The sequence below is a fragment of the Pelophylax lessonae genome, assembly GCF_965119305.1.
Source record: "Pelophylax lessonae genome assembly, chromosome: 8".
Lineage (NCBI taxonomy): Eukaryota > Metazoa > Chordata > Amphibia > Anura > Ranidae > Pelophylax > Pelophylax lessonae.
In genome coordinates this window covers 99,880,735-99,952,823 of record NC_138775.1, presented here as the reverse complement: position 1 = coordinate 99,952,823, position 72,089 = coordinate 99,880,735, and the positions used below count along the sequence as shown (strand labels likewise).

General features: G+C 45.2%; 1 protein-coding gene across 1 annotated transcript; it reads right to left on the bottom strand.

Annotated features, from left to right (window-relative positions):
* Window positions 1-30,283: 30,283 nt before the first annotated feature.
* On the bottom strand, window positions 30,284-67,064 carry MIEF1 (mitochondrial elongation factor 1; the record flags this gene model as incomplete). Its single annotated transcript, XM_082265039.1, has 4 exons — window positions 30,284-31,220; window positions 53,664-53,917; window positions 58,447-58,627; window positions 66,921-67,064. The coding sequence occupies 4 exons, from the start codon at window positions 67,062-67,064 to the stop codon at window positions 30,408-30,410; spliced, it is 1,392 nt and encodes a 463-aa protein (XP_082121165.1). The 3' UTR covers window positions 30,284-30,407.
* Between the last annotated feature and the right edge of the window lie 5,025 nt (window positions 67,065-72,089).

Below are 72,089 nucleotides of genomic sequence, written 5' to 3'. Positions count from 1 at the left end.
TAGAACAAACACCAAGCAAGCTGTATGTAAGTTCAAACAGGAAGACCATTTATTGGAAGAACACAGCACACTTTTATACAGAATTTGGAACATCCTGCCCCCAACAACCGCTTTCCTATTGGTCAATTGTAAAGTACATGCAGTTCCCATTCAGGTCCTCTCCAGACATGCAAATGAGGGCTTGAAAATGAGTCAGTAGTGATTGGTCAGATAGCTTGACCAGAAAATGCAAATGAGGACTTGAAAATTAGTCAACAGGGATTGGTCAGATAGCTTTGACCAATGCAAGGAGACCGAAGCCCCAGGGGGCAATCAATGTACACAATAGTCAGACACAGAACAATGGTTCCCTAACGAGCCCTCAATACACATTACTCTGAGTGTCAATACCTCTCTTAGCAGACAACAGGTGCGGTCATTAGCACACCTGACAATAGGTGAATGGGGAGCCACCTTAGACAGTCCGGCTCCTCAGAACTTCCTGGGATGACCATATTAGGAGTGGACTTCCTGCTCAGAAACCTCATGGCAAAGGGAACAATTGACCTTGCGGACAAATATGAAGCAATTCAACCCATCACCCATCTGTCCTTAAATTCCAGTGATGGTGAACACCATCACATATCTTCCCCCGGGTAAACAGTCCAACAGCCACAGTGGGACCCCGAACGGGTCAACTCGAGGATGTTGGAAAAGTAGTCTTAAGGTTCTAGGTCTGTCTGTCGGGATAACCCCTCCGCATTCCCATGTATATTCCTGGTGTAGGGCCTTTGTGTAATTGAGAAATCTACACGTATGTGTCTTCCATCAAGTTCCATTCCATTTGCATGTTCTTTTGCCTCCTTTGCGTCTTCAACATTTTCAAAGCAGACAAACGCGAAACCCCTGGAACGTCGAGACTGCCGATCATACACAATGGATACATCAGCCATTGGACCATATGTTGAAAATACTTCTCTTAGATCTCGCTCCGTTGTGTAAAGACTTAGGCCAAACACGCCCAAACAGCAGTTAGGATCAGGATTTACCGGACGTACTCTACTTCCTATATGCCGCCTTCGATTTGACATGGGAGAGCGACTGTGGCTGTTACATCTGGTGGTCCCGGCCATGGTGGCCTCTGGAGCATAAGAGGAAGTTAAATGGCCCAGATCGTTCCCCAAAAGTACTTCTGCGGGTAACTCGCGTAGTAATCCCACTCGCACATATCGCTCCCCTGAGCCCCAATCCAAGAGGACTTGGGCGGTGGATAAACGTAGCACCTGGCCCCCTGCTACCCTGACTGCAACAGTCTGGCCGGTCCGGGCTGACTGGGGAATCATGTGAAGCTGGATGAGGGTAATCGTAGCCCCGGAATCGCGGAGTCCCTGGGCCAGCTGCCCATTAACCCATACTGCCTGGCGATGGTGCTGCCGATTATCTCCGGCAGCAGCTTGGACAGGATCCGCTTCGAAAAGTTCGCCACACTCTTCCTGAACATCTCGATGGTTGGGCTCATTCTGGTAGCAATGAGCCGCTGGTCTGGATGGATGATTAGTCTCTCGATACCTCGTGGATTGGCTAGGGCAATATCGTTGCAGATGACCAGTTCGGTTACAGGTATAGCACTTAGGTCCGGTAGGAGGGTTGGGTCGGGCTGGGGGTCTAGAGGCGGACCACGGAGGTACTGAAGTCAGCTTAGAGGCTGGTAAACTGGGCCAAGATAGTGGATAGCGCTCGTTTTCGCCTGACCTTCGAGAGTCCAGATATTCATCGGCCAGAGTAGCCGCTTGCTGTACCGTCTGTGGTTGTTTATCTCGCACCCAATCCCGTACTACCGGAGGGGTGTGGTTAAAGAACTGTTCTAATAGTACTAGCTGGGTGATGTCCTCTATGGTATGAGCGTGGCTTCCCTGGAACCAGCTCTTAAGGTTCCGCTGCAGACGATGTGCCCACTCCACGTATGTTGTGTTGGTTTGTTTCCCGGGATTCTCGAAACTTAATCCGGCTGGCTTCGGGTGTAATGGCAAATCGGGCTAGCAAAGCTTCTTTTACCCGGTCATAGTCTTTAGCGTCTTCGTCCTCCAGGGCCCGATATGCATCCGCCGCTCTGCCAGTTAAATTACTCGCCAGTAAGGCGACCCAATCTTGGGACAGTACTTCATGTATCTGGCATAGTCTCTCAAAGTCCTGCAGGAATGCGTCAATATCCTCCTCTCCTTCCTTAAATAGTTTGAACGCCCGAAAGGGCAACTTACGGAAAGTCGCTGCATCTTTAGGCGTTTTCTCCGATTGCCGTATTTCTGCCATTCTCTGCTCATGTTGCCGCTCTCGTTCCCTCTCTTGCCGTTCTCATTCTCTCTCTTGTCGCTCATCCTGCAGCTGGATGTCTCGAATGGCATTCTGTATGGCGGTCTCTGATGGGTTAGCACCATATAATGCCAACCGCTCCCGAACTCGTTGCTGAAACAAGTCTTCAACTGACCGGGGTCCTGCATCACCCTCCCTCTGATCCATCTCGGCTAGCTCACTGATCAGGGTGGCCTTGCTCTTTGTCCCACCGGTCCCTCCGCGGCTCTCAAGTAAGTCTTTCAGCGTGGCTCTCCTGCATGCTGCATAGCTGGTCATTTACTCTGGTGGTTTGGAGTGTCCCGGTAACTGGAGAGCAAATCCCACCGCTGCCAAACAATGTGACGAGACCCTTGCTCGCTCTGTCTGCTCTCCCGACACTCCTCTGTTTCTAGTAAGTCAGCTTGCAGATCGCAACGTCTGATGGTTCGGTCAACCAAGGATCTGGGATCCGAACTACAGCTATGTGCCGTCCGGAATCCATTAGAACAAACACCAAGCAAGCTGTATGTAAGTTCAAACAGGAAGACCATTTATTGGAAGAACACAGCACACTTTTATACAGAATTTGGAACATCCTGCCCCCAACAACCGCTTTCCTATTGGTCAATTGTAAAGTACATGCAGTTCCCATTCAGGTCCTCTCCAGACATGCAAATGAGGGCTTGAAAATGAGTCAGTAGTGATTGGTCAGATAGCTTGACCAGGAAATGCAAATGAGGACTTGAAAATGAGTCAACGGGGATTGGTCAGATAGCTTTGACCAATGCAAGGAGACAGAAGCCCCAGGGGGCAATCAATGTACACAATAGTCAGACACAGAACAATGGTTCCCTAACGAGCCCTCAATACACATTACTCTGAGTGTCAATACCTCTCTTAGCAGACAACAGGTGCGGTCATTAGCACACCTGACAATAGGTGAATGGGGAGCCACCTTAGACAGTCCGGCTCCTCAGAACTTCCTGGGATGACCATATTAGGAGTGGACTTCCTGCTCAGAAACCTCATGGCAAAGGGAACAATTGACCTTGCGGACAAATATGAAGCAATTCAACCCATCACCCATCTGTCCTTAAATTCCAGTGATGGTGAACACCATCACAGAGAGCATGAAGAAAATGCCAACCCACTGTGGACACTGTCCTCTTCTCTGCTTTACTTAAATCCAACCCCTTAAGGCCAAAATCTACAAAATGATCTGAAACTTTATCACCCCAAGTCTTATTCAAGGGAGAAGCATACTTTGCAAAATCTTTAGCAAGAGGCTCTGGCCCAGATAGGCAAGCTATACACTTCCTTTTGGACACCAGAATCCTCTGCAGCCTTGTTTTTCCTAAACAGCTTGTGCAGCATTTTTACCTAGCACAAGCTACACCACATAAAAACAGGTCTGCTTCAGTTGACTTATAGCGCAATCCTGGACAAGCCCCCAAATGTTTCAGATTAGCCCCCAATTGTTATGCTTTGCATCTATCTAGCGTACTTTGCAGTTTAACCAAGGAAGCGCAGACCGCTGCAGTATATAAATGTGTTTTTACTATACAAAAATGCTGGACATACAAAACTATTACAATATTAGGAATACAATACAAGACTGACAGATACAACAATGCCTAGCAAATAAAGAGAAATGATGGTCTATACCAGCCTCTTTTTCAACCAGGGTGCTATGGCACCCTGGTGTGCCTCGTGGGTTCTTCAGGGGTGCATTGGCAAAATGCCTAAAAATTAACATTAGAACAAATTGAAACAGGTTTTTACATTGCAGCATTACAATCCTGGGTACCATGCGGGTCAAGCCACTGGCATCCTGACAACCAATGACAACTCCTAGTACACGGAGGGTGTCACCATCACTATTGATTTTGGCATATAGCACTTTGCACTTGTGAAAAGGATATATACACTGTTGCACCTTGAAGAAACTGAATCATTATTCATTGTTGATGCGCTTTATTAGCATTTGGACATTATTTGCACTATTAGCGGTTTCACTTTATATATATTTGGACAATTTTTTGCACTATAAGTTGCTGCACTTTATATATTTGGAATATTTTGCACTTTATTTAGAACTTAAATCACCATTATTACCTGTCCAACATTCACAGGGTATATGTATGAATGCACTTTAGTTTTTGTTGCACTTTGAGTATTATACAGATATCACGCACAGATTGAGGAATCGCGCTGCTAATAGTTAGTTGGCTATTCTATTTTTTCCAACCAATAACATCACTGGTTGAGAAGGCTAATGACAGGTGCTTGCAGAGAATGCTTGTTTACTCCTCCTCTTCCCCTCTCCATCAGCACTGGGGTCACATTAGCAAGAATAAGATAAACTAAGGGAGAAAAAAAAACACTAGAATACTAGGAAGTACCAGTTTGCAATAGTGGAGGAATAAATCAGTTCTAACGTTGGATGGCCCAAGGATGTTGTGTATGGATGTATGTAAAACAATTCGTTTTTTTTTTTAGATTTTAGAATGGGGTGCCTCGAGATTGTGCAGAATTTTAAAGGGTGTCGCAACTGAAAAAAGGTTGAGAAACACTGGTCTATACACAGTAAAAGTATGCTGAAAAACCTACCATTAGTAGACTGGTAACGGTGTTTCTACGAATCTTCCAGGACGGCCAAGGTATGAGAGATGATAGGCTCCTCCCTACCGGAAACACAATCCATATACAATTTGTTAAAAGGCCCCACCCTTCCTCTTGTCCCTCAGTTGTAAAAGAGTATCTTCCACAACCAATTCCAAGGGAAGTGTTCTTACAATTCTATAGGTACTTACCACCTATGTTATACATTCTTACCACACCCATAAACCAGGGCAGGAAGTAGGCCGGCCGTCCTAAAAGGTTCGTAGAAACACCGTTACCGGTCTACTAACGGTAGGTTTTCTCACCTCACCTTCCAGGACGGCCACGTAAGAGGATAATAGATTACCTTAGGGCGGGACCACTGCCTGTAAGACCTTTCGGCCAAAAGGCTAAGTCTTGTTGAGACAGCACTTCTACACGGTAATGTTTTAGGAACGTGTCATGACTGGACCAGGTGGCTGCACTGCAGATCTGTTCCCAGGATGCTCCAGCTTTTTCGGCCCAGGATGTTGCCAGGGCTCTTGTTGAGTGTGCTTTTAGTTTTGCTGGTGCAGGAACACCTGAGATTATTGGTGAATAACACCAGTTATTTTTATGTTCTTCTACTCTTCATACTGTACTTTGTTTTTCATTCTTTTGTTAACCTGTTTCTCTTGCAGGTACCCGTCGGCTGCCACATTGATTTTATATATTCTGACACAAACTGCGTTTGCGCTCAGCATACATGGATACCTCTGATGGCAGCAGCTGTGGTAGGCTGATTTCACCACTGCAGTTAAAATACCTTTAGGTATACGTGGAATATTGTCATGTACACCCACCATTAAATCAGTGGGTTTGGCTGTTGGGCGGTTAATGGTGTGTAATACTACACAATATTCCTGTGGTGATTTCGGTTAGGGTCTCTTTTTTTTCGTTCAGCCCACAGGCTGCATGAAAAAAAAAAAAACCTACACTATATGCCAAACAAGGACCAGCAATGTACTGGTACGTTGCTGGACTTTGAGTGGTTATACCAGGATGGTGCCTGCAGATTTAGGCATCATCTTGGTATCCTTTTTTGCAGCCAGTGGTCAGCTTACATGTAAAAGCAATCCTAGCGGATAATTGGCCGCTAGACTGCTTTTACATGCAGCGGGAGGGGACTCCCCCCCCCCCCCCTCCCGCCGCCTTCCGTGGTTTTTCTCAGGCTCTCCTGTCCCACCGGTTAACCCGAGAGTGCAGCCGGTGGTTCAATTATCTAACCATAGAGCTGATTGGAGATGAGAATGGCTCCAATCATCTCTATGGCCTAAGATACCGGAAGTTATGAGAATTTTATGACTTCTGTTTCGCCAAAAATAAACAGCGCCATTGGGAAAGTATTTGATCACACCAATTTTGGTGTGGTCAGATGCGTTAAGGTCAGAGGAGAGATCTAGAGTCTAAAAGACCCCAATTTTTTTTAAAAAAAGAGTACCTGTCACTACAGATTGCTATCATAGGGGATATTTAAATTCACTGTGATATCATCAAAAATAAATTTTAAAAAATCAAGCCCCTCCTGTCCCCACGTGCACGCAAGTGTTGGTCTAGTGTCATATGTAAACCGCAATTGCAGCATGCATGTGAGGTATCGCCGCGAACGTCAGGTCGAGGGCAGTAATTCTTGCAGTAGACCTCCTCTGTAAGTCTAAAGTGGTAACCTGTAAAGACTTTTAAAGGCTTTTAAAAATGTACGTAGTTTGTTGCCGCTGCACAGGCGTGTGCAATTTTTAAAGCATGTCATGTTTGGTATCTATGTACTCGGCATAAGATCATCTTTCAAATTTTACCAAACGATTTGGAATTCTATAGTGAATTTGTGCATTAAATTTAAAAAAAATGATTTTTTTTTCGCAGAAATTGCGTTTGGAAAATCTGTGCGCAAATACCGTGTGACAAAAAAATTTGCAACATCCACCATTTTGTTCTATGGGGCCTCTGCTTTAAAGAAATATATAATGTTTGGGGGTTCAAAGTAATTTTCAAGTAAAAAAAAAATGTTTTCCATGTAAACAAAAAGTCACATAAAAGGCTTGGTTTTCAAGTGGTTAGAAGAGTGGGTGATGTGTGGCTAAGATGGAGCATAAAATGCCGGGACAGTTCAAACACCCCACAAATTACCCCTTTTTGAAAAGTAGACACCCAAAGCAATTTGCTGAGAGGCATATTGAGTCCATGGAGTATTTTATATTTTGCCTTAAGTTTCGTAAAGATGACAATTTGTTTTTGTTTTACAGAAAGTTGTCACTAAATGATATATTGCTCACGCATGCCATGGGTATATGTGAAATGACACCCCAAAATACATTCTGCTGTTTCTCCTGAGTACAGGGATACCACATGTGCGAGACTTTTTGGAAGCCTAACTGTGTACGGGACCCCGAAAACCAATCCCCATCTTCAGGTTTTCTAATGGCGTAAATTGCTTATTTTACCTCTGCACTACCTGTCAGTTTCAGAGGCCCTGAAATTTCAAGATAGCACACCCCCCCCCCCCCAAATGACTCCATTTTGCAAAGTAGACACTCCAAGCTATTAGTTGAGAGGCATGGTGAGTCCATGGAATAGTTTATAATTTCCCACAAGTTTTGGGAAAATTTGTTTTTTTTTGTTTTTATTACACAAAGTTGTCAGTAAATGATATAATGCTTACACATGCCATATATGTGAAATGACACCCCAAAATACATTCTGCTGCTTCTCCTGAGTACAGGGATACCCCATGTGTGAGACTTTTTGGCAGTCTAGCCGCATACAGGACCCCGAAAACCAATCCGTACCTTCCGGCTTTCTAAGGGCGTAAATTGTTGATCTCACTCCTTACTACCTATTACACTTTTGAAGGCCATGAAATGCCAAGATGGCACAAACCCCCACCCCCAAATTACCCCATTTTGCAAAGTAGACACTCCAATCTATTTGCTGAGAGGCATGGTGAGTATCTTGCAGCTCTCTTTTTTTTTGGAAAATGAAGAAAAAAGTGAAAAATTCATTTTTTTTCCCTCTTTTTCAATTTCAAAAACTTTGTGACAAAGAGTGAGATCTGCAAAATACTCAACATGCCTCTCTGCAAATAGCTTAGGGTGTCTACTTTCCGAAAAGGGGTCATTTGGGGGGGGGGGGGGTTGTGCTATCTTGGCATTTCATGGCCTCCGAAACTGTGATAGGTAGTCAGGAGTGAAATCAACAATTTACGCCCTTGGAAAGCCTGAAAGTGGGGATTGGTTTTCGGGGTCCTGTACACAGCTAGGCTCCCAAAAATTGTCACATGCGGTATCCCTTTACTCAGGGGAAGCAGCAGAATGTATTTTGGGGTGTCATTCCACATATATGTGTGAGCAATTTATCTTTTAATGACAACTTTGTGTTAAAAAAAAAATGTAATTTTCCCGAAACTTTTGGCAAAATATAAAATCTTAAATTATATTGGACTCACCATGCCTCTCAGCAAATAGCTTGGGGTGTCTACTTTCCAAAATGGGGTCAATTTGGGGGGGGGGGGGTTTGTGCTATCTTGAAATTTCAGGGCCTCCGAAACTGTGATGGGTAGTGAGGAGTAAAATCTAAAATTTACACCTTTAGAAAACCTGAAGATGGTGATTGATTTTGGTGATTCCAAAATAGGGTCATGGGGGGGGTTTGTGGTATCTTGACATTTCAGGGTCTCCTAAACCGTTATAGGTAGTGAGAAAATGCAATAAAAATGTACGCCCTTTGAAATTCTGATGGTGGGGATTGGTTTTCGGGGTCCCGTACACAGCTAGGCTCCCAAAAAAGTCTCACATATGTGGTATCCCTGTACTCAGGAGAAGCAGCAGAATATATTTTGGGGTTTAATTACACATATACCCATGGCATGTGTGAGCAATATATCATTTCAATGTCAACTTTGTGTAAAAAAAAAAAACAAAACAGAATTTTTGTAAAATCTTCCCTGTAAAATTCCTTTCTCTGAGTCCTCCGACAGTCGCCGCCCCTCTTTTGGGGTTTTTTCTTGTACACTTACTGCTATGCTACCAAACTGAGTTGGGAGTGTCACTGCAGGGGGGTATTGACCAGTGGGACAGCCCCCATGGGTATGTATATGCAAATGTATTTGTTCTTTTGACTACCGTATTTTCCGGCGTATAAGACGACTGGTCGTATAAGACGACCCCCCTATTACATGATCAACCGGTAATACTTATACTTAGGTTGCCTTGGAGATATTATACTAGGCGTATAAGACGACCTCCCATTTTTGGGGGATTTTTTTGAGGTTCAAAAGTAGTCTTATACGCCAGAAAATACAGTAAGTCTTATGCCTAGCTACTCCTGCGGAGTGGAAGTCAATACCCAATAGTGATGACTTAGAGGTGGCGGCGACTGTCGGAGGACTCAGAGAAAGGAATTTTACAGGTAAGATTTTACAAAAATTTTGTTTTCTCTTACGTCCTCCGACAGTCGCCGCCACCTCTAAGTCATCACTATTGGGATGTCCCAAAGCAGTGTAGACATGAGGGGTGGGAGACGCAACCGTAGAAGAGGCAACGCAGTACCCACATCAGAGAAAGGAATCTTACACGCACAGAAAGGGCTCTTTCACACGGGCGGTCCGATCAGATCCGCCTGTCAGTTTTTTAGGCGGATCTGATCGGATCCTCCATGCAGCTCTATGGGGCAGCGGGTGTCAGCGGAGGTGACCTCCGCTGACACCCGCTGCCATCCGCATCCGATCCTGTGCTGAAATCTGGACGGATGGAAACCCTATTTTTCCATCCGTTCAGTAATCGGAGCGGAGCGGATCTGATGAGAGCGGACAAGCGGTCAGCTCTCCTCCGATCCCCCATAGAGGGCAGCGGGTGCTGAGACACCTCCCTCTCCTCTCTGCAAGCGGAGACGGAGCTGTCACCTGCCCGGCTCAGCGGGGATCGCGGATCGATCCCCGCTGAGCAACACGGATCCGCCTGCGGAGGCGGACCGTGTGAAAGAAGCCTAAGAGAACCTTCTGGGCAACAGAAAAGGCTCAACAGGAGCAACAGCCCAGGAAAGCAAATAACCCAGGGGATAAACAACCCCAACAGTCAGGGACCCACAACAAAACAAGGGTCCCTCATGACACTGCCGGACTGAACTTTGCGGCCAAAGGAGGCATCAGCTGATGCCAGAACATCTACCTTATAGAATTTGGAAAAGGTGTGCACTGACAACTAAGTCGCAAACCTTGCACACCTGGGCCACCGAGGCACGATGCCAGTAGGCCCAGGACGCACTCAAAGATCTGGTAGAGTGCACCTTAACAGGGAAGGGTGGAACCCGTTCCTTCAAAGCATAGGCCTGTTCAATGGTCTGTCTGATCCATTTGGCAATGGTCGCTGCAGACGCAGCCATGCCCTTCCGAGGTCCCTCAGGAAAGACAAAGGGAATCCGTCTTCCGAAAGGATTCAGTGGACGACAGGTAAACCCTGATCGCCCTGACAACATCCAAGGAATGCAATGCAACCTCCTTGGGATGCTTAGGCTTCGTACAAAGCGAAGGCAGGACAATGTCCTCATTAAGGTGGAACTCAGAGACCACCTTAGGAAGAAAAGACGGGTGTGGTCGCAAGACCACCTTAACCTTGTGAATTACCAAGTAAGGAGAGCGGCAAGACAACGCCGCCAGCTCCGATACTCTGCGAGCCGAAGTGATCGCCACTAAAAAGGCAACCTTCTTAGACAGCAGAGGCAACGATATCTCCCGGATGATCTCAAAGGGAGCACACTGTAACATGGACAGAACCAAGTTCAAGTCCCATGGAGGTAAAGGCTCCCTTCTGGGAGGAGCCAAATGTCGCACACCTTGAATGAAGGTGCGAATTAAGGAATTAGACGCCACAGGGCATTGGAAAAGAATAGCCAGTGCAGACACCTGGCCCTTTATCGTGGCCAGCGCCAGGCGCTGGTCCAACCCCGACTCGAGGAAAGCCAACACTCTCGACACCGATTACGAGCGAGTGGAGAACCCCCTGGACTCACACCAGGCGAAATAAGCTTTCCGGGTACGGTAATAAATTTTACCAGAGGAGGTTTTCCTAGCCTTGAAGAGGGTAGGAATGACTTCAGGGGAGAGACCCTTGTCTCTCAGGACCTGGGTCTCAACAGCCAGGCCGTTAAAGCCAGCGACTGTAAAGCAGGATGGAAGATCGGTCCCTGAGACAGTAGATCTTCCCGCATTGGCAGCCGCCACGAAGGCGCCACTGGCAGGTGAACAATGTCGGCGTACCAGGACCGGCGTGGCCAGTCCGGCGCCACCAGAATCACCAGGTGCGGTTCCGAGGCTAACCTGCGAAGGAACCTGGACAACAACTGAATCGGAGGAAAGGCATACATCAGACGATATTGATGCCAAGGGGCCACCAACGCATCCGAGGCGTCTGCCAGAGGATCCCGTGTTCTTGCCACGAACCTTTCCACCTTGTGGTTTAGCCGAGACCCGAACAGATCCACGTCCGGACATCCCCACTTCGCACAAAGCAGTTGAAAGACCTCCGGGTGTAGGGACTATTCCCCCTGGTCCAGGGTCTGGCGGCTCAGATAGTCGACCTGCCAATTCTCCACACCCAGAATGTGAACTGCTGAGATTGCCGGGACATGAGTCTTGGCCCAAGACAGAATGTCGGCCACCTCCTGGGCCGCCCAGGCACTCCTGGTGCCCCCTTGGTGGTTGATGTAAGCCACCACGGTAGCATTGTCCGTCTGTACCCGTACAGGACAGCCCCGAAGTCGATCCGACCACTGGAAGAGAGACAGTTTGATCGCTCTCAATTCCAATATGTTGATCGGAAGGGAGGATTCCTCCTCCGACCAAGTGCCCTGGGCAGACAGGGTGCCCAGGACTCCACCCCAGCCCGACAGGCTGGCATCCGTGGTAATCACTGTCCACAGCAATGGACGGAAGGATTTTCCTTCTGACACAGCCGGGGACTGAAGCAACCACAGAAGATCCATTCTGGTCTGGCGACTCAATGAGACACTCAGATCCAAGGACTGAGGTAGTCTGTCCCACCTGGCCAGGATCTCCGCTTGAAGAGACCGTGTGTGAAACTGGGCAAAGGGTATCCCCTCGAAGGTTGATACCATCAACCCTAGGGACTGCATGCAGGTCCTGAGTGACGAGGATGGCTTGTCCCTGAGGGACCGGATCTCGTCCTGTAAGGTCCGGAGCTTGTCCTCCGGCAAGAACACCTTTGCTTGAGCAGAGTCCAGAACCATTCCCAGATAGGGAAGACGAACCGAAGGAGACAAGGTCGACTTCTGTACGTTGATGGTCCATCCGAACTCCTGGAGCGTCTGTACCGTGATGGACAGATCGCGCAGTAGGTCCTGGCTGAAACTCGATCTTAAGAGGAGATCGTCCAGATATCCGAAGACCGCAATGCCCTGTGCCCTTAGCAGGCCCAGAACAAGCCCCAGCACTTTGGTAAAGACCCTTGGAGCCGAAGCGAGACTGAAAGGTAATGCCACAAACGGATAGTGGTCCTCCGCTATAGCGAACCGAAGGTACCTCTGGTGACCCTCGAAAATGGGGATGTGTAGGTACGCATCCTTCAGGTCTATAGAGGCCAGAAATTCCCCTGGACCCAGGGAGGCCACCACCGAAACGGAGAGATTCCATACGGAACTTTCGAACGCGCACGAAGCGGTTCAGTGCTTTCAGGTCCAGAATAGGACGCACCTTGCCCTCCTTTCTGGGCACAGTGAACAGACTGGAATAAAACCCCCGAAACCTGTCCCGATGAGGCACCGGGACAATCCCCCCCTGGGCAAGAAGGTCCTGCAGGCGCCCTGTGGACAAATGAAGATGAGGGAAAAAATCTGTCCGCCGGCGAGGAAAGGAATTCGATCTTGTACCCTGATCGAATGATTTCCTGAACCCACCTGTTCGGAATTCGGAGCAGCCAAGGTTGGAGGAAACTGCGCAAACGTCCCCCCACCCCTGAAATGGGTGAGGGCGCCCCTTCAGGCAGAGGCGGATTGACCCGCCGCACCGGCACTGCCGGACTTCTGTTTACCCGTCCAGGGCTTCTTCTGGCTACCTTGGCCCTTGAAGGGCTTGCCCTTGGTTGGATTCCGAAAGGCACGAAAGGACCCTTGATTGGGTCGAGAGGCGGAACCCTGCTTTCCACGAAAGGACTTGTTCTTCGGGTTCTGGGGCAGCATGGTGCTCTTGCCCCCCGTGATGCCTTTTACCAAGGTATCCAACGCCTCGCCAAAAAGGCGAGAAACAGCATAGGGAAAATCAGCAACTGTTTTCCGTGATGTCTGGTCAGCCGACCAGCTCTTCAGCCAGATCAGTCGACGGTTAAGCACCGCAACACTAGATAGGCGTGCTACCAAAGGGGCCTCATTTAAGGCCGCATCGCACAAATACATGACTCCTTGGTGAATCTGATCCACCATATCCAGCCTGGCAGGTGGGACAGAATCAGACACGAGGTTGCGTCAAAGCACCTTAGTCCAATCTGCCACCGCTTGAGCCACCAGAACGGACACGAAAACAGGTTTTAGCAAGGAACCCGCCACCGCGTAGGAATGGCGGGCTAGAGACAAAAAACCAGGGTCTCCTTAGTAGGAATCAAGGTAGCCTTGTTCAATACGGCCACAGTGTGATCCACCTGTGGAGGCACACACTATCGCGATTCCGTAGCCGGTGCAAAGGAATAAAGCAACTTAAACCGACTAGGTGAAACTCAGCGGGGCAGGGAAAAACCTGCGCCGACTTGCGGGTCCTGTGTGTCCCAAATGAGGACACAATGCCCGGAGGACTGGGCTCATCCTCCAAATGTAGTGTTTCCTTTACAGAGGAAATCAACTCATCCATAGTTGCGCGTTCTGCAGGCGTCCCCGGGGGAGAACTATCAACCCCCTCCACCTCCCCCTCAGACCCCAGCGGGTCCAAGGATGAGCGAGACCCTGAAAAGGGCACGCCCGCTGCAGCAGCCATATCACCATCTGAATCAGAGGAGAGAGATAATCTGGGCCTCTTCCTAGCAGCACGTTCAGCCATCAACACCTCCATTTTGGACACTAAAGACGCCACTACAGCGGCCAAATCAGGCATAACAGGGGCCACAGCAGGACTGGGGTCCCCCACCAGATCTGTAGTGAATTTGCTGTCCTGAGATTCCATTGCTCAAGGTAAAAATAACAGTGCAAGAAAAAAGGTACTGTCCCTTTAAAACCGATGCGGAGTGCGCAGCCCACCGCTATATGTACAGTGACTAAAGACTCCCAAAAGGAGAAGAAATTACAAAACAGAAGGTTATGGAAGAGACAGTCTGCAGAGCCCCACAGAGTGTTACCACAGAGATCGCTGCTTCAGAGGAAAAGGAAGTGAGGTCATGAGAGGCTGAACTATAAGCTGCAAATGACACAGGGAAAATGGCTGCCCATAGAACTGAATGGGAGACTTCGGGAAAATGGCCGCCGACATGTGCATGGAACGATCATTCTGCCACGCGCCGGATGGCGACAAAACAGCATGTAAATCAGCCCACAGTGAAGCCAACATGCCTGTCCAAAGTAAAGATGGCGGACCGTGTCTGCACCCCCAAACATATATGCGAAGTGACACAGGGGAAGGGGCCCCCAAACATATATACCGCACCGCATGTATAAAGGAGACCCCCACAGGGATCGCAACAGGGAGCCCCACACCGGCACAGACATGGGGGACACACAGCAACACAAGACTGCCACCCCAGACAGAGGCCCCACACAGAAGTACTTACCTGTGTCCTCCTCTGACAGGGAATGCCGTTTTGCCAAGGACATTACACTGCAATATCGCAGATGTGTCCAGTGAGGTAGCCACCTCACGGCTGCATCCCTGCTGCGAGCAGGGATGGGTCGTTTATAATGCCAGGACGAACCATGGCTGAACGCTCGATGGCGGGCTGGGGGTCCCTCTGACCTGGAGAACCAGGGCGGTCAGTCCGATTCCCAGCTCCGCATGAATCCATTTTCATCCGAAGAGTCGACTAAAAACTAAAGCTGACAAAACAAACAGCTAGTATAATAAGAAAAAACTGACATTTTCAAAAGAAAATCAAATAAAAAAGGATTAGAAATGCTGAGACTGTAGCCCCAGCATAGGGAAAGCCTAACTACTCCTGATGCTAGGCAGAAACAAACTGAGTTGGGAGTGTCACTGCAGGGGGGTATTGACCAGTGGGACAGCCCCCAAGGGTATGTATATGCAAATGTCTTTGTTCTTTTGACTAAGTCTTATGCCTAGCTACTCCTGCGGAGCGGAAGTCAATACCCAATAGTGATGACTTAGAGGTGGCGGCGACTGTTGGAGGACGTAAGAGAAAAACTTTTTTTTAGTCATTTTTCAAACACCTGTGACAAAAAAATGAAATATTCAAAAAGCTCAACATGCCTCTCAGGACATTCCTTAGGGTGTTCACTTTCCAAAAAGTGGTAATTTGGGGGGGGGGGGGGGTTGTACTGCCCTGCCATTTTAGCACTTCATGAAATGACAGACAGAAATTAAAGCTGCGTAAGTTCCAGTATTTACACCATAGTTTGTAGACACTATAACTTTTGCGCAAACCAATAAAAATATGCTCATTGAGATTTTTTTTTGTCAAAGGCATGTAGCTAAATACATTTTGGCCAAAAAATATGACAGAGCAGTGGTCCTCAACCCTGGGCTACAGGGCCCACTACCAGGCCAGATTTTCAAGATAACTGAAATACATCCCAAGTGATATCATTTGCTGCTGAGTGATTGCAGTACTCTAGTCTGCATCTCCCCAAGGTAATACCTAAAATCTGGCCTGTTAGTGGGCCCTGTAGGCCAGGGTTGAGGACCACTGACATCGAGTATATTGGATATTTTTTTAATAGACAAAGTTGAAAATGTCATTTGTTCTCAAAATTTTTGCTCTTTTTTTATTAATATCGCAAAAAATAAAAAGCGCAGAGGTGATCAATACCACCAAAAGAAAGCTCTGGTTATAGGAGAAAAAGGACGTACATTTGGTTTGGGTACAGCATTGCATGACCGCGCAATTGTCAGTTAAAGTCACGCAGTGCCAAGTTGAAAAAATATCATTTTTGTAAGAACTTACCGTAAAATACTTTTCTCTGACAGTCGCCGCCCACTCATACAGTCTTTACTACTGGGTATTGATCTTATCCACAGGAGTAAGCTAGGCAGAAGATTGTTAGAAAAATTCACAAAAACTTTGCATAGACACAGCTATAGGGGGCTGTCCCTCTGGTCCACTACCCCCCTGCTAGCAGCATTCCCAATTAAGTTTGGTAGCAAGCAGTAGATAGTCCATGAACTCCAAAAGAGGGGCAGGGGCGGCGACTGTAAGAGGACTCAGAGAAAATAATTTTACGGTAAGTTCTTGCAAAAATTCTATTTTCTCTTACGTCCTCTGACAGTCGCCGCCCACTCATACAGTCTTCACTACTGGGATGTCCCAAAGCAGTGTAGATGTGAGGGGTGGGAAACGTAACCGCCTCAAAAGGCAACGCAGCACCCAAATCAGAGAAAAGAACCTTATCTGAACCAGAAAGGTCTCACACTGGGTAACAGGAAAGCTTAACAGGAGCGAACAAACCCAGGAAAGCAAAAAAACGCCATGTCTCCCCTAAGGCACTGCCGCACTCAGAACTTTGCGGCCAAAGGAGGCATCTGCTGATGCCAAAAACATCAAGTTTGTAAAACTTTGTAAAGGTGTGCACTGACGACCAGGTCGCCGCTTTGCACACCTGGGACACCGACGCCTGATGGCGGAAGGCCCAAGACGCACTCACCGCTCTGGTAGAGTGCGCCGTGACAGGGAAGGGTGGAACCCGTTCCCTAAGCGAATAAGCCTGTACAATCGTCTGTCTGATCCATTTAGAAAGGGTTGCCGCAGGCGCAGCCATACCCTTCCGAGGTCCCTCAGGAAGGACAAAAAGAGAATCCGACTTTCTGAAGGATTCAGTCGACGACAGGTAAACCCTGATCACCCGGACTACATCCAAGGAATGCAAGGCAAACTCCTTAGGATGCTTAGGATTCGCACACAGCAAAGGCAAGACAATGTCCTCATTGAGATTTAAATCAGACACCTTCTTTAGAAGGAAGGATTGATGAGGTCGCAGGACCACCTTATCCCTATGAACAACCAGGTAGGGAGAGCGGCAAGATAGGGCCACCAACTCTCACATCTGCTCGCAGGGTGTCATCGCCACCAGAAAAGCGACTTTCCGTGACAGCGTAGGCAGAGGAATCTCCCGGATGTTCTCAAATGGAGGACATTGTAAAAACGGACAGAACCAAGTTCAGATACCAAGGAGGCAAGGGTGCCCTCCTAGGGGAGCCAGATGACGCACCCCTTGAATAAAGGTGCAGATCAAGGAGTTTGACGCCAAGGGGCGCTGGAAAAGAATGGCCATCGCAGATAACTGACCCTTGATAGTCGTCAGTGCAAGACGCTGGTCCACACCAGATTGCAGGAAGGCCAACACCCTCGCCACCGAAAAGGAGCGAGGATGGAAACCCTGCGATTCGCACCAGGCGAAATAGGCCTTTCAGGTACGATAATAAATCTTACCAGACGAGGCCTTCCTTGCCTTGAGTAAAGGTAGGAAAGACCGCCGACGAGAGACCCCGATCTCTCAAAACCTGGCTTTCATCAGCCACGCCGTTAAAGCCAGCGACTGTAAAGCAGGATGATGGAAGATCGGCCCCTGAGACAGCAGATCGTCTCATAGTGGGAGCCGCCAGGGAGGCTCGACGACCAGTTGCATGATGTCCGCGTACCAAGACTGGCGCGGCCAGTCTGGGGCCACTAGCATCACCAACCTCGGTTCCGAGACCAACCTGCGAAGGAACCTGGACAACAACTGAATCGGGGGGGAAGGCATAAATCAGGCCATACCGATTCCAAAGCACCACCAGCGCGTCCGAGGCTTCTGCCAGAGGATAGCATGTTCTTGCCATGAACCTTCCCACCTTGTTGTTTAGACGAGACACGAACAGATCCACGTCCGGGGATCCCCATCGCGCAGGGCGGCCCCGAAGCCGATCCGACCAACGAAGCAAACATAGTCTGATCGCTCTCAGTTCCAAGACATTGATCGGTAGAGAGGATTCCTCCTCCGACTAAGTGCCCTGGACGGACAGATTGCCCAGAACGCCAACCCAGCCTGACAGACTGGCGTCCGTGGTGATCACCGTCCACAACAATGGCCGGAAGGATTTCCCTTCCGTCAGAGCCGGAGACTGGAGCCACCACAGAAGATTCGCTCTGACTTGGTGGCTCAAAGATATGCTCCTGTCCAAGGACTCAGGATGCCTGTCCCACCTGGCCAGAATCTCCGCTTGCAGAGATTGTGTGTGGAACTGTGCAAATGGTATTGCCTCGAAGGCTGACACCATCAATACCAGGGACCGCATGCAGGTCCTGAGCGATGAGGATTCGTTGTCCCTGAGGGACCTGACCTCGTCCTGCAGAGTCCGGAGTTTGTCCTCCGGCAGGAAGACTTTTGACTGGGCGGCGTCCAGAACCATCCCCAGGTAAAGGAGGCGAACAGGAGACAATGTCGACTTCTGAAAATTGATGGTGCACCCGAACTCCTGGAGCATCTGAACCGTGGTTGACAGATCGTGCAACAGAGTGGCACTGGCGCTCGACCTTAACAGGAGATCGTCCAGATATCCAAGGATTGCAATCCCCTGCGCCCGCAACAGGGCCAGGACAGGAGCCAGTACTTTGGTAAACACCCTTGGAGCCGAAGCGAGACCGAAAAGCAACGCTACGAACTGATAGTGCTCCTCCGTGATTGCGAATCCGAGGTACCTCTGATGACCTTCTTAAATGGGGATGTGTGAATACGCATCCTTGAGGTCGATGGAAGCCAGGAAATCTCCCGGGCTCAGGGAGGCCACCACCGATCGGAGGGATTCCATGCAGAAATTTTGAACCCGCACGAAGCGGTTCAGAAAGTCCAGAATAGGATGCACCTTGCCCTCCTTTCTGGGCACCGTGAACAGACTCGAGTAAAAACTCTGAAACCTGTCCCGATGTGGCACCGGGACGATCACCCCCTGGGCGAGGAGATCCTGAACCGCCCATTGGAGATCTTGGAAACGATCTGGGGTCAAATGAAGATTTGAGGGAAAGAATTTGCCTGCTGGGCGCGATCGAAATTCGATCTTGTACCCTGACCGAATGAGTTCCTGAACCCATCTGTCCTGAATCTTGGCCAGCCAAGGTTCGGGAAAACAGCGCAGACGTCTCCCCACCCCTGAAACGGGTGAGGGCGCCCCTTCTGGTTGGGGCGGACTGGGCCGCCGTGCCAGTGTGGGCGGCTTTAGGCTTGCCCGCCCAAGGCTTCTTCTGGCCACCAGAGGCCTTGAAGGGTTGCCCTCGTCTTGTGCCTTGAAGGCACGAAAGGACCCCTGGTTAGGTTTAAAGGAAGGGCCCCGCTTACCGCGGAAAGACTTGCCCCTGGACACCTGGGGCAGCAGTGTGCTTTTACCCCCAGTGGCCCCCTTAACCAATTCGTCTAGGGAGTCCCCAAAAAGGTAATTCCCTGCATAAGGGACGTCAGACACCGTCTTCTTGGAAGTCTGGTCGGCCGACCCGCTTTTCAACCACACGATGCGATGGATCGTCACTGCTACCGCAGATAAGCGGGAGACTAAAGGGGCCTCATCCAAGGCCACGTCACACAGTTATAGAACAGTCTAAATAATTTGGTCCACCATCTCCAGAGTAGCAGGAGGGGCGGAATCAGCCACAAGGGTGCGTCTCAGCACCTTAGTCCACTCCACCACAGCCTGAGAGACCATTACTGAAGCGAACACAGGTTTCATCAAGGAACCTGCCGCCATATAGGAGTGGTGGGTAAGAGATTCCACCGGCCTATCCGCTGGGTCCCTGAACACCGGAGAATCCTATGCGGGCATCAGAGTGGCTTTGTTTAACCTGGATACTGTGTGGTCCACCTTAGGGGCCACAGTCCAGCGCGAAAGGGATAACGGTACTGAAACCGCTTAGGCACCAAATAACTTGCGCTTTAAATTGCGCCATTGTTCATTTAACTCAGCAGGACAGGGGAACACCTGAACTGACTTCTGGGTTCTGCGGGTCCCAAGGTAAGACCACTTACCCGGCGGGTGGGGTTTATCTTCTACTAAATGTAGCGTGTTTTTAACAGAGCTAATGAGCGCAGACATTGCCGAGCGTTCTCTGGCCGACCGGAGGGGGAATCCTCCCCCTCCTCCTCCTCCCCACTGACTGAGACCCCTCAGGGGGTACAATGTCCGTGGCAACCATATCTAGCTCCAAATCAGAAGATTGAAAAAGCCTGGGCCTTTTCTTAGAAGCCCGCTCAGACATCAACAGATCCACTTTGGACGCTAAAGTCGCAAGTGCAGCAGTAAGCGAGACTATTGCAGGAGGATTCAGGAGTACCTGAACCCTCCACCAGAGCTGGGGGAATTTGCTATCCTGGGACTCCATAAAACACACTTAGAAATGTTATGGCGCTGGCCCTTTAAATCGGCGATAGCGGCGGTTCCCACCGCAATGTACTGCAAGGAGTGACTAGCCTGTGCTACTAAGCACTGAAGGATATACTGCCAGCAGAGATATAAACCCGCAAAAATAGCAGAAAAGCCCCCCAGAAGTGTATCTCTACAATACCACGCTGCCAGCTCGATCTGAGTGCCTGAAGAAAGGAAGTGATGTCACGCCACTAGAGGCCGAACATAGGTCTGAGCCACAAGAAAATGGTTGCCAATGTAAGTCTATGGGGGAGGCTCTGCGAAAATGGCCGCCGAGCACATGGGAAAATACATCGCCCACACTAAAGATGGCGCCCGAAAGGGCGCCAATGCATTAGTGAGAAAATGGCTGCTGCCCTTACATGAGGCCAAACAGCCTGCCCACACCCGAAATGGCGGCCCCGCGATTTTACACCGCTGCGGCCCCCACAAACATGTCTGAACCCCCAAACGTTGCATAAGCACACACAAGGGACACAGGGACCCCGGCAAACCCCCCACACCGCAGCAGGACCGCTATAGCGCCCCCACAGGGACTGTGAGGGACACATGGGAACCATACAGACAGACATGAGGGGGATATCACAGACTCCAAAATAGACTGCCATCCCCATAACAGAGGCCCCACATACACCCCCCGACAGAAAATGACAGAGGGGTAGCATGGTACTCACCGATCCAGCAAAAATGTGGGTGCCACTCTGTGACGGAAAGCCTACCACTACTGGGTGGAGGTGCCGTCAGCCGAACAGGACGCTAGCAACACGCGGCGTACCGCAGTTGAGACATCCTAGCGAAGTAGCCACTCCGCAAGCTTTTGTCCCTGAGGACAGGGACAGGTCGTTTGCGAGGCCAGGGCGTACGCATAGCCTGCTAATGGCAGGCTGGGATTCCGTAAGGCTCTAGTACAACCAGTGCGATTCCCAGCTCCGCAAACACTGTAGTCTTCCAAAGGCTGACTAACTAAGCGCAGGAATAAAAAGCTATCAGTGTAAAGAAAAATCACTTAGCAGAAATAAAAATTAAGAAACAGAAGAAAAGGCTGAGACTGCAGCCTCAGCCAAGGGCAGCGTGCCTACTCCTAACTAGGCAAAAGACAAACTGAATTGGGAATGCTGCTAGCAGGGTATTGGACCAGAGGGACAGCCCCCTATAGGTGTCTACGCAAAGTTTTTGTGAATGTTTCTAACAATATCTTCTGCCTAGCTTACTCCTGTGGATAAGACCAATACCCAGTAGTGAAGACTGTATGAGCGGGCGGCGACTGTCAGAGGACGTAAGAGAAAAGGGCTCTGGTCTTTGAGCAGGAAAATCCTCCGGGGCTTAAGTGGTTAAGGTAGGGACTGATGTGAATGTATATGTAAAGCGCTGCATAAATTGACAGCGCTATACAAGTACCTGACATAAAAACCTAGTAAAGTTTTATTGCTGTCTGAATGCTTATTTGGGAGATTTTGCACCACAGGGACAGAAAGTGATGAGAATCTTGTCAATGCTGACACAGACTGCAAAAAATACTTTAATTTGCATAGTGGAAAAGCGTTACAACCTGTCAGGTTGCAGTGAAAAAAAAGTTTTCACTGCAGTTACATTTTACATATTAACCCAGGAATGTGCATTTTTTACAGCTTTCTTGTTACTGGTCACACACACAATATTGTACCTGCACTACATGACAGGCTAATGTGTTGGAAATCCAGTTTATACACAGGCACCCAGAGGTGATGGGTGGTGTACCTCTGGTTGTAATTAAGAGTGTCACAGGAGCCCTAAAATCCAGCTATTTTATGTAAATATTTACTGTAGGAACTCCTGCTTTTACCCACTTCCTCCCCAACCTTACCATTCGCCCATAACTTTGATGCATGACTTCATGGGCCTGTTTAAACCTTGTAAGCCTACACTATGCCAAAAATGCATGCATTGCATGCAGTTGAAGGGCATGGCCCCATTCGCCTAAATGGGTCGCATTTGGCTGCAAATATAACTGTTGACTGCAAGTTTAAACTAGGCCTGTCTACTGTAGGACAAGGACATTTGTGGAACAACACAGATTGTCCTGGAGCAGTTATTAGGAACCACAGGTAGGTTTTTGGGAATGCATGAGGGTTTATTTATAAGGAGCGCTTAGCACCATACAGCATGAAGAGCCCTTCTTTTACTTTTCTGTCCTAGCGCTAAGCTGCGTGCAAGGCAGCCCGTATTAGTGAATGGACATGAATGGACTGTACAGCTCACCTACACAGCCAAGTTTGACAGGTACGCAGGACCCTGACGCAGTGCCTGTGCTTCCAGTGCCCTGCCACACCAAGCGCTAGAAGTATTTGTTTATTGCAATTACCTGTTGGAAGTGCTCGAGCAATTTGTTATTCATTTTTCTTACCCAAAACAAAATACAGTCCTGTCCCAGCATCCATTCAAAGGCTGAGTCTGGGGAAAAAAACTCAACAGTGCTAGCATTAAGTAAAAGGTGAGAAGATTTATTGTGTTTATCTGATAAATCTGCTCAGTAATGGCTGTCCTTGCTCCATTTAGAAAAACACACAAATAGGATTTTAATAATTTTCTTTTATTGGTTATAATGCTTTCTGACACACACTCCCTCAAAAAATAAAATAAAACATGCACATTATATCCTTTCAAACCATTTCATTGATAAATATTCAAGATACCTAGTAAAATACATAGGGGAGTAACATTTACCTCCATACACATTGTGAAGTGAAACCCGTCACTGAAAAGGCTGCATAATCATAGTTAATACAGGAGACTGAAGGAACTTTGACAAAACAAATTTCCAACTTACAACTAATACACATTATCACAATGATGCATTATTACATTGAAGTGCAAATTTGATAGCTATGCTCCATAAAAAGTGTGTCAAAATTATATTAAATATCCTTGTAGGAGGCCTGCTTTGAGAGTTCATCTAAATGGAAGCACAAGAAAAAAAAATCATTTAAAGATCCACATTCTATATTTAACTAGTAGTGCATTCTGGGTGGAATTTTCTAAAACTAGAGCAGACAGAATCTGGAGCAGCTGTGCATGGTAAACAATCCGTGTCCATCTTCAGCTGGCTCAAGTAAGCTTTGAAAATGAAAGCTAGAAACTGATTGGTTCCGATGCAGAGCTGCTCCAGTTTCTGTTTGCTCCAGTTTTATTAAATTCCTCTCTATGTATTTTAAAACAAATTTGATGTCTGGAAAAAAAAAATTATAAATTTTGCTATTGGTTGAAGGACCACAGCCAACCCTTACAGCTGCCACAAATCCACCCGATTGAATAGAGACAACCATGTAGAAGTAAATTGCAGGCAAAATAGCAGAACTTGTTAGATTGCAGTGCTCTGGACCTGGCAGCTAATCTACTTAATCTAGAGAACTTAAAAGAAGAACTATACATTTATGTTTTACATGGGCATGTAAGGGTTCACCTTAATGTAACTAATATTGTCAAAGTCCAGTGTGTTAAAAGTCATGTTAACTTTTCTAATTATGCATTTGGGGGCAGTCATTTTTGCTTATCTTGTTCCGTGTAATAGTACTCTACAGTGATTGTACCTTGCAAATCTTTAAAGTAGGGATCGACCGATATCGGTTTTTTGTTGCCGATACCGATATTTTGGCCAATGCATATCGGTATCGGCCGATATGCGCCGATATTTTAGTACATTTTATTTTCTTGACAGGTACTGTTGTGGAGGGATCTGGGGGTCTAAAAGACCCCAAACCCCTCCTCTGCACTTAAAAGCATTCAAAACGCCAAGTTTGGCTGTTTTGAATGCTGTCTGTCTTTTGAATCTGGTGCCAGTACCCCATCACTTCCGGGTTTTAGCATGTAGACCCGATCAGAGCCGAATGCGGCTTTGATCGGGTCTTCAGTGGCCGTGCAGGCTGGTTGCGAGACACGGAAGGCGGCGGGAGGGGGGTTAACGTCCCCTCCCGCTCCTTGTAATGACAGCCGAGTGGCTTCTCAGCCACATCAGTCGTCATTACAAGACAGCCGACCATCGGCTATGGACGCAGGTACTGGGGTGATGCCTCTAGCTGCAGGCATCACTCCGGTACAAGCACTTTCCCGAAATATCGGCAATATCGGTAACCTCCGGGGCCGATTCCGATATATCGGGGAAAGTGCATATCGCCCCTTGATATCAGCTTTGCTGATAATCGCTCAATCCCTACTTTAAAGTGTAAGTGAAGTCAAAACCATTTGCTTTCAGTTTTGGATTCAGAAAAACATTTACTTCCTGGTCCAGATACACAGCAGGAAGTAATGGGTGATCTCTCAAACGTGACTGGAGTACCCATGCACGCCCACTATCACTATCATATCACCAGGGTGTCAAAAAAAATCAATATACCCTAGTGTACTGCAGCTTAATGATAGTTTCCTTATTTCTGTATTCCTTAAAGCAAACCTATGATTGGTCTATGCAGGGCAAAACAGTGGGTTTGATTAAATGTTCCTCAAAAGCAAATACCCAGCTGCCAGAAGTGAGTAAAGAAGTTTTTTGTAAACTCTAGCTCTCACTTCCCCCAACAATCAGCTATTCACCAAGCCCCAAAGCTGTCACGTGACAGAAATGGGAGAAAATCACATATGGCTTTAGAAGTGCCAGGTATTTTCTACGCTCTTGGTAGCAGCAGAGGGGAAAATTGAAGGTATAGGCTGCTGGGCATTAAGGAAAAGCAAGGTTCGCTTCTTCATGTATTCTATACCAAAGGACGGCAGCATTATGTTTTGAATGTCTCAAGTTCTCATTTCAACAGAATCCAACGATAGGATACTTACTCGTCACTAGTGTAAGAACAGTCATGATACATCGGATGAAGCTGGCAATAATAGCCAGCATAAAAACAAAGTCTTACTAGCACCAGTTTCTCACAGTTTGACAACCTGAATAGGGCTTGATATCACATTGTCATGGCATGGTTTATCTAGCTGTTCTGTAAACGTAGAAAACATAGTTTGCATAAAGAACAAGAAATAAATGGTGGCACACCAAAATGTTATTTCATGCTCAAAAAAACGCTACTGGATCATACAAGCAGCGAAGTAATCAAAGATTTATATGGACTGTTATCACACACAGGAAACCGATATGCACTGCCAGCACAACTATAAAGGAAAGGCTCAACAGCCACGAAACAGAATAAAGGAATCTTGTGTAAAGAAAACCTGAGAGATGTTATTAAAATGCCAGCTGCCTAACTGTTATGCAATGATTTGAATACTTATGGAGTCACTGACATATAACAAGCATACAGAGGAGGAGTTTTTACTTTACTTTGCCTTTACGTGCAATACATTTGTTTTTCGTCAGTTACTCATGGACAGACATCGTAGGAGGTCAGCATGACCCCTTCAGTTTTTCTAAAAAAAATAATTTATTCTCTTTATTCCACTACAGTTTGGAAATCAAGTGGAATTTAGGGGCAACTGCGGGAATTCAAATGTAATTTCTGGTGTACACCATCTGATAAGAAAACACAAGAACTGTATTGGCTGCTATATGCAACACCTGCAATAAAGATAATACCCTACACCTTTCTTTCCATGATTTTTATACCAGAACGATGACAATTTCTAAAATATTGATTTTAGCAAAAAAAAGCAATAAAAAAAGCACATTTTTCAAGTTCATATACTGACTGAAGCTTGACAAAGTTAGGTTTCCTGAACTGCACCTTAAAATGGTAATAAATACACAATTAAAAAAAAAAAATCTGGATAACATTCCTACCTACCAGAAGGAAGAGAGGTGTAAGCAAATAATATTTTGGTAATATCATGCATGTCACAGACATGACATATAGATGTGGGTGTCAATGAGTCACATTTAACAGCAATGGAGTAAAAAAGTGTGCATTATAATCAATTTTCCTATCTTCAGGCTCTGCCATAGCATGTGATTCACATCAACAAAACACAAATGTTGTCTTTTTGACTGTAAGGGTCCTTTCACACGGCCGCTCCGTGTCCGCAAATCATCCTATTTTTTTGCGGATGATTTGCGGACATAATGTAAGTGAATGGCACTGCGGATGTCAGCGGAATACCATCCGCTGACATCCGATTTTCCTCCTTTCAGTTCTGTTCCATTTTTTCGAATGGAACAGAACCCTATTTTTTCATCCGTGTAAAAAACGGAAAGGAAGGAAAATCGGATGTCAGCGGTATCATGCGCTGACATCCGCAGTGCCATATACTTACATTATGTCCGCATATCATCCGCAAATGGATGGGATATGCGGGCACACCGAGCGGATGACACAAATGTCATCCGCTCCGTGAAAAAAAAAAAAAGTCCTGCAGCGGACTAAAGCAGCGGAGCGGCCGTGTGAAAGGACCCTTAGGCTATACAATCTGCTTGAAGTTTTCTTCTAGTCTTTTGGTAATAAAACATAGAAAAACATCCTAGCAACCTGGCTTTCACAATGTTAGCTTTCCACAAAAAGAAACACACATATAAAACAGAATTCAAAATCTAGTTGTGGAGGATCCCAAGTCAATGACTGCACACTAAAATATATTCTAGGTGATTGGCATCTTAGAAGACGAGATTCAGAGAAACATGCATCTTTCTTTTTTTCCTACGAAAAGTGAATGGATTTTCCACTCTAGAATATTTTAGAAAGCAGCTCATTTAACATTTACCATACATTCACTGCAAGTTAATGTTCCCCGTGTTAATGTTTTAAATTACAGGGAATGCTTCACCTGCAGTAATTATTTGGTGAATGTCACACTCCCTGCTTTATCAATATGCCCCTAAATAAAAACTGGATCTCAGCTTCCGACTGCCCCATATACCAAAACAAAGGACTGCTCAATCCCGCAACTACTGCCTGGTCAACCAACTGGCCCAAGTATTGGCATCTTAAAGTAGAATTAAGCCCATCAACATAATGGTTTCCCAAAACACTTACATTCAAGGCATGCCTTAAATGACAATAGTTGCTTGTGCTCTTGACTGAAATGTCAAGCCATCAAAAAGCAGCTGTCATAACTGATCACATGTACAATGGCAATAGCAGATTAAACAGATGCTAAGATGGCCGCTTCCTTGGATGTAAAGGATAGAAGGGCTTAGCTACGATTTATGGGACAACTGCACTTTCATACCATTATACTTTGACTTTACTTTCTAGACCCCCCACCCCCTATTCTTTCAAAGTCATACCTACCCTTATTTCTTGCCAGATCAGCCGGATGGATGTCTCACAGCTGTTCCTTATCCTATGTACACCCATACACTGAAAATCCTATTAAAATCTTTTATGTATGAAAAAGGGACAAGTCCAAAGAGCTTACAGCTGTGCAGCTTCCAGCGTGGGGCATGGACAGGAAGGTATAAGACTTTGGAGGGGGTTAAATAAAAGCATCATGCTCCAAGTAATAGTAAAACAAACCCGTTACAGAGTCCTTAGTGTTATAGTTTTTATGCAACTATACACTTTAAGTTTTACTAGCCTTTAAAAAGATGTGATAAGAGAACTATATTAGGGTCACTGCATGAAACAACACCTGGAGCTTTTCCGCTATGCATTTAAATGTGAATGTTTTAAATGTGAATGTTAAAATATTATAAAATTAGAAGGGGATTTTATCAGTATTGTCAGTCATTTTCTGCAACTTAATATAGAATTTTGTGGACAGAACTCCACTAATACATTACCTACAGCATTCATACAAAGGACAAAATGGAAGTAAGGGCATTACCCACAGCAAGCAGTCAAAATCCATCAGCTGTTTTGATAATGCAGATTAGAAAATGAAAGCAGTCTTGTTATGGGCAATGCCACTGTTTTTAATATAACTAAATAATATGGAAAAATAAGAGTAAACTAAATTGGGAATTATGTGAGGCCATAAACACTTAAAGTATAACTAAAGGCAAAACTTTTTTTTAGTTTTGGATAGAGTAGAGAGGGATTAGAAACACCTGTCAGTTTTCTTTGCTGCCTGTGCCCCTGGTAAGGAGATCCCTCTCTCGGTTTGTCCTATTTACCATTATCATTAAAAGTAAAAGAAAACCCCAATTTTTGGGTTGTCCCCAGAAAAGTGATAGAGGGGAAATCTTCCAATAAGTCGCTAGTTCTGGTAACCTGGGGGTCCCTAAAGAATTCCTTTAATTAGCAGGGCTTTCCTCCCACTTCCTATTTGGCTATGGGGCAGGAAGTGAAGGTAAATCTCCGCAATGTGTCACAGATGGTGGGGGAAAAAAAAAAAAACTGACAGGGGTTATAAGTAACCCTCCCTTGCTCTATCCAAAATGGAAAAAAAAGTTTTGCCCATAGTTCTAATTTGATGGTCAAGTAGCTTCTCATGAATTTCATAGATAATCAAATTAAAAAAGATTATTTTAAAAAAAAATATCCAAATACATTTTACGATACATGTAAAATATCCACACCTGGTGCCTCCATTGCCTTTATTTATTACAGGTATTTATTTAGTGCTAACAATTTACTCAGCTCTTTACCTATTGTAAATTTAAATCAGTCCCTGCACTTAAAGCGGAGTTTCACCCTCAAAATGAACTTTTCACCGTCCGCTTGCTTTAATTTACCTGAAAAACAATTGGATAATTTAAATTTTTTTTTTATTCACTTACCTTGTTTTTAAAGAAAATATACTTACCTTCCTTCCTGTGACTCCCTCTGCGGCCGCCGGCCCCCACTTCCTCCTTGCATTGACTCCTGGTAGATGAGCGTCATCAATCCCAGGAGTCAATGCGCCTGCACCGGCCCTGCTCGTCACTTCCGGTGCAGGCGCGTCATTCCCTGCTGAGCAGCTTCTGGGCATGCCCAGAAGCTGTGTAGGGAGGACGTGCCTGCACCGGAAGGGACGAGCTGGGCCGGTGCAGGACATTCTGGGACTCCGACGTCACCGAAGAGAACACGAAGAGGGATGCTCCGGCTTCAGCTGCCCACACCTGAGATGGAAGCGCTGGACAAGACATTTTCAAGTATTTCTTCTAAAAGGTAAGTGAAACAGGAGACAGTTCAGAGGCTATCGTTGCTTAAATGCACTAGCCCTGACTGTCCCAGGTGTATTTTTATCTAAAATTTTTTTAAGGGTGGAACTCTGCTTTAAGGAGATTAAAATCTAAGGTCTCTTACTGTTTGCTTCTGAAAACCTCAATAAAAATCATTGAAACGAAAATCTAAGGTCTCTACTCAGAAAGATACATAGACATTCTAGAGCCAATTAACCTACCAGAATGTATTTGAAGTGTGGGAGGTGACCAGAATACCCAAAGAAAATCATGCAACACAGGAAGAACATACAAACTCCATGCAGTAGCATCTCAGTTGGTATTCAAACTGCAAGGCAGGAGTACTAACCACTAAGCTACTGTGCTGGCCTTCAAAATGTTCTTGCAGAGCTAGGGATGATGCTAGGATCTTCCCCATTCAACACTTCGGAAGCCTGCTTCTTCCCCCAGCTGATTCAAAGCTGCAGGGACACACTAGTGACATAGCAGTTGGGGGGATAGAACCACACTGGGCAAATGCAGAGATCTTAGATGCTAGCTGTACCTCTATCTCAGTAAGAGTAGAAACTGGAGTCAATGGAGACACTGATGGGGAGTATTTTATACGCAGTTGACAATTATGTATTTGGTTACTATTTTTTTTGTTAAATTCAATGTTTTGTTACAGATGAAAGCTTTTCTAAAATGTAAAATTCTGTTTACTATCACGTAGATCTTACCCGAGAGCAGCTGTGAGCAAACTGAAAAGAGCAAAGCTAAGTTACTGGGAAGTAACACACAAAAATATTTTGGCATTGTGTTATAACAGTATTGTTGTTAGCTGGATTTCTGAATGGTCTTTTAAAGTTTATCAATGTATTAACCCTGTATTGTCTACTCCCCATTTCCCACCACACATTCTCATTCTCCTGTCCTCAGCAGCACCTCTGGCTCTGATAAGGAGCAATAGAGAAAGTAGCCCATCTCATCCACCTCATCTGGTGTGAGTTCTGAAAACAAGTTCACCTTGGGATCCAAGGCTGAAGGTAATTCTCCTTTTTCTAGGTAGCCAACGGTCTCTCGAAGTGCTTGAAGGAGTCGATCTGCTAAAGACCCCTTTGACCAGTCCTCCTCCTTTTCACAAATATGCAAGAGTATGTTGGTGAGGTGGGAAGCTGTGAGATGGGAAAGAGGCAGATTGTGTCGACAGATGGCCTTTAATATTTTTAGGCAGAGGCATCGACATCCTGAATCCTGTTGGTCCCGCCCTATCAATGCAGCAGTTTCTTCTCCACGTTTACTTAATCGCCACATGTTTCCATAGCGTTCTAGTCTATGAGATTTAGCGACTGCTAGGCGCTCTCCAAGCGCAACCAATGGCAAAAAGTCTATGAAGAGCTTGCTGTCATCCTCATACTGAACTTCCAAGATAAGGCTTTCAGATGGCACTACTGGCCGAATTACATATCCCAACATGCTGCCGATGGCTGGCCAGTTAATTGAACCAGCTACAACTTTCTCAAATGTGGCTACCACTGCCTTTGGACATAGATAACCCCCTACAACACAGCGATCCCAGTAACTGGTCCCACGAGGAAAGTACTCAATGTTTTCTCTACGCAAAAGGCAAAATCCTGGTAAGCTGAGGATAGTCTCTTCTCCAGGGACACAGGACCATAAATTATTTTCCACTAAGAGTGGTACTATAAGCTGAATGTGATCTGCTCTCACCACCTGAAATATGAAAAGAGCACAAAGATAAATATTTGAAAGCATGCAAATGGATAGATGTAAACTGATTTGGTTGTGCTTAATTTGTGTACATTTTCAACCGAAATGCTTATAATTAAACTTATTCAAAACACAGGATTGGCCCTCCTATAATGTGTCCCACTTTATCCTATTGGTTATTTGTTTGGGATAGACCGAGAGCTAGGAAAAAATGTCACTCTTCATATTCCTCTTGCTCCCTTACTAAATAATGCTGAATTTTCTCTGGGGCTACTCCCACACCTTTATAATAAAGCGAAAACAAAGGCTTCATACGGGTCAGTGACTATCTGTAAATTATATTCAGAGTCTGGATTATTAAAAATAAATTAATTAAAAAAAACAATCTACAATTACCCTCATCTGAAGTGTTTCAATACCACCAAATCACTTCCTAAGCTGAAACATGCCACCCAACCATTGACCGAGTGAAATAGTCTATTTCACTATATAATCAGTTTGTCGCTGAGCAGTGCGAGGTGTACCAAGATGGACGTCGCCACCTTCTACCCGCAGGTTACTTGCTATATTTACTATATTACAATAATAAAAGACATGTAATACTGTTATTCAGTCTATAAGGTCAGTTTACTGGGAAAATAAATCTAAAATTCAAGACTTGCGTGGGTGTAAGAAGATGTCCGCAGCCGCTTTGTTTTCTGTCACATTAGGAAGGCTGGTGGAACGAATAGCGGCCATGTTGGAACGCATGTGCAATAAGTTTTTCTTTCCGAACGTCACTTCCGGTTGCAGAATCTGATAGCTAGCTGTATTCTGATAGAATGCTAGCATCCATTGTCCGGGTTCCCTTTCCTGCGAGCGCCGTGGCGCAGGGGGGCAGGACCGGACGGGAAATTTAAAAAAAGTACACAAAACATGACATGATACATTGTAATCTGTTAGGATTACATTACTGTATCAAACCATTTCACCTCTGTTTTGTCCCTAGTGCTTTGTCCAGTGCCCTGCCTGCACTTTTACTGTTTTATTCCTTTTATTTTTATTAATTTATTCAATGAATTAATTTTTATTCACTTTTATCGTTTTATTACTAAGAACTACAGGCCTACAATATAAAACAGATTTCCATGCATAACAATGTACCACTTTGACATTCAACATACTGACATAATCAGACCGCCAGGGAGATAAATACTGGTAAATGAAAAGTAATGAACGTGGACGGAAAAATTATTTGTGCAAGTCACTCCCTGGGGGGGGGGGGGGGGACCTCTGGGAGAATCAAGGATGGAAAAGGATCTGGGGGTCCTAGTAGATCACAGGCCCAGCAATAGAATGCAATGCCAAGCTGCAGCAGGCAAGGCCAGCAGACTATTAGCATGAATTAAAAAAATGAATTTTTGTAAAATCTTACCGTAAAATTCCTTTCTCCGAGTCCTCCGACAGTCGCCGCCCACTCATACAGTCTTCACCAATGGGTATTGACTTCCTCTCCACAGCAGTAGCTAGGCATAAGACTTGTTAAGAACAAAGCATTTACATAGACACACCCATGGGGGCTGTCCCACTGGTCCAATACCCCCCTGCAATAGCCATCCCAACTCAGTTTGGTAGCAAGCAGTTAAGTGTATAAGAACCCCAAAAGAGGGGCGGGGACTGTCGGAAGACTCAGAGAAAGGAATTTTACAGTAAGATTTTACAAAAATTCAGTTTTCTCTTACGTCCTCCGACAGTCGCCGCCCACTTATTCAGTCTTCACCAATGGGGATGTCCCAAAGCAGTGTAGACATGAGGGGTGGGAAACGCAACCGTCAGAAAGGCAACGCAGTACCCACATCAGAGAAAGGAACCTTACATGAACAGCAAGGGAACCTCCTGGGCAACAAAAAAGCTCAACAGGAGCAACAACCCAGGAAAGCAAATAACCAAGGGGCTAAACAACCCCAACAGCCAGGGACCCGCAAAAAAAAAAAAAAAAAAAAACAAGGTCCCCTACGGTACTGCCGCAAAGAGAACTTTGCGGCCAAAGGAGGCATCATCTGATGCCAGAACATCAGTTTTGTAGAATTTGGAAAAAGTGTGCACTAACGACCAAGTCGCAGCCTTGCACACCTGGGCCACCAAGGCCTCATGCCGGAAGGCCCAGGACGCACTCACCGATCTGGTAGAGTGCGCCTTGACAGGCATGGGCGGTACCCGTTCCTTCAACGAATAGGCCTGTACAATCGTCTGTCTGATCCATTTTGATATGGTTGCCGCAGAAGCAGCCATACCTTTCCGAGGTCCCTCAGGAAGGACAAAGAGAATCTGATTTTCGAAAGGATTCAGTCGACGACAGGTAAACCCTGATCGCCCTGACAACATCCAAAGAATGCAAGGCAACCTCCTTAGGATGCTTAGGATTCGCAGAGCGAAGGTAAAACAATGTCCTCATTAAGGTGAAAATCCGAAACCACCTTTGGAAGAAAGGACGGGTTAGGTCGCAAGACCACCTTATCCCTATGAACCACCAGGTAAGAGGAGCGGCAGGACAACGCCGCCAATTCCGACACTCTGCGAGCCGAAGTGATCACCACCAGAAAGGCAACCTTTTTAGACAGCAGAGGTAACAAAATTTCCCTGATGTTTTCAAACGGGGAACGTTGTAACACAGACAGAACCAAGTTCAAGTCCCATGGAGGTAAGGGCTCCCTTCTTGGAGGGGCCAAGTGACGTACACCTTGAATGAAGGTGCGAATCAAAGAATCAGACGCCACAGGGCGCTGGAAAAGAACAGCCAGTGCAGATACCTGGCCCTTAATCGTGGCAAACGCAAGGCGCTGGTCCACACCAGACTGAAGGAAAGCCAATACTCTCGCCACCGAGTAAGAACGAGGAGAGAAGTCCCTGGACTCACACCAGGCAAAATAAGCTTTCCATGTACGGTAATAAATCTTACCAGACGAGGCTTTTCTAGCCTTGATTAAAGTAGGAATGACCTCTGAGGAGAGACCCCTGTCTCTCAGGACCTGGCTTTCAACAGCCATGCCGTTAAAGCCAGCGACTGTAAAGCAGGTTGGAAGATCGGTCCCCGAGACAGTAGATCTTCTCGCATTGGCAGACGCCATGGAGGCTCGACGGCCAGGTGAACGATGTCCGCGTACCAGGACCGGCGTGGCCAGTCCGGCGCCACCAGAATCACCAATGTTGGTTCCAGGGCCACCCTGCGAAGGAATCTGGACAACAACTGAATCGGAGGAAAGGCATATATCAGACGATACTGATGCCAAGGCACCACCAGCGCGTCCGCCAGAGGATCATGCGTTCTTGCCACGAACCTTTCCACCTTGTTGTTCAGTCGAGACGCGAACAGATCCACATCCGGGGATCCCCATTTCGCACACAGCATTTGAAATACCTCCGGGTGCAGGGACCATTCCCCCTGGTCCAGGGTCTGGCGGCTCAGATAATCGGCCTGCCAATTCTCTACACACGGAATGTGAACTGACGATATCGCCGGGACATGAGTCTCGGCCCAAGACAGAATACTGGTCACTTCCTGGGCCGCTGAGGCACTCCTGGTGCCCCCTTGGTGGTTGATGTTGTCCGTCTGCACCCGTACAGGACGGCCCTGAAGACGATCCGACCAGTGGAGTAGGCACAGCCTGATCGCTCTCAATTCCAAAATGTTTATCGGAAGGGAGGATTCCTCCTCCGACCAAGTGCCCTGAGCAGACAGGTTGCCTAGGACGCCACCCCAGCCCGACAGGCTGGCATCTGTGGTTATCACCGTACACAGAATTGGCCGGAAGGATTTTCCTTCCGACACAGCCGGGGACTGAAGCCACCAAAAGAGATCCATTCTGGTTTGGCGACTCAGAGACACTCTCAGGTCCAAGGACTGAGGTAGTCTGTCCCACCTGGCCAGGATCTCCGCTTGGAGAGATCGCGTGTGAAACTGTGCAAATGGTTTCGCCTCGAAGGCTGATACCATCAACCCCAGGGACCGCATACAGGTCCTGAGTGACGAGGATTCGTTGTCCCTGAGGGACCTGACCACGGACTGCAGGGTCCGGAGCTTGTCCTCTGGTAAGAACACCTTTGCTTGAGCAGAGTCCAGAACCATTCCCAAATATGGGAGACGAACCGAAGGAGACAAGGTCGACTTCTGAACGTTGATGGTCCAACCGAACTCCTGGAGCGTCTGGACCGTAGGGGACAGATCGCGCAACAGGCTCTGACTGGCACTAGATCTTAACAGGAGATCGTCCAGATATCCCAAGACCACAATGCCCTGTGCCCGCAACAGGCCCAGAACAGGCGCCAACACTTTGGTAAAGACCCTTGGTGCCGAAGCGAGACCAAAAGGTAACGCCACAAACTGATAATGATCCTCCGAGATAGCGAATCAGAGGTACCTCTGATGACCCTCGAAAATGGGGATGTGTAGATACGCATCCTTTAGATCGATAGAGGCCAGGGATTCTCCCGGCCTCAGGGAGGCCACCATCGAGCGGAGCGATTCCATGCGGAACTTTCGAACGCGCACAAAGCAGTTCAGAGCTTTTAAGTCCAGAATCGGACGCACTTTGCCCTCCTTTCTGGGCACTGTGAACAGATTAAAGTAAAACCCCCGAAACCTGTCCAGATGAGGCACCGGGACGATTACCCCCTGTGCGAGGAGATCCTGTACTGCTTGATGCAGGTCTTGTAACCGCCCTGGGGTCAAATGAAGATTTGAGGGAAAGAATCTGTCTGCCGGCCTTGAAAGAAATTCGATCTTGATCTTCGATCAAATGATTTCCTGAACCCACCTGTCTGGAATTCGGAGCAGCCAAAGTTGGAGAAAACCGCACAAACGTCCCCCCACCCCTGAAATGGGTGAGGGCGCCCCTTCAGGCAGAGGCGGACTGAGCCGCCGCACCCGCTTGGCCGGATTTTGGTTTGCCGACCCAGGGCTTTCTCTGGCCACCCTGGCCCTTGAAGGGTTTCCCCTTGTTCTGTGCCTTGAAGGCACGAAAGGACCCCTGATTTAATTTAAAGGCGGGACCCCGCTTGCCCCGGAAAAACTTGCCCTTAGGATTCTGGGGCAGCAGAGTGCTCTTGCCCCTGTAACGTGAGAATTACCTACCCCGTGAGAAAAACCTACCCTTGTCATTTACGGCCAGGAACAGCTGAGCAGCGCAGCAGTGCGCATGCTCACAGACCCGGATACCTATAGGAACAGATGAGGAGCTGTGTAGTGCGCATGCGCAATAGCATGAATTGATGAGGGTGCCCGTGAAAAAAACCTACCCACGCGGCGGGTACATTAAAACAGCTGGGCTACAATACGAGTAATCTCCGCTCCTGACCCTGTGACTTCCCTCATCTTGGCTAGTAAATATAAAAGCGGCTGGCGGGTCCGTGAATTATGTTTTCATACACCCGCCGCCGCTTTTATATTTACTTGCCGAGATGAGGGAAGTCACAGGGACAGGAGCGGAGATTACTCATATTGTAGCCCAGCTGTTTTAATGTAACCGCCGCGTTACACACACTGAGGGTGAACCGGAAGTGACGAGGGTAGGTTTTTCTCACGGGTAGGTAATTCTCACGGAACACCCCCAGTGACTCCTTAAACCAATTCATCCAGGGAGTCTCCAAAAAGACGAGACCCCGCATAGGGAATATCAGCCACCTTCTTTCTGGATTTCTGGTCCGCCGACCAGCTTTTCAAACAGATCAGGCGACGGTTAATCACTGCGACACTGGACAGGCGCGCAGCCAATGGGGCCTCACTTAAGGCCGCATCGCACAAATACATGACCCCTTGATAAATCTGGTCCACCATCTCCACGGTAGTGGGGGGGGGCAGAATCAGCCACGAGGGTGCGTCTGAGCACCTTGGATCAATCAGACTGAGAAGAACGAGGGGCACGCTACCTACAGCAACCATGTCACATTCAGAATCAGAAGAAAAATAAATCCTAGGCCTTTTTCTAGCAGCACATTCAGTCATTAGCACATCCATTTTGGACACCAAAGTCGCCACCACAGCAGACAAATTTGTCAGGCTAGAGGATTCAGAGGAACCTGAATCCCCCACCAAGGCTGGACGAAATTTGCTGTCCCGAGATTCCATTGCAAAAAAGTTTTTTTTTTTTTTTGTAAGGTACTGGCCCTTTAACGCACGCCGCGGACCCCGCAGCACACCGCTACAATGACTGTGGAACACAGACCCCCCGCAGAGACAAACTGAAAGCCAGGAAGATTGTACAAGGGAAGACAAAAGGACAGCAGAACAGAGTCCCACAAGTGTGTTACCACCGCAGTCGGTCGCTCCTGAGTGAAAGAAGGAAGTGATGTCCCCGCCAGAGACTGAACTGAGGCTGCAGGCTAAGGAAAAATTTTTGCCTATGGAAAGTAATTGGGAGGCTTCGGTAAAATGGCCGCCGACATGTGCTCGGAACGATCATTTGCCACACACAAGGTGGCGCCGCAAGGCGCCAAAATACACTACATACCATGCTGTATAAGCGCCCATAGTGAAGCCAGACATGCTGCCCACACCTAAAATGGCGGACTGGCGGTTTTCAACCCCGCAGCGGTTGCCGCACGTGTCTGTACCTCCAAGCACCCTAAAAGTGACACAGGAGAGGGACCCCCAAAAATCCACACAGCGCTGGCTGGGAGAGAAAAAAACCCCGCAGGGACCAGGATCAGGGAGCCCAAAACGCACAGACATAAGGGGACACCACAGACAACACAGGACTGCCAGCCCCAGACAGAGGCCCCACACAGAGTGTACTTACCTGTACTTGATGGCGTGGGGTGCCTCATATCAAACTGGAAACCGCCCGCCCTCAGATGGCAGGGGAGTGCCGTCAGCCAAAAAGCGCAGGACACCAGTAGTGCACGGACGAACTGTGAATGTGTCCGGTGAGGTAGCCACCTCACAGGCTGCATCCCTGAGGACAGGGATGGGTCGTTTGCGAGGCCAGGGAGAGCACATAGCCTGCTAAATGCTCGATGGCGGGCTGGGATTCCATCTAACCCTCTGTCCCGGAGAACCAGGACGACCAGTCCGATTCCCAGATCTGCAAACGCCATCTTCATCCGAAGATCCGACTAACGCTGACAAAATAAAACAGCTAGTAATGCAAAGAAAAAATGACATTTGCAGAAAATAAAATCATAAAATAGAAGAAGGCTGAGACTGTAGCCCCAGCACAGGGAAGCCTATCTTCTCCTTAACTAGGCAGAAGACAAACTGAGTTGGGATGGCTATTGCAAGGGGGTATTGGACCAGTGGGACAGCCCCCATGGGTGTGTCTATGTAAATGCTTTGTTCTTAACAAGTCTTATGCCTAGATACTCCTGTGGAGAGGAAGTCAATACCCATCGGTGAAGACTGTATGAGTGGGCGGCGACTGTCGGGAGGACGCAAGAGAAAAATGGATTTACTCCAGAGATTAAACTATAATTCTATAACTTTACAAAACTCTGGTTTGGCCACATCTTGAGTATGCTCTCCAGTTCTGGTTATCAGTCCTCAGGAAGGATGTGCTGGAACTGGAGAGAGTACAGAGAAGGGCAGCAAAACTAATAAGGGTATTATAGGACCTCAGTTCTGTTGCTAAAACATTAAACTTATTCTGCCTGTAGAAGACGCGCTAAAGGAGGAGATATAATTGCAATATAGAAATATCTAAATGGCGATTCTAGCATAGGGAGAAAACAATTCAGTCTAAGGTCGCTCAAGAAGACACAAGGCCACTTAATGAAGTTGTAGAAAAAGTGGTTTAACCCTAATCTGTGTAATTCTTAGAGTGGTAAGATGTGGAACTTTACCTTCCTCAATTGTTAGTGTCAGGGGAGAGTGTTGATAATTAACAAAATGGGATTTTTGACTTACTGTAAAATCCATTTTTCTAAAGTTCATTGATGGACACAGCTCCTTATATTATTGGCAGTTGGGTTATATTTCCCCCTACAGGAGTAAGACACTAAGCCGGAAAAAACGCCTATAGGGCAGTCCCAGGGGGTATATTCCCACTCCCAGCTATAGGCATTCAGTTTTGAAAACTGAAGAAAACCAACTCCACAGAGGGGTGAGTGCTGTGTCCGTCAATGAATGTCAAAGAAATGGATTTTACAGTAAGTCAAAAATTCAATTTTCTCTTTTGTTCATTGAAAGACACAGCTACTTATCTTCTCGACAGTTGGGACGTCCCAAAGCAGTATCAAACATGAGGGGTGGGAACAGCAAGAAAAATTCCCAAGGCTAAACCGTAGCCAACCAGGTAACATGGAGCTCAACCATAAACAACTGGAGCTCACCTGAAAAAAAACAATACACCCTACACATCCGAAGTGCGGGAGAACAAAACCAACTCTAGAAACTGTGGATTCTTCTCCCATTTCCCCACAATCTCTTGCAGCAGGGGTCTCATGTGGAACTGTGCAAACAGGACAGTCTCGAAGGTAGACACCATTAGGCCCAGCATCTGCATGAAAGCCCAGAGGAATGACCATCTGCTGGACAACAGAAGCTGATGGAGTTTTCCAGAGGAAGAAACACTCTGGCTTAGGCCGAGGCCAGAGTCAGACCCAGATAGTCCAGTTTTGTGGACAGAACCGGAGCAGACATCTAAAGGTTCAGAATCCATCCAAACTCCCTCAGAGTGCGCAGAGTAATATCCAAGTTGTCCATCAGTGCAGTCGGAGACTCCACTCGCAGAAGATCGTCCCGGTACTCAAGTACTGCGAGATCTCCTGCTAATGCAACAATGCTAGCACCGGGGCTAACACTTTTGTGAAGACTCAAGGAGTGGAGGCAAGACCAAAAGGTAAAAGGCACAAACTGTTAATGCTCCTCACCCACGGCAAAGCAGAGGAAGCGCTGGTGACCAGCACATATTGGAATGTGAAGGTAGGCGTCCTTGATGTCGATAGAAGCGAGAAAATCCCCCTGATGTAGGGACGCCGCTACTGTGCAAATGGGACACCATTCAGAACTTCTGTACCCACACAAAGCAGTTCAGCGGCTTGAGGTTCAGATTGGATGTACCTTGCCTTTCTTCCTGGGAACTGTAAAGAGGTTGGATTAAAACCCCTGAAAACATTCCGAAGTCAGAATCGAGACAATCACCCATTGATGTAACAAGTCTTGCACTGCCCAAAAGAGACCCCCATAAGCGATCTGGGTACAAGTGCAGGTTGGAAGGGAAGAACCTTTCCGGATAATAAGACTGAAACTCGACCTTGTAGCCGGGCCGAATTACTTTGTGGACCCACTTGTCCTGTACCAGGGAGGTCCACGGATCCGGAAACCAGTGAAGATGTCCCCCGACCCCAGATACGGGGGAGGGCGCCCCTTCATGCATAGGAATCCATGTCCGCCGGTCTGGAAGAGCCCGTTCGTGGCTTGCCAGACCGGGTCCTCTTGTGGAGGCCCTGAAGGGCTTAGATCCCTTGTCTTGAGACCCTGAGGGACGAAAAGGCCTCTTATGAGCCGAGAAGAATGGCACACGTCTACGACGGTGCTCCTTACCCTTGGTAGCCTGCAGAAGAAAAGTACTCTTCCCCCACTGTGAGATCCTTAATAGTGTCATCCAAGGAAGCTCCAAATAGGCGATCCCCTACAAAGAGGAGATCAGATAAGACCTTCTTAGAAGTCTGGTCCGCAGATCAGCATTTCAGCTAGACAACCCTGAAGGACCACTGCTGATACAGACAGCCTAGAAATCAAAAGGAGCTGCATCCAAAGAGGCATCACAGATAAACTGTAGCCCCTGGACCAAAGGCAGGGGGAAGCTGTTTCCCCTCCAGGTCCCGGCGTAAAAGTTTAGCAATGGTAACTACCGGGCTAAGTGCCGAACCAGCCACAGTGAACATATGGTGAGCCAGAGCCTCCGCTCTCCTATCAACCAGATCTTTAAAGGCCGGGGACTCCTCAACCGAATTAAGGTAGCCTATTTAACCTGGAAATCGACGAGTCCTTCCACTTTTAAGCAGGGAATCCTTAAAAAAATACTGCATAGCAAAATGCTTAAACGTTTGGACAACCCCACTGTTTTGTGACAATGCAGTCAAAGGAAGCGGTAAAGGGTCACAGCCCCGCAACTGGGGAGGGCCTGGGACCGGCGCTTCTGATGCAGCATCTCCGCCATGTTTAAAATATCACACACTGACACAATCAGTGCATCCACCAGCGCATTTTCATGCGCGGCTAGAGGAGAAGAGGAAACACCCTCACTTTCTGAGCAGTCAGGATGAGTGGACACAGACCCAGTAGGGTGACTCGCGTCTGCGGTGGCCGAAACAAATTCAGTATCTGATGAACAGATGAGGCAGGGGAGGGCGGGGGGCGCTATAGGCTAAGATCACCCAGAAAACACAACAATCATGGGAGGGCCGCCGACTGCGATCCCGCAAGAGGGACGCCGACCAAAGGCCCACGAATAAGCCATCTACTGGACCCTGTAAAAAAACAAGGGCGTTGTCCTCCGGGCCCCTCCATAGAGGTCCGCACAATAGGAAATAGCCCCCTTAAAAGGGGGCCATACGACCGATCACGACCTCTGGAGCAATTATGAGAACTTTAAAAATTCTGTGGAGACTGCTAAATGTATAAATTACATGAGCAAGCCAGTGATCTTGTCCATGAACCAGATTGCTTGGCTGTTAGCCTCTTCTCAGTTTCAACCACTCACTGCTTTTCTAATAGTTACTTCACAGTGGCTGAAGCAGGTTCTGTGCCAAAGCAAAAACACCGACTGGCTGTTTCTGCCCAAGCCACTATAGTCAGTTTTTTACTTTAGAGTCATTTAGTTTGTGGATCTGATCGGTAGATGTTTCTTTAAATTTAATCCCCACCTTAACTGAGAGGGTCGTTGATTTAAACACAATATCCAATGTAAGCAAATGCAGTCATCTTGCATGCAGGGAGCATTACTTTTCTACAGTAATAGCAATATTAAGGCCAATACTAGTGGGCTGAGGACAGTGTACTGCTATCATAGCATATATTTAGTAAAAATTTTAAGCAAAACCTACAAGCACTACATATATTTTACAGTAAAAAAAAACAAAAAAAAAAAAAAACAGTACTTGCAAAATTGTGCCTGCCAATTGAATAGGCCTAGTGAAAAAATATACTGCATATCTGAACAATGATGATGTGTACAAATAGTAGAACATAGAATAGTAAAAATATACAAATAGAAAGTATGAATGGGATGAAGAAGGAAGCATGTGGTTTTAGTGACAGTGTGAACAAAGTGTGCATTATTGCAAAAGTGCATATGAGCCAAGTGGCAATGGCGTTAGAATTGCACATTAGTGCTGGCAGCATGTGCAAAAGTAGTGTAAAAGTGTGTTTTGGCGGGTGCAGAAGTGTGCATTGGTGCCGTGTGTTCAAAAGTGTGCGTTAGTGTAGTGCCAGTGGGTGCAAACGCCCTCTGTGCCGAAGTGCATGTCAACTAAAAAAGTGTGTTTTGGCTGATACAGGAGTGCGCATTAGAGCAGAAGAGGGTGTAAGTGCAGTGTCAGTGGGTGCAAAGTGTTTATTGGTTCAATGGTGGTTACCAGGGTGGTGCATGTCACTGCAGTATACTTCCGGCAATGTACCTGCTCCGTACCTGCACTGGCAATGGCTGCTCTACATTCTCCAGCTCACAGTTTGCATTTTTGTATTGTATGCCTTTCCTGCAATAAGGTAAAAAAATAATCCAGCCATTGTATCACCCCCTCCCTCCACCACCCTAAATAGTTATCTCTCTCAATCCAGCGCTGTGCCCACCTGCACTGGCTCTCTCCTCACAGGACATGGAGGAAGTGCTGTCAATCAAATCGTGTGAGGAGGGAGCAGGGCGGGGCCAGGCCAAGCAGTGTGTGTCTATAAAGACACACAGCCCATCACTGGAGTGATCCAGCAGGTTCGCCCCCAAGGAAGGGGCTTCCTATGGTGACACACAATAAAGGAGGAGCAGAGAGCGCTAGTGGGAGGGACCCCAGAAGAGGAGGTTTGAGGGCTGTTGTGCAATACCATTGCACACAGTAGATATATGCAACATGTTTATTATAAAAACAAAATTACCGTATTTATCGGTGTATAACACGCACCTCAATTTTAGGAGGGAAATTTTAGAAAAAAAGCTTAACCACTTAACGATCGCACGTCGCAGTCTTACTGCGGCACGCTGGCCCTCCTGCGCGAACCGACGTAGCTCTACATCGGTCACGCGCCTTCAGCTAGGTGGAAAGCGCATGCCATTGGTGGCACGCTCCCGCCCCCATTTGCCAGTGGGGACTCCGATGCACAGGGAGGGTGGCTCCGATTGCCGCCGGCCACACACGATCACTTCCCGCGAGAGAGGACGGTCAGCTATTGTAAACACAGCTGACCGTTCTCCCTGGAATGATCACAGAGCACCTGTGATCCTTCTATATATGATCACAGGTCTCTGTGATCATTTCAAAAGCCCAACCCCCATACAGTCAGAAACACTCCCCTAGGCTTACATTTAATCCCTTGATCACCCACTGTGTTAACCCCTTCCCTGCCAGTGTCATTACACTAACAGTGCATATTTTTAGCACTAATTACTGTAGAAATGTCACTGGTCCCCCCAAAAGTATCAGTTAGGGGTCCGATCTGTCCACCGCAATGTCGCAGCCCCGCTAAAAAAAAAAAAAAAAAAAAAAAAAAAAAAAAAATCGCAGATCGCCGCCATTACTAGTAAAAAAAATAAATAAAAATGACATCAATCTTTCCCGTAGTTAGTAGACGCAAAAAATTTTGTGCAAACCAATCAAAATACGCTTATTGCGATTTTTTTCACCAAAAATATGTAGCAGAAAACAAATTGGCCTAAAATGTAAAATTTTGATTTTTAATTTTTTTTGGGGGAATGTTATATAGCAGAATGTGAAAAATAGTTTTTTTTCAGAATTGTCGCTCTTTTTTTTGTTTATAGCGCAAAAAGGACAATTTTATTTAGGTACAGCGTCGCATGACCGTCCATTTAAGTAACGCAGTGCCGAATTGGAAAAAAAAATGGCCTGGTCATTAAGGGGGCAAATCCTTCCGGTCGAGAAGTGGTTAAATTGGAAATAAAACGACTTTGAATTCCGAACATTTTTTTAATCAAATGTAGCCTCGCCAGTGCCCATGAATGCAGACTTGCCAGCGCAGTTTCCTGTATTGCCTCGCCAGCGCCATTGCACAAAGCAGGGGGCGGGCCAGACCGAGGAGAAGGGAGGACGAGCGGCCGCTGTCATCTGAAGTCCCGGCCCCTATGATAGACGTCACAGGTCCCGGCATTGGGCCACTGTGCGGTCTATCATAGGAGGCGGGACTTCCTATGACAGCGACCGCTCGTTCTTCCTTCTGCTCGGCCCGTACCCCTCTCAGCGCTGCCTGGCCTTTTTGTGTATATATATATATATATATATATATATATATATATATGAGCGTAGAACACGCACTGCTGTTTTGCCCTCCATTTTAAGGAGGGAAAAGTGCGTGTTACACGCCAATAAATACGGTATTTTCAATTGCTTTAAATGTCACGTTTCCGTGATGTAAAAAAATTAGACATAGATAAATCATCTCAGAACTTTTTCCACATTTAATGGGACCTATAAACTGTGCAACTCAAAAACAAACTGAAATCTTTTAGGAGGGGGGGGGGGGGGGGGACTCTTACAACTGGGGATGTAGCTGTGTTGGGATTTAAGCAATTACATTCAAACTCATTAAAGTCAGTACACAGCTGCCATCATTTAAAGTGCCTCTGATTACCAAAAACATATGGCACAACAGTGACATTACCAAGAACTGGACATCCCTCCTAAATTGATAAAAAAACAAGAAGAAAACTGGTCAAGAAGGCTGCCAAGAGGCCGACAGCAACATTAAAGGAGCAGCAGGAATATCAGGCAAGTACTGGCTGTGTGGTACCTGTGACAACAATCTCCTGTATTCTTTATATGTCTGGGCTATGGAGTAGAGTGACATGATGGAAGCATTTTTCTTAAGAAAAACATGCAAGCCCGGCTATATTTTGAAAAAACACATCTGAAGTCTCCAAAAAGCATGTGGGAAAATGTGTTATGGTCTAAAGAAACCAAGGTTGAACTTTTTAGCCAGAATTCCAAAAGATATGTTTGGTTCAAAAACAACACTGCACATCACCAAACGAACACCATACCCACAGTGAAGCATGGTGGTGGCAGCATCACGCTTTGGGGCTGTTTTTCTTAAGCTGGAACAGTGGCCTTAAGTCAAAGTAGAGGGAATTATGAACAAATGCCATAATAAAACAAACCTTAATGCTGCTCCAAAAAAAAATTATCATATAAAAACAAAAAATAATGAACAAAAACTGCTAAAACCTCAGTTCTGACAAGTGTGTGCTATACTATAGACAGCATGAGAATTATTAATACCTGTTATATAATCAGATGCTTCTTTAAAAACAAAGTCCACAACTATGCAAATTTTATATCATAGAGATATATATAGATATATATATATATATATATATATATATATATATATATCTATATCTATATATATTGCGATGATCCTTCCTGCCACCGACATCCAAGTTGTAAAGGGTGCTCACGCTTTCTTCTCCTTTTGAACAGTTAAATTAACACATCCATGTGCCACCACGATAATTGCCCCCCCCCTTATAGTTGGGTTCTCACATCAAATGAGGTTGGATGGAGAGCGTTTGTGAACAGCAGTTTTCAGTTTTTTCCACAGATTCTCAATTGGATTCAGGTCTGGACTTTAACTTGGCCATTCTAACACCTGGATATGTTTATTTGTGAACCATTCCATTGTAGATTTTGCTTTATGTTTTGGATCATTGTCTTGTTGGAAGACAAATCTCCGTCCCAGTCTCAGGTCTTTTGCAGACTCCATCAGGTTTTCTTCCAGAATGGTCCTGTATTTGGCTCCATCCATCTTCCCATCAATTTTAACCATCTTCCCTGTCCCTGCTGAAGAAAAGCAGGCCCAAACCATGATGCTGCCACCACCATGTTTGACAGTGGGGATGATGTGTTCAGGGTGATGAGCTGTGTTGCTTTTACGCCAAACATAACGTTTTGCATTGTTGCCAGAAAGTTTGATTTTGGTTTCATCTAACACCTTCTTCCACGTTTGGTGTGTCTCCCAGGTGGCTTGTGGCAAACTTTAAACGACACTTTTTATGGATATCTTTAATAAATGGCCTTCTTCTTGCCACTCTTCCATAAAGGCCAGATTTGTGCAGTATACGACTGATTGTTGTCCTATGGACAGAGTCTCCCACCTCAGCTGTAGATCTCTGCAGTTCATCCAGAGTGATCATGGGCCTCTTGGCTGCATCTCTGATCAGTCTTCTCCTTGTATGAGCTGAAAGTTTAGAGGGACGGCCAGGTCTTCGTAGATTTGTAGTGGTCTGATACTCCTTCCATTTCAATATTATCACTTGCACATTGCTCCTTGGGATGTTTAAAGTTTTAGAAATCTTCTTGTATCCAAATCCGGCTTTAACCGCTTGCGGACCGCCGCAAGTAAATTTACTGCGGCGGTCAGCCCCGGCCAGGCAGAGTGACGTTAATTAACGTCACTAGCCTGGGAGGGTCTGGGGAGCGAGCGTGCGCCCGCGGAGGCGCGCTCCCACTCCCGCGCGGTCACGGACCCCCCCCCCGCGCGCGTGACCGGCGGACCCGATGTCCGCCGGTCACTCGGCAATCGTCGGGGGAGAGGGAGAAAGTCAGGCGGCTTGTGTAAACAAGCTGCCTGTCATTCTCCTCGGTGTAAAAACACTGATCACACGGTTCTACTATGTAGAACCGTTGATCGGTGTCCTTACACCTCAAGCCACAGCCAATCACAGTAAGAATCACGCCCCTACCCTCTCAAATAAAGTTAACCCCTTCACTACCAGTGTATTTTTACAGTAACAGTGCATATGTATAGCACTGATTACTGTAGAAATGTCACTGGTAACCCCAAAAGTGTCAAAAATGTCAGTCAAGGGTCCGATCTTTCCGCCACAATGTCGCAGTACCGCAAAAAAAAAAAAAAAAAAAATCGCAGATCGCCGCCATTACGCGTTAAAAAAAAAAACAACAAAAATGACAAAAATCTTTCCCTTTGTTAGTAAACGCGATAACTTTTGCGCAAACCAATAAAAATACGCTTTTTGCGATTTTTTTTACCAAACATATGTAGCATAAAACAAATTGGCCGAAAATGTTAAAAAATTTGGATTTTTACATTTTTTTTTTTGGGGAATTTCATATTAAAAAATGTGAAAAATAGTTATTTTTGCAAAATTTACGCTCTTTTTTTGTTTATAGCGCAAAAAGTAAAAAGCGCACAGGTGATCAAATACCACCAAAAGAAAGCTCTGTTTGTGGGAAAAAAAGAACGTCAAATTCGTTTAGGTACAGCGTCGCACGACCGCGCAATTGTCCGTTAAAGTCACGCAGTGCCGAATCCCAAAATACCCCCTGGTCGTTTAGCAGCCAAATCCTCCGGGGCTTAAGTGGTTAAACTTCTCCACAAAAGTATCTTGGACCTGCCTGGTGTGTTCCTTGTTCTTCATGATGCTCTCTGCGCTTTAAACGGACCTCTGAGACTATCACAGTGCAGGTGCATTTATACGGAGACTTGATTACACACACACACAGGTGGATTCTATTTATCATCATCAGTCATTTAGCTCAACATTGGATCATCCAGAGATCCTCACTGAACTTCTGGAGAGAGTTTGCTGCACTGAAAGTAAAGGGGCTGAATAATTTTGCATGCCCAATTTTTCAGTTTTTTTTATTTGTTAAAGCTTGAAATATCCAATCAATTTCGTGCCACTTCATGATTGTGTCCCACTTGTTGATTCTTAACAAAAAATTACAGTTTTATATATTTATGTTTGAAGCTTGAAATGTGGCAAAAGGTTGCAAAGGTCAAGGGGGCCGAATACTTTCGCACTGTATATGTACTCACATTTTGCCGATGCTTCCAGCACACCAGTCTAAACATACAAAATATCCTCCAACAGAAGTTTCATTAGTGCAAGAAAGCTGTCAGTCTACACTCCTGGGAGCTGGTTCTGCCTAGCCGTCAGGTGCCGTCACTGTCCTTGCCCCTCCCCTACGCGTATTGACACAGGGTCATGTGTCTTTATCAAGGGGATATTCTATTGGACAGATGACTGACTGACTTTTTTTAATGGCCATGCGCTATTTTCTTATAGTTCATGGAGAGCAGCCATTTTATTTGTCATCAAATTCAACAATGTACAAATCTCCATTGCTAATTATATACACTACTATGTTGGCAAATAGATACACGGCTATGCAACACTTTTTCTCATATATATTTTCTATATATAGGACAGCAACATCGGCTTTAGCATGATATGAAACCAATTGACAGCAATTTAAAGTATCATAGCCATATTGTTAACAATGAATATATAATGAATCCTACTAGTTAATAAAGGTGTGACCTAAACTCCTCCCTTTTTTGGAGTCCACTAAGGATGCAATCAGCAGAAGAGCATCCCAACACATAATCCTATCGTCCCAATTTTTCTTGACATTACTAGGGGTTATCATAAAGCACATTTTGCCACTTCCAATCCCCTATTCTTATTGATTACTAATAAAACATACCAAGTCAAACTCCTTGTTTAAGCTTCCTGGCACCAAAGATCCTAATTCATATATCCACCACGACTCACGTTTACTGAGTTCATGTACAAAATTGCCGCCTCTGCAGCGTTTTTTTTTTTTGTTTTTTTTTTTAGAGGCTTCAATACCCCAAAATTGTTGGCCCCAGCTATCTTTATTATGTTTATCTCTAAAGTGTATGGACAAAAAATGTTTGTAGAACCCTATGCTAATATTGTGTGCATGTTCCTTAATTCTTTCTTTGAGTGTTCTCTTAGTTCTGCCAATATAGAGTAGGTTGCAAGGACATTTTATGGCATACACCACTCCCTTAGTGTCATATGACACAAAATCCTTTATATCATAAATTCTATTTGTGTTGGGAATGATGACCTTTTCCTCATATTGCTGGGTACTCTAATACAGCTATAACATCTTTCGCAGCCTTGAAATCCCTTAATATCCCAAAAGGAAAATCTCCTAATTTTTGGGGGTACTATGACATTCCTAATTATCTTATTCCTATAAATTAGGTGCTCTTTTATATAAAAAAATTTAGGTCTATCCAGTAATGTATCTCCCATCACCTTATCCTGTTTCAACACACGCCAGTATTTATTTAAGACCTGTTCAATGGCCCTACACTGGATATTATAGCCAAAAACCATTGTAATACCCCTGTCATTGTCCTCTCTTGTTATTACTTTGTCCACTATAAAATCCTCCCTATTCATATCTCGTATTTTCTCCTTCTCCTTTTTCAAAAATACCTCCTGGTACCCTTTGTCCTTAAACATTTTTGTGGGTCTTTCCAATTGAGCTTCATATTTAACTATGAGCGTGCAGTTTCTCCTTAGCCTTATATATTGTCCCCTGGGTATATTTAACACACAGGGCTTGTTATGTGATGGAAACTAATTAATGGGATATACGCATTTGTCAGCTCTCCTAAAATAGGTTTTAGTTTGTATCTACTGATTCCTGATTCTGATCTCAAGATCCAAGAAATTTATACATGGTTTACTAATCTCCCATGTTAATTTGATATTGTGGTTATTGACATTCATGCTCGATAATAATGTCTCTAGCTCTTCTTCTTCCCCATTCCTTATAATCAGCAGATCATCAATAAAGCGTCTGTATAATATTATTTTCGGATCTTGGCATAAAGATATCCTTTCCTCCTCCCATTTGGCCATATACAAGTTGGCTACACTTGGTGCAAAATTTTGCGCCCATCGCAACACCTTTTATTTGTAGATAGTAGGTCTCCTCATACCAAAAATATTTATGATTTAAGCAAAAGTCCAAGCATTTCAAGATAAACATACTATGTTTTCTGCTTAACTTCCCATTTTTATTTAGCACCCATTTTACTGACATATTTGCTCCTTCATGGTTGATATTGGTATAAAGAGGCAACATCAGCTGTTGTCATCACCATATCCTCTGTGATCTCACATTCCTGTAACAACTGCAGCATGTGTTTGCTGTCCTTTGAATAAATTATCTACATATTCTTCTAAACGGGCAGTGAGTGAATTGTTTCCGCTGACAATGGGTCTTCCCAGGGGACTGACAATATCTTTATGAATCTTGGGGATATAATATATTACTGGTATTCTACAGGCTGAAGGCAAGAGATTTCTTCTCATGTTTATTCGTTTTTTTAACCTTACTTCATATTGTGTCAATCTTTCTAACTCCTTTCTATACTGTTTGGTTGGATTAGATACCAATGTTTCATATATATATATATATATATCCCTATCCACTAATAAATTATTCATTTCTTGCTTATTTTGCTTCTTCGATAACAATTCCCCCCGCCCACTTTATCCGCCGGGCGGACTACTATATTCTTCCTTTTTTTCCAGGGATTTAATACCCTTTCTAATGTTGTTGTTCATATACTTTTTTGATAGGTAGCCTCTCTAATTCCTTAGTTACTAGCTTTTTGAACATATCTATACACTTGTCAGTAATTTTTGGGTTAAAGATAGATTTGTTCCTAAGCAAAGTATGCGTGCCCTCCGATTGTGTTCTCTCCTGTGGATTCTGTATGTAACCCTTTTTTTATTTAATTTTCTAATGAATTTTTGTATACCACCATAAAAGTGTCAAACTTAATTAATCCTTTTTTAGGGGCCAATTTGATGCCTCTATCAAGAGTCAAAATCTCTTCTCTCTTCTCTCCAAATACCAGTCAATATTGGCGCATCAGGCTTCTGCTAGAAAGCTGACCATGAAGAGGAACTTCCTCTTTCAGCATGAGGACCAGAGGCGGCTCTCTAATTAGGCAGATTAGGCGACCGCCGAAGGCCTCGCGCTAAGAGGGGCCTCGCGGCCGCCTAATCCATGTAGTCAGGGCCGGCGGGGCGCTGCCTCTGTTTGTTCCCGCTAAGAGGGAGCCTGCCCGCATCCTGCCCATCAGTTCCGCCGCTTGGATGGGGCACAAAATTACTGTCTGTGTGATTGAGGTGCAGAGACGCTGTTGTCCGCTCGTTGCAGAGGGGAGGCTAAGCAAAGTGTCACTGCGGACCGCCCCGCCTATCCTCCGCCCATAGATGCAGAGAGAATCTGGAGGCGAAAACGAAAGTAGAAAGTCAGCTGACGGCCAATAGAGTGAGGCGGGAGGAGCTCCGGCTGGCTCTGCAAGGAGACCCCATGAAGAAAAGGCATCCAGGAAGTCTGAAGAGGCAGAAGCGCTGAGGCTGAACGACTGTCTGAAGCTGAGGGGGAAATCGACTGACAAAGTAAGTAATTGCCAGTGCAATTGATTGGTAATTGGTGCTGTTCTCCCCCACCATCCCCACTGGATCTTTCTGATCCCATCCCCCCACAACCTTCACAGATCTCATCCCTGATGGGGGGGGATTAGTAAAAGGTGGTGGGGGAGGATGGCACCCCCCCCATTACCACTGCCACTGATCCCCCCCTCACCACTACAGCTGCCACTGATCCCAGCCCCCATAACCACCGCTGCCACTCATCCCACCCCCACATCACCACCGCTGCCACTCATCCCACCCCCCATCATCACCGCTGCCGCTCATACCACCCCCCATCACCACCGCTGCCATTCATCCCACCCCCCCATCACCACCACTGCCATTCATCCCACCCCCCATCACCACCGCTGCCGCTCATCCCACCCCCATCACTACCGCTGCCGCTCATCCCACCCCCCATTACCACCGCTGCCACTCATTCCACCCCCCATCACCACCGCTGCCACTCATCCCAGCCCCACATCACCACTGCTGCCACTCATTCCACCCCCCATCACCACCGCTGCCACAATATGCAGTTCATTTTAATATCGCCTGCTTATTTATTTATTTTATCGTGCGTGGGGGGCCTCCTGCATGATTTTCGCCTAAGGCCTCAAAAAATCTAGAGCCGCCTCTGATGAGGACCCAAAGCATACATCCAAATCAACAAGGGAATGGCTTCACCAGAAGAACATTAAAGTTTTGGGATGGCCCAGCCAGAGTCCAGACCTAAATCTGATGGAAAATCTGTGGGGTGATCTGAAGAGGGCTGTGCACAGGAGATGCCCTTGCAATCTAACAGATTTGGAGTGTTTTTGCAAAGAAGAGTGGGCAAACATTGTCAAGTAATGATGTGCCATGCTGACAAACTATTACCCAAAAAGACAGAGTGCTGTAATAAAATCAAAAGGTGCTTCAACAAAGTTTAAGGGTGTGCACAAGTGTGGAAAAAGTTCTGAAAGGATTCAGCTTGGTCTCATTTTTTTACATCACAGAAAGCTGACATTTTAACTTTCTGTAGGGTTTACTTATCTCTCTCCAAAGCTGAGTGCCAAGTCTTTCTGCTGCCCTGCTCCTCGGTTATCAGCATTAAAAAAGTTCTAACAAGTTCTCCGACACATGAGATAAAAGAAGCTGGAAATTTGTGTCGGGGAGGGTGCTTAGAAATAGATAAGTAGAGAGCTTGTCTATTCACAGCACAGATCTGCATGTTCCTTCGTTCCTCTGCCTATGTGGAGTGGGGGTGTGTGCCTTTCCTCCAATCAGTTAACACACAGTGTATGCCCAGACTCCACACCCACTGCTAAATGAGGAAACACAATCTGCACTAAGAAAGGGAAAGAAAGCACATATACATGTAAAAGTTATGTAGGGAGATTTGTTTCATCTGTGTGTATCATCTGAGGCTATATACTTCACTGGGTATAGAAGAGGGTTTACATCCACTTTAAGAAGTCCAAATTTAATACAATAATTATTTATTCATTATAATTGAACTTTCAAGCTTTTTTATTTGCTGGCTTCAACACGCTCTCTCTCTGCCCACCTGACCCAATCAACCTTATTCATCATGCTTCCGACCTAGTAATTTCAATGTCAGACTGGAACTAAAAATATATATTTATATTTTTCTTTTGCAATCAGCCAAGGATGTTTGACACAATGTCATAATCTAGCACATATAAACTATTAGAAACGGCTAGGGTTTGAAAAACCATTTGCACGTTTTTGCCCGTTTATAGTAAAGCTTGACATGGAATGAGGTAAACCTAATAATGCAATGAAGGCACATTGTTACTTAGAGCAGCTGCAAGGGCCACAGTGGAATATTTTTCAGAAAAAAATGCTGGGAAGAACTATGAAATATCCATTGTGCAGCTTAGAAGTTTACAATTCAGTGCAGAATTGATTAACCTAACCTGCAGGTTTTAAAGTCTAAAAGGTTAACATTGGTTCCAAAACAGCATTTCAGAATGGCAATAACTATTTGGACTGCATGAAGAAAACTAAGCAAATCCACGAAAGTTACCTGCAGATCATCATACAGGCTTCCACTAAGGTGCATTTCTTTCAATGGCATGTCTGGAAACTTGCAGTGAATGAAGTTGCGCAGTTCAGCACAGATGTCGATTGCAGCTTGCTTAGCACAGCTCTGCTCTGCAGGTGGAATAGCAACATGTTTCTTGTAATAGCTGAATAGCTTCTCCTGAAGAGAAAGCTTCAACCGTGTTTTTTTCATATCTGACTGGGACTTGCGACTAGGGGGTTTGGGAAGAAAAGACTCTGAAAAATACAAGTTAAAATGAGAATGATTAGTAAAACAGATCTAAAACAAATTCTATGAACATTTTTTTTTTGCAAATATAAAAATTTTATTAAGAACAACCAGAAGCAGGTACAACAAAATATAGACATGGGAAATAAGACTTATTTAAACAAAATACAGCAACAGTCCATACAACTCAGTGCATCCATTTCCCTGAAACTCAAGAAGTCATATCAAAAAAACACAGCCCCCACAAGGGGTGGAGAGGTAGGTAAAGCTGGATACACACTATACAACATTTGTTGGTAGATTTCCTTCAGATTTACCTTTTCTATGTAGTGCAAGGGCCTGCCAAATTGCATACAAATTGGAAGTGTTTAGGTTTGACCTCATATTATATGGTTTTGGTAAGTCTAAAGGAAAAAGTCTTCAGAAAATCTTATAGTGTGTATGGCCCATTAGACTCGTGATTGCTACTAAAGGCACCCCCTCCGGAGTGTTACCTTTTCAAAGAGTTTTCTATAGAAAAGAAGACGAAAGGAAAGAAAAGAGGGACACTGTAGAGGGGACAGAGTAGTGAGTCAAGGGGGGCGAGAAGGGTCAGGGAATGGGGGGGGGGGGGGGTTAGGGGTAGGTACGACCAGAAGGAAAAAAAAAAGTGAAACTTCGCTTTAGTTGCACTTAGAATGCATGCCTACTCCCATCTCCAAGTCTTATACCCCCATGCATGCCAAAGATAACGTATAATAGTCAAAAAAAAAAAAAAACTTTACCCAAAATCTGTATTGAAGGAAGTATGCAGGCATTCGTCATTGGTTGCTTGTCTATGGCTTCAATTCTCTAGATCGGGGGTCAGCAACCAGTAGATCGTGACCTAGGCTTGCGTGACTTGCCGTTTCAGGGCATCAAACAGAGTGCAATGCAGAGGGACTATTTGTAGCTATACTATACTATACTATATGCAGCAGGGAGCAAAAGCCACATAACTTGATGCCTCCTCTGTAGTGCTGGCTCGTAAGGGCCCGCTGCCCATTTACAAGTACAGCAGGCACTGCTGCTCTTCTGAGAACTGATCTGAGTGTGTTTGACAGGTGGTGAGGAGGCAATATGTTGCCTGCTCACTGGATTTATACCCATGATTGGTGTGCAACTACTGCAACACGGTAGCATGGCAATTAGAGGTTTAAATCGGGTGTGAGGAGGCGACATCGTGCCCGTTGATCTTTGACTTCTCCCAACTTGTTCAGGTGGATCTTCAACCACCTGGTTGCCTACCCCTGCTCTAGATCATTAAAGTGGTTGTAATATACAGATATATATATATATATATATATATATATATATATATATATATATATATATATTTTTATACACAGCTTACAAAAATGTAAAAGAACACTTTGAAAACACATCAGGTCTCAATTGGGAAAAATATGCTGGATATCTACAATGATATGGACTGAGTAATGTGTTAGGATGGAAAGGATACCACATTGTTTGATGGAAATAAAAATCATCAACCTACAGAGGGCTGAATTCAAAGACACCCTGAAAATCAAAGTGAAAAATGATGCAGCAGGATAGTCCATTTTGCTGAAATTTCATTGCAGCAACTCAAAATGGTACTCAGGAATTTGTAAAGCCCCCGCCTGCTTGTATGCATTCCTGACAATATTAGGGCATGCTCCTGAGACGACGGATGGTGTCCTGGGGTATTTACTCCCAGATCTGGACTAGGGCATCACTGAGCTCCTGAACAGACTTACATTCCTGTTAACAACTGCAGCGTGTGTTTGCTGTCCTTTAAATAAGCCATCATCTCCTCTACCACGGGTAGTAAACGTATATCTACATATTCTTCTAAACGGGCAGTGAGTGAATCGTTTCCACTGACAATGGGTATTCCTGGGGGATTAACAATATCTTTATGAATCGTGGGGATATAATATATTATATTGGCTCCCTGTGCTTTTCACAGATGAGAGCAGGTTCACCCTGAGCGCATGTGACTGACATGAAAGGGTCTGGAGAAGCCGTGGAGAACATTCTGCTGCCTGTAACATCATTCAGCATGACAGGCTTGGTGGTGGGTCAGTGATGGTCTGGGGAAGCATATCTATTGAGGGACGCACAGACCTCTACAGGTTAGACAATGGCATCCTGACTGAAATTAGGTATTGGGATGAAATCCTTGGACCCATTGTCAGATCCTATGATGGTGCAGTGGGTCCTGGGTTCCTCCAGGTGCACGAAAATGCCTGGCCTCATGTGGCGAGAGCATGCAGCCAGTTCCAGAAGGGTGAAGGAATTGATACCATTGAATGGCATCTATGCTCGCCTGACCTAAATCCAATAGAATACCTCTGGGACATTATGTTATGTTTCGTACATCTGTCTCCAGCAGGTTGCACCGCAGTCTGTTAAGGAGGATGCCCCAATGTTGTCAGGCATGCATACAAGCACGTAGGGGGGTCATACAAACTACTGAGTACTATTTTGAGTTGCTGCAATCAAATTTCAGTAAAAACGATCATCATTTTTGCACTTTGATTTTCGGGGTGTCTTTGGATTCAGCCCTCTGTATGTGGACAATTTTCATTTCTATCAAACAATGTGGCATCCTTTCATTCCCAATACATTACCCAGTCCATATCAGTACAGATACCCAGCATGAGATTTTTCCCCATTGAGATTTGATGTGTTTTTAAAAAGTGTTCCTTTAATTTTTTGAGCAGTGTATATATAGATGGATAGTTTCTTAAAAAAACAAAAAAAAAAAAAAAAAAACACGATATATTCTTTCATACTTGTGAAAATGCTACAATACCCAAAACTGATACCTTTGCGCTGCGATTTGAGCCCATACAAAATAAATAGGCTTCTTTGCACTGCAAAGAATCACATGCGATTTAAACAGAAATGTGGTACGATTACTGTCAGAAAAACGTGCGCTTTCCCGCACTGCTCCACTGTGAACCCAGGCTTGTCATAGTGACTTCAGCCTGGATTCACAGAGGAGCAGAGCGGGTAATCACACTGCATTCCGGTTTAAATTGCATGCAATTTGAGCCCATTCATTTTGTATGGGCTCAAATTGCACTGCAAAGGTATCAGTACTTGATATCGGCAAGTACTTGACCGAAAGTATTGGTACTCGTACTCGCCGGTAAAAACCCCTAAAGCCCTAAAAATAATAAACATGTTTTACTTACCTGCTTTATGCCATATGGCCCCTAACCACCTCCTTGGGGCTCCCCCACTGGTGCTGTCTGCTCCTACTCTGTGTCTGTCCCCACAGCAAGCCACTTGCCATCAGGAATTATTTTTTCCCCTGCTGTAGCAAATTGGATCATGCTTTGCTGGGGTTTTTCACCTTCCTCTGGACCAACTGTGGTATAGGATTGTGTATATGGGATTGTATTGTTGTGTTTTCTTCTTTTTTTTTTATTGGTTGTGCTAGATGGACTTGTGTCTTTTTCCAACCTCACTAACCATATATATATATATATATATATATATATATATGTGTGTGTTTATACTTAACTCATGATTTACCTTCCATTGCTCACAGCCTTCGTTTAGAAATTTCCAAATTCTTTTTTTCTGCTGCTGTGGTCTGACTTTCTATTACAGGGTGGCTACGTTCGTTCTCCATGTTCCCACTGTATTTTGGAACGTAGCCACCCTCTCTTGCTTGCTTCTGAGATGGACTAGGGTCTAAGGACTGTACACTATGGGAATTGTAGTGTACATAGAGTATATATAACCGTAACTAACGTGCACTGCTCATTTCAAACAAACGGAAGGGGAAATAGAAAAATGCTCGGGAACTCAAAGGATGTTACAAGGAAGCAGAAAAACACAGTAAGAAACAATTTCATGAAAATGGATTACAGAACCCTTAAGTAGTGGATATGTAAGGATATCAGTTAGTGTCACATTAATTCCCCTATGACCAGGTATTAAACAGCAACGATACTACAAACTGCAGACAAAACATGTGAGCCCATCATTACAAGGGGCTCCCACTCCTTTTTTTGAATGCTGAATCTAGTTCTCTAGATTGCTCAGTTACTCTTAGATGTGCTATGTGACTCAAACACTGCATTACCAATACATCAGAGATCTTTATACATCTGAGACCAAATCCGAGTTATGGGCTCAAGGCAGTGAAAATAGTATTCCTTTTTGTTCCTAAACATCTAGTTTTCAGGTGTTTATCCCTAGGGCCTCATATTTCCTTAGCAATAAACCACAGCATCATTTTGTGCTCATCAGCAAGGAGCATCATCTTTTTATAGTGCTGCAACAGTAGTTTGCACCTTTTTGTATTACACTAGAAAAGGAACATAATGGCAAGCATGATAATTTATTTTTCTATACAGTAATCACTTTGGAATGGCAAGATAAATTCATAAACAATCAAAATCTAAAAATGGTTTATTATAAACTGAATTTTGTGACCTGATTATTTTTTCAAAGCCAATTACCTATACAAACGGACATATTTGGTGATCAGCCTGAGCCCATATAAAGAAGCTTTTACCTGATTCGAATTCTGAACTGTCTGTTGGTAGGGTCTGCAGACTGCGACTCACATTCGTCTTTATGTCTTGGTTTAACAGTCGTGTAGATGAGCCCAACCAGCTTGGTTCTTCCCAGCTCCTTTTACCAGACTGACTGGAACGGGAAGGACTGGCAGGAGCACTGATAGCACGATCATACATCTAAATAAAACAGGTGTAAAAGTTATTGGAATACTTAGGACACAGGGGCATGCTTTATCTGAGCAGTGTTTTTATTCTGATTATAGATATTTGTTCTCTATAATTATATATATATATATATATATATATATATATATATATATATATATATATATATATATATATATATATATATATATATATATATATACACACATATACACATATACACACACAGCTCAAATAAATTAAAAGGAACACATTGAAAACACATCAGATCTCAATAGGGAAAAATTTCACGCTGGATATCTATACTGATATGGATTGGGTAATGGGTTAGGAACGAAAGGACACCACATCGTTTGATGGAAATGAAAATTATTAACCCTAGAGAGGGTCAAAAACTTAAAATATGATGCAGCAGGCTAGTCCATTTTGCAGAAATTTGATTGCATCAACTCAAAATGGTACTCAGTAGTTTGTATGGCACCCAAGTGCTTGTATGCATGCCTGACAAGGTCAGGGCATGCTCCTAATGAGACAACAGATGGTGTCCTGGGGATTCTCCCAGATCTGGACCAGGGCATTACTGAACTCCTGAACAGACTGAGGTGCAACCTGGCGGTGTCGAAACAATGCCCCAGAGGTGTTCTATTGGATTTAGGTCAGGTCAGTGTGGGGGCTATTCAATGGTATCCATTCCTTCATACTTCAGGAACCGACTGCAAACTCTCACCACCTGAGGCCAGGCATTGTCGTGCACCAGGAGGAACCCAGGACCCAATGCACCAGCGTAGAGTTTGACAATGGGTAAAAGGATTTCATACCTATACCTAATGGCAGTCGGGGTGCCATTGTCTAGCCTGTAGAGGTTTGTGCATCCCTCCATGGATATGCCTTCCCAGACCATCACTGACCCACCACCAAACCGGTCATGCTGAATGATGTTACAGGCAGCAGAATATTCTCCACGGCTTCTACAGACCCTTTCACGTCTGTCACATGTGCTCAGGATGAACCTGCTCTCATCTGTAAAAAGCACAGTGCAGCAGTGGCAGACCTGCCAATTCTGGTGTTCAATGGCAAATGCCAATCAAGCTTCAAGGTGCCGGGCAGTGAGCACAGAGCCCACTAGAAGACTTTGGGCCCTCAGGCCACCCTCATGAAGTCTGTTTCTGAATGTTTGGACAGAGACATTCACACCAGTGGCCTGTTGGATGTCATTTTGTAGGGCTCTGGCAGTGCTCATCCTGTTCTTCCTTGCTCAAAAGAGCAGAAATCAGTTCTGCTGGGGAGTTAAGGACCTTCTATGGACCTGTCCAGCTCTCCTAGAGTATCAGCCTGTCTCCTGGAATTGCCTCTGTGCTCTTGAGACTGTGCTGGGAGACACAGCAAACCTTCTGGCAATGGCACGTTTTGAAATGCCATCCTGGAGGAGTTTGACTGCCTTTGCAACCTGTATTGTTTCCAGGTATCGCCTCATGCTACCAGTAGTGACACTGACCCTAGCCAAATGCAAAACTAATGAAAACAGTCAGAAAAAAAGAGTAGGGAAAATAATTGTCAGTGGCCTCCACCTGTAAAACCCTTCCCGTTTTGGAGGTCATCTCATCGTTGCCCATCTAGTGCACCTGTTAATTTCATTAACACCAAAGCAGTTGAAACTGATAACAACCCCCTCTTTTACTTAACTGACCAGATCAATATACCAGGAGTAATTGACTCGATGCTATACTCTGATTAAAAAGTGTGCCTCTAAATTTTTGGAGCTATAATGTGAACGGAACCTCTGACCCACACTGTACTTGTGGTCTTCCATCAGTATACGGCTTCCTCGCAGTCATGAACATAGATATCAAATCCCAGCCGCCGTCATACAAAACTAGCCTGACACTTCGTTTGTATACTGGAAACTACTAACTCTAACTAACTAAATCTGTCTACTCCTCACCTCACTCCTTCAGTCTCCTCTCGCATTGCTAACTTACTTACTGACATATCGACATGGATGTCGCACCACTTCCTCAAACTAAATCTCTTTAAAACTGAGCTGGTAATTCACCCCCCCCCCCACGCCCCCCTCCATGACTTTTCCATCAAAACTAGTAATGCAACCATCAATCCCTCCCCTCATGCCAGGGTACTAGGTGTAATCCTAGACTCTGACCTGTCCTTTCAGCCCCAAATCAAATCATTGTCAAAAACTTGTAGACTTCACCTCCACAACATCTCTAAAATTCGCCCCTTTTTAACAACTGAAACCACCAAGCTACTCATTCACTCCCTTGTTATTTCTCGCCTCGACTACTGCAACTCCCTTCTCATAGGCCTACCACTTCATAGGCTATTCCCTCTTCAGTCCATCATGAATGCTGCTGCCAGGCTTATCCACCTTACCAACCTCTCAATGTCTGCCTCCCCTTCAGTATTCAAAATACTAGCCATAACATACAAAGCCATTCACAACTCTGCCCCGAGCTACATCACCAATCTTGTCTCCAAATATCACCCAAACCGTCCTCTCCGCTCCTCTCAAGACCGCCTCCAGGATTTCTCCAGGGCCTCTCCCATCCTCTGGAATGCTCTACCTCAAACTGTACAGCAATCTTCTACTCTAGCTGCTTTCAGGCGATCCCTGAAAACTCATCTCTTCAGGGAAGCCTATCACACCGCCAACTAATCTTCCATCAGCTCATTCCCTACTGTTACAACCTCTTGTAACACCTGCCCCACCCCATTAGATTGTAAGCTCTTCTGAGCAGGGCCCTCTTAAACCTTTTGTATTTTATTGTATTGTAACTGTATTGTCTCCCTCTAACATTGTAAAGCACTGCGTAAACTGCTGGCGCTATAGAAATCCTGAATAATAATAATAATTATAACTCCTTTATTGAACAACAAACAGACTTTTATACACTTGAGAAGTAGGTCAGTCTCTACATGAATATTTACCCAAAACATCACACAATGGTTAGCTAATGAGGTACCGATGCACTTAAGCCAGCCTGGAGACCAGACTGCTGGCACCAAAGCTAAAACAAGATACAATACACATACAGCGTAAATACTGAGAACCCACCGTAAACAATAGGTGAGCGAATCAGCATAATTTACAATGCGTGGAAGACAGGAGTTTGAGCTGATGACATGCATCTGCTACAAGTATGACCAAATGAAGCAGTCCAAACCATTAATTTATCTGTCACAGTTTTTTCAGTCTCAGTGATGGTGCGTACCGTCACTATAATAAATATATATATATATATATACACATACATACATATACACACACGCACATTTTTTCAGGCAGGTGCAAAAAAATTCTGTAAATTAAGAATGCTTTCAGAAGTGTTAATTGGATTTTTAACACTCTGAAGTTCATTGACGGACACAGTTCCTGATATGCATAACTATTGGGTTATATTGCACTCTACAGGAGTAAGACAGTAGGCAGAAAATAATTCTGGCTACACCCATGTGCAGTCCCAGGGGGTATACTCCCTCTCTCTGCTATAGCCACTCAGATCTGTTACTAGCAGTGTCAGGAGAATTATAACTCCTGACACTTTTCTGTTTTGTTCATTGACAGACACAGCTCCTGATATTCATAACCATTGGGACATCCCAAAGCAGTGTTAAACATGAGGGGTGGGAACAACAAAAACATTCCCAAGGCTACACATTAGCCAACCAGGCAACAGGAGCTCAACCAAACAACTGGAGCCCACCTGAAAAAAAACAACACACCCTCAAAGAGGATTTAGGTCCTCTTAAACAGCAGCCTGCAAAACCTTGCAGCCAAAAGAAGCATCCGCAGATGCCAACACATCCACTTAAAGTTTTTTTGTAAAAGTGTGCACCAACGACCAGGTGGCCGCCTTGCAAACCTGCGTCACTGACGCTTGATGACGGAAAGCCCAGGAGGCACTAAGCGCCCTAGTAGAGTGCGCCTTATCAGGGAAAGGAGGAACCTGACCCCTGATGGAATACTGTAGGCCTAAACCACTGTCTGTCTGATCCATCTGGAAATGGTCACAGGAGGAAGCAGACAACCCTTTTCGAGGTCCATCCGTGAGCACAAAAAGCCTGACTTCCTGAAAAACTGCGTAGCTGGCAGGTACACCCTAATTGCCCCGGACCACATCTAAGGAATGCAAGGCAAATTTCCTTCGGATGCTTAGGCCTGGGACACAGGGAAGGCAACACGTCTTCATTCAAATGAAAATCAGAGACCACCTTTGGAAAGGACGGCGGACAGGGGAGAAGAACCACCTTATCCCCGTGAATCACCAGGTAAGGTGGACGACATGAACGCTGCCAGTTCTAACACCCTGCGCGCAGAGGTGATAAATACTAAAAAGGCCACCCTCTGGGACAGCGTAAGCAGGGGAATCTCCCGAATATTTTCAAAGGCAGGCTTCCGTAGAGCTAAAAGAACCAATATAAGACCCCAAGGTGGCAACAGATACCGCACTGGAGGAACCAAATGTCGGACACCCTAAAGAAAGGTACGCACTAGAGAGGGTGTGGCCAAAGGTCGCTGGAAGTAGGCCGCCAAAGCGGACACCTGGCCCTTAATGGTACTCAAGGTCAATTTCTGTTCAACCTCCCGTTGAAGGAAGGTCAAGATCCGAGCCACAGAGAAGGAGCGAGGAAGAACCCCAAGAGACTCACACCACGCAATGTACATCTTCCACGTACGATGGTAGATCTTCCTAAAGGTAGATTTACTAGCTTTCAAACAGTGTAGGAATCACCAACTCAGATAAACCCCTATCCTTCAGCACCTGGCATTCAACAGCCAAGCCATCAAAGCCAGCGACTGTAAAGCGGGATGGAAGATCGACCCTTAGGACAGCAAATCCACCCTGAGAGGAAGTTGTCAAGGAACGTCTGCGACCAGCCGCGCCAGATCGGCGTACTAAGCCTGGCGAGGCCAGTCCGGAGCCACTAAGATGACCAGAATCCCTTCTGCCTCGATCATGCGTAGCAGTCTTGGCAGAAGCTTGAGAGGAGGGAAGGCACAAATCAGATGATACTGACCACACAGGGCCACCAGTTCGTCTGTGGCGTCTGCCAGAGGATCCCTTGACCAAGCCACAAACCTCTGCACCTTTCTGTTGAGCCGAGACGCCAGCAGATACACCTTGGGGGTGCCCCACTGGAGACACAGCTGATGAAAGACCACCGGACTGGTATACAAGGTGTACAGTCACTACTTTACATTGTAGCAAAGTGTCATTTCTTCAGTGTTGTCACATGAAAAGATATAATAAAATATTTACAAAAACGTGAGGGGTGTACTCACTTCTGTGAGATACTATATAGTATATATGCATAACAATTATAAAGATAATTAAGACTTGAAATAACCACTAGCATTAAGGGTCTACTTAAATGTGCCATTTTTAAAATGCTGCCTAAGTACTGCAAGAATGAGTTCGAACTTTTTGATGCATTTAATTAATTTTCAAACATGTTCCAACAAGAAAAATGCAAATCCATTACTACATACAATACCAGTGTAGCCATGCCTTTTGTCAAATCAACACATAGAGGTTGATTTACTTATATACTGTGCAATGCTTGTGCACTTTAAGTGCATTTGCTCTAGATCTGAGGAGAAGCTCTGCTGGTTTCTATCATCCAATTATGTACAAACAAAAATGCTGTTTTTTATTTTTCTTTCATGCGATTGAGTATTCTTTGAAAGGTGAAGTTTTACCTCATTTACAAAGCTCTGGAGCAAGTGCACTTGCAGTGCATAGTATTTCTGCCTTTAGTAAAGCAACCCCATAGTGTAAGTTCATTATATACGGTAAATAATCAGGGTGCAAAGTAGGGACCACATATGAAAAGGTAATTCCCAGGCCCAAGATGTTATCAAATATACTTGAATGACCCCTATCTTTATAGGTAAATTTATACAAAGTATGGACTTTATTGTTTGCAACCAAACAAGTAATATTTGGGGGGGGGGGGGGGTCCTCTGTGTGTTCTCTGGATATGTTTTTGGAAAGCATATACCAGGGACATTTTTTTAAAATGGCTCCTAAGTGTCAGCTCAACTAGCAGACAAACCTCTGGGTAAAATCTATAGGAGAAACCAAAGAATCAGCAACAATATCCATTATTTTGTGCCAGTTTTCAGCTATGTGTTAACATGGTCAGAAATCGTGAAAAAAGTCTGCACTCACTAGGCATTCTTTGAAACCGTGGTCTGAAGAGAATAATCTGAGTGATTGCAATTTTGCCAGGGTGTAAGAAATTTAATGAGAGTAATTCAATTAAAAATCAATCTCTAGAGATCGTTGTATGCACATAGGTTTCCTAAAATAAGTTCTATTGTCAGTGGTTGGATTTATATCTTTGGGTACTGTTTTAGTCTTATTACTTGAAATGTTTTAAGTAATTTACCTGTGGTTTTATTGCACAGCAAGTATAGAAGAGCATATAAAGCAGGGGTCTCCAAACTATGGCCCTCCAGTTGTTCAGGAACTATAATTTCCATCATGCCTAGTCATGTCTGTGAATGTCAGAGTTTTACAATGCCTCATGGGATGTGTAGTTCCGCAACAGCTGGAGGGCCGTAGTTTGGAGATCCCTGATCTAAAGGTAAGGACACCAATTAGATAATTAAGAATACATAAACATAACGTGGCAATCAAGTGTTAAACCCAAAAGCAAACATTATATTGCAGCTCATGAATACTTAGATGTGATGTGTGAAAATTGGGCTTTGTTTCCCCCTTTACTTTTACCTGGTGATCTGACCAGTAAGTGTTGATTTTTAACAGAGCAAGCAGTTCTGCAGATGTAGATAATTGAAACAATTTACTACTGACAGGGGTGCTTCCAATAGTCAGCTTTTATTTATTTTTTTGTAAAACCTTTATCCCAAAATTAAAAAAAAGAAAAAACTGTTTGCTTTACCTGCTTATAAAGTTTTAACTAGAGTTCAGCTTTAATTTGTTAGTGTATCTAAATCTGCTAGTTTATCCAACACTCCATTCCCCTCCCTCCAGATTACCAATGCTGCTGTCCTAAGGGTGCCACTGTGCTCGTTCAACCAGAGTGGGGGCACTTTAATACAGGAGATTACTGGCTAAATCACCAGGTGAAAACTGGGGGGAGGGGGGGGGGGGAAGCCTAAAAAAGAAAAAAATGATTGCAGCCACCACATAGTTACATAGTTAGTGAGGTTGAAAAAAAAAAAAAAAAAAAAAAAGACACCAGTCCATCCAGTTCAACCTATGATGTATGTGTGCGTTTGCTGTTAACCGTACATTGTATACCCCTGTATGTTGTGGTCTTTAAGGTGCCCATCTAATAGTTTTTTGAAACTATCAATGCTCCCTGCTGATACGACTGTTTGCGGAAGAGAATTCCACATCCTTACTGCTCTTACAGTGAAGAACCCCCTACGTATTTTAAGGTTAAACCGCCTTTCCTCTAGTTTTAGTGAGTGGCCACCTGTCTTATTGTATTTCCTTTCTCTGAATAGGTTTTTCCATATGCTAGTACAATATTTGTACATGGATATCATATCCCCCCTCAATCGTCTCTTCTCCAGAGAGAAGTTCAGTGCTTGTAGTCTTTCCTCATAGCTGATGTCCTCCATTCCCCTAATTATTTTTGTTGCCCTTCTCTGGACTTTCTCCAGTTCCAGCACATCCTTCCTGAGGACCGGTGCCCAGAACTGGACAGCATACTCCAGATGTGGCCGGACCAGAGTCTTGTAGACTGGGAGAATAATCTCTTTATTTCTGGAGTGAATCCCCTTTTTTATACATCCCAGTATTCTGTTGGCTTTGCTTGCAGCGGCTTGGCATTGCATGCCAGTGCCAAGCCTGTTGTCTACCAGTAACCCCCAGGTCCTTTTCCATCCTAGACTAACCCAAAGGTTCCCTCCCTAGTGAGTAACTTGCTTTCTGGTACCCAGGTGCATTACTTTACATTTTTCAACATTAAATCTCATCTGCCATGTAGTTGCCCACCCCATTATTTTGTTCAGGTCCGCTTGTAAGGTTTCCACATCCTGCCCAGAAGATATTGGCATGCTTAGTTTAGTATCATCCGCAAATACTGAGATTATACTAGATATCCCCTCCTCTAGATCATTTATGAATAAATTAAACAGGATTGGCCGCAGGACAGAACCCTGGGGGACCCCACATTCCACACCCGCACAATCCGAGTACTCCCCATTAATCACATCTCACCATTGCTAAGCTGCAATATATTACATTTTTGGATTGAGGTTTAATACCACTTGAAATACCAATAAAGGTGAACAACCAACATCTCAACATACTCGCTTCACTGCAAGAGTAGCTATTCCTAGCATCGCAGCTCCTCCCACGCCAAGAACCAGACGAGCATTGGATAAGACAAAGTCTATGGCAGTCCCAATGCCATTGTCATCCTTCCTGCCTTTCTTCTCACCAGCTCCTGCCATGATGTCCTGTTAGAACAACAAATGTAAAAATGTAACACAGAAAGCAAATAATTCTTAAATGCTGATGAAGACATTTTTTTTAATAAGTAATAAAAATTTATTCATGGAGACATGGATGAATGAGTTTGCTTTAAATAGTAAAAATAATATAAATAGCGTTTATGGTGCTCAGATGCAGTGTAGCTCCACTAAGTTGTTTTACCTCCCCTCTATCATCAAGGTTGAGTAACATGCATGATTCGTATATACATCCATACTGAAACCTACAATGATTAAAGCAGGGGGGTAATTATTTTAGAAATAGTAGAACATAACCCTGATTTTATATAAAATAATTGTGCTCTGGATTATGAAAGCCATTCTGTACCACCGTTCTGTACTAAAGGCAGCTTAAGAGCTAATTCACACTAGTGGGCATATATTGTGAACTGTATAAAATGCACCCACATTATATGCCGTGAAAGTGTGGTGCGATGGGTTGTTACAAGCCATTCTTTTTTTCTTTATTGAAATGACCCAAACATTTAAAATACTGTATATGTACCACAGTGTATTGTGTTGCAGTGTCGTGCAAGAAAGCAGCATGTCCTACTATTTTTGAGCACACACCAAAACAGCAAATTTGTTTAAACTGAAGCAATAAGACAAAGAAATTTGCCTTAGCCATGTGTTGGAACTGCGTTAGGCAAGGCAATCTAATGAAGAGGGAAAAAAGTAAGGCAGATTTGATAAAATGTATTTAAAAACAAAAGTTTTTTAGTTTTAAATAGAGTAGGGGGATGAAACAGACCCCTGTCATTTTTTTTCCTGCCTGAGATGACTTTCTTTTACTGCCTGTCCCAGAGGTACAACAGGAAGTAAAATCAAATCTCTCCAAAGTTATGGGAAATTACCTTAGACAGTGGTCAATAAAAAAAGGTGTCCCAACTAAACGATTGTCCATTACGTTCTATACTGGAGAGAGTGGTTACCAGGAAAAATAGAGAGGGTGCATCTCCTCAATGGGGAGACAGATAGCACTGAAATCCTGATGTTTTAAATCTTCATTACATCTAAAACAAACACGTTTGGCTTTACATACAATTTAAATACCGAAGTGGCAGCTTTTTATGTTTTGCTAAAGCATTCGCAAAATCTTGGTATGTTGGTATTATGCGGTGGGAGTTGTGTATACAGATAACTGTGGTAACGGTAACATTTACAGACTTGATAGACTTATGGTGTGAATACACGATTAGAATATCAGCCCGATCATTCGACCACCGACTTTTGAAAAAGTATTTGTCGGTCGAAAACGTTGCCAACATACACGGTGCCTGCTGACCATCGAAACAGTGTTCGTCGGGAAAATTTTTTCGGGCATGCATGATGAGGTTATACAGATTTAAACTGAACGACCTCAACACCAACGTATAGAATATTGTTCTTTCGCAAACGAGACAACAGAATTTTTTGTGTTTTTCAAACGGTATTTTTCGTTCACAATATCGATATCGCTCATTGATGGCTGGGCATTAACGAGTAGAATATCGGCTGATCGCTCGCTGAACGGAAATTTTCGGCCGATTTTCTTATCGTGTATTCCAGCCATTAGGGTCCTTTCACACGAACGATCCGATCAGATCCACCTGTCAGTTTTTTAGGCGGATCTGATTGGATCCTCCATGTATCCCTAAAGGGCAGCGGATGTCAGCGGAGACATGTCTGCTGACACCCGCTGCCATCCGCATCCGATCCGGTCTGTGAAATCCGGATGGATGGAAACCCTATTTTCCATCTGTCCAGGGGATCGGATCGGATGAGAGTAGACAGGCGGTCCGCTCTCATCCGATTCCCACATAGAGAGCAGCGGGGCTCTGACACCTCCCTCTCCGCACACAGAGCAGAGAGGGAGCTGTCACCTGCCTGCTCAGCGGGGATAGGCAGATCGATCCCCCGCTGAGCAGCACGGAGTCCACCGACGAAGGCAGACCGTGTCAAAGGAGCCTTAGGGGTTATCTCTAGCATCAGAAATGATAGCAAATTAAAGCAGAGATGCAGCATGGAACAAAATTATTGGATGTGACATTGAGAAAAGGCGATGAGAGAGAAAGTGAAAGAACATCCTATGAAGGATAAAAGTATAAAATAGGTGAGTGTTTAGAAGTAAGAGCTTTATTGATTTCTTCTGGCTTTTTATGTGAAGAATGGAGCCTTAACCACTTGTCAACCAGCCGCCGTACTTAAACGGCGGCAGGGCGGCTCTGTCCCGCAAAACGGCGTACTTGTACATAATTTAGCTAGTGGGGGCAGGGCTGCACGTGCACTGCCAGAGGTCCGCCGGGCACCCGCGATCGATCCCCAAGGAGACAGAACGATGTACACGGCAGACCGCTGTTCTGTCAGCAATGACCACAGGGATCCTTTGTTCCTCCTATTTAGGAACACAGGTCACTGTGTTCATCCAGCAAGCCCTTTCCCACAGTTAGAAAGCACCCCTAGGGACACATTTAACCCTTTGACCACCTCTGATGTGAACCCATTCCTTCCAGTGTCATTAGTACAGTAACAGTGCATATTTTTTAGCACTGATTACCGTAGTAATGTCACTGGTCCCCCCAAAAGTGTCAAAAATGTCAGTTAGGTGTCCAATCTATCCGCCGCAATGTCGCAGTCCTGCTAAAAATCGCTGATCGCCGCCATTACTACTAAAAAAATGACAAATCTTTCCCCTAGTTTGTAGACACGATAATTACATATTGCCTAAAATGATTAAAAAAAAATTGATTTGGAAAAAAAGAAGAAAAAAAAAAAGAAAATTGCACAGGTGATTAAATACCACCAAAAGTAAGCTCTATTTGTAGGAAAAATGGGATTTTTGACTTGCCATAAAATCCATTTCTCTGATGTTCATTGATGGACACAGCTTCAGATCTTCATAACCATTGGGTTATACTGCCCCCTACAGGAGTAGGACACTAGGCAGAAAAAAAAAAGTCTGGCTACACCCATGGGCAGTCTTGTCCGCAGGTCTGGGAGAGCCTGCTGGTGGCTTGCCAGACCCGGTCCTCTTGGAACCTCCGTTGGAGGCCCTGACTTTTGATCCCTTGTCTTAAGACCCTGAGGGATGAAAAAAACCTCATGAGTCGAGGAAATAAGCCCACATCCACGGACGGGCTCTTTGCCCTTGGTAGCCTGCGGAAGAAGAGTACTCTTGCCCCCTTGTGATCTCCGTTGGATGTCATCCAAGGAAACTCCAAACAGGCGATCCCCTACAAGGGGGGAGATCAGATAAGGTCTTCTTAGAAGTCTGGTCCGCAGACCAGCATTTCAGCCAGATAATATGCCAAAAGGACCACTGCTGATACAGACAGCCTAGAAATCAAAGAAAGCCGCATCCAAAGAAGCATCACAGATAAACTGTAGCCCCTGGATCAACTGATCCGCCAGCTCCGCAAGAAAGGGGGGAAGCGGTTTCCCCTCCAGGTTCCGGCGTAAAAGCTTAGCCCACTCGGTCAGAGTTTGCGACACCAGGACAATAGTAAATACCGGCCTAGGTGTTGAACCAGCCACAGCAAACATATGGCGGGCCAGAGTCTCGGCCCTCCCATCAGCTGAATCTGTAAAGGCCGGAGACTCCTCAGCAGAATGAAGGTAGCTTTATTCAACCTGAAACTGACGAGTCCGCTACAGGTGGGAGTGTCCACCTTTTAAGCAGTTAATCCTCATAAGGATACCGCAGGGCAAAAACGTTTAGGAACCACTGTGCTTTGGACAACCCCACTGTTTTGTGACAATGTTGTCAAAGTAAGCTGAAAGGGGAACACCCTTCCCGCTTTGGAGGGCATGTGGGTGCATTAGGCATAACCTCCATTAGGCAGCGGGGATGCCGATCAAGGGGGCCGGCGGCCACGATTGCTGCTAGGCACCCGCAATTAATTCCTGCTGAGAAAGAAGGACAATCAGCTGTTGTAAACACAGCTGACTGTTGTTCTCTCTGAAATGATTACAGAGCACCTGTGATCCTTCTATATCCTTCACAGGTCTCTGTGGTCATTTCACAAGTCCCTCTGCCATACATTTAGAAAACAATCCCCTAGGCTCACACTTAACCCTTTGATCACCACTGTGTTAACCCCCTTCCCTGCCAGTGTCATCATTACAGTAACAGTGCATATTTATAGCACTGATTACTGAAGTAATGTCACTGGTCCCCCCAAAGTGTCAAAAATGTCAGTTAGTTGTTCGATCTGTTTGCCGCAAAGTCGCAGTCCAGCTAAAAATCGGAGATCGCCACCACTTACTAGTGAAAAATAAATAAAAATTGCATAAAAGTTACATAAATCTTTCCCCTAGGTGGTAGACGCAATAACTTTTGTGCAAACCAATCAATATACACTTACTGGGATTTTTTTTAATCAAAAATATGTAGCAGAATACATATTGGTCTAAAATGAAAAAAATAGTTTTATATTTTTTTTGGGGGGGAATGTTTTTTTTATCAGAATTCTTGCTTTTTGTTTATAGCGAGGAGAAATCGCACAGGTGATTAAATACCACCAAAAGAAAGCTCTATTTGTAGGAAAAACCAGAGTTAGAACTTACCGGTAACTCTGTTTCCAGGAGTCTTCCAGGACAGCCCTTGAGAGATGGAGCTCCTCCTACCAGACCGGAAACACATTGCCATCAGCTCATAAAAGGCGGTCCCTCAGGCACCTGGTCAGTTTTATCCAAGAACCGAAAGGACAGAGCTGAAAAACAGTTAAAACATAATATGGAACAGTACATCAATTCCTTTTATCAATGTATAAGAAAGGGTGGGAACCTGCTGTCCTGGAAGACTCCTGGAAACAGAGTTACCGGTAAGTTCTAACTCTGGTTTTTCCCCAGTCGTCTTCCAGGACAGCCCTTGAGGGGATTAACAAGTACTCACCCAGTTCCTTTTTTAGGGGGGGGACCACTGCTTGGAGGACTTTTCCTTCCAAACACCTGATCCTGGCTACCCAAAACATCCAGACGGTAGTGTCGGACGAATGTTGACATGCT